General features: G+C 37.5%; 3 non-coding genes across 3 annotated transcripts; 2 read left to right on the top strand and 1 right to left on the bottom strand.

Annotated features, from left to right (window-relative positions):
• Positions 1-17,674: 17,674 nt before the first annotated feature.
• Positions 17,675-17,778, top strand: LOC112715231 (small nucleolar RNA R71). Its single transcript, XR_003159567.1, has one exon. It is a non-coding gene; the product is annotated as a small nucleolar RNA R71 (small nucleolar RNA).
• Positions 17,779-25,370: 7,592 nt separating this feature from the next.
• On the top strand, positions 25,371-25,478 carry LOC112715910 (small nucleolar RNA R71). The gene has a single exon (XR_003160055.1). It is a non-coding gene; the product is annotated as a small nucleolar RNA R71 (small nucleolar RNA).
• Positions 25,479-53,892: 28,414 nt separating this feature from the next.
• LOC112711546 (small nucleolar RNA R71) lies at positions 53,893-54,000 on the bottom strand. The gene has a single exon (XR_003157521.1). It is a non-coding gene; the product is annotated as a small nucleolar RNA R71 (small nucleolar RNA).
• Positions 54,001-72,089: the final 18,089 nt, after the last annotated feature.

Consider the following 72,089-nt stretch of genomic DNA (forward strand, 5'->3'; position numbering starts at 1 on the left):
TTCTTCATCAATCTTGTTAGTCTCCCGTTACAAAAATGGGTGCCTTGATCGCTCACGATCGCTTGTGGTGATCCAAAACGGCATATAATATGGTTTCTCACAAAGGAAACAACAGTGTTAGCATCATCAGTGCGGGTAGGAATTGCTTCCACCCATTTGGAAACATAATCTACAGCTAACAGTATATAAAAATATCCACTAGAATTTGGAAATGGACCCATGAAGTCAATGCCCCATACATCAAAAATTTCACAGAAAAGCATATATTGTTGAGGCATCTCATCCCTTCTGGATATATTACCAAATTTCTGGCATGGGGGACAAGATTTACAAAACTCAGCAGCGTCTCTAAAAAGAGTAGGCCACTAGAATCCACAGTCTAAGATCTTTCTAGCTGTTCTTTGAGGGCCAAAATGTCCTCCATTCTCAGATGAGTGACAGGCCTCTAAAATGGACTGGAATTCTGATTGAGGCACACAACGTCTAATAATCTGGTCAGCGCCACATCTCCATAAATATGGGTCATCCCATATATAATATTTAGACTTGCTTTTCAGCTTGTCTCTTTGATGTTTAGAGAAATGTGGAGGGAATGTGCGGCTAACTAAATAATTAGCAACAGGTGCATACCAAGGGACTACCTCAGATACTGCTTGCAGGTTATCAAAAGGGAAATTATCATCTATAGGAGTAGAATCATCCTTTATATGTTCAAGGCGACTCAAGTGGTCTGCTACTAAATTCTGATTACCACTCATATCCTTTATTTCTAAATTAAATTCTTGTAACAGCAGTATCCAATGGATAAGTCTTGGTTTGGACTCCTTTTTAGCTAATAGATACTTTAGAGCTGCATGGTCCGAATACACTACTACTTTGGTACCAAGTAAATAAGCCCGGAATTTATCCAGAGCAAAAACAATAGCAAGAAGTTCTTTTTCAGTAGTAGTATAATTGGACTGGGCAGTGTCTAAAGTCTTAGACGCATAGGCAATAACAAAAGGATCCTTACCTTCACGCTGAGCCAGCGCTGCTCCTACTGCATGGTTGGAAGCATCGCACATGATTTCAAACGGCTGGCTCTAGTCGGGTCCTCTCACGATTAGGGCTTGAGTTAGAGCGGTCTTCAGCGTATCAAATGCTTGTTTGCAATCTTCACTGAACTCGAACTCAATGTCTTTCTGCAGTAATCTGGATATGGGAAGTGCCACCTTACTAAAGTCTTTAATAAATCTCCCGTAGAAACCTGCATGGCCAAGGAACAAACGGACTTCCTTCACAAAAGAGGGGTAAGGTAGACTAGAAAAACATTCACCTTTGCTGGGTCTACCGAAATGCCAGTATTAGATACCACATGTCCTAATACAATCCCTTGTTTTACCATAAAGTGGCATTTTTCAAAATTCAATACAAGGTTCGTATTAATACATCTATCTAATACTCTCGATAATCCATCTAAGCAAAGGGTAAAAGAATCACCATAAACGCTAAAATCGTCCATAAAAATTTCCATACAGTCCTCAGTAAGATCAGAGAAAAGACTCATCATGCACCTTTGGAAAGTAGCTGGTGCATTGCACAAGCCAAAAGGCATTCTCTTATAAGCATAAGTCCCAAAAGGACATGTAAAAGTAGTCTTTTCCTGATCCTCAGGAGCTATATGAATCTGGAAATAACCTGTGTAACCATCTAGAAAGCAATAATGTGATTTACCTGACAGGCAATCCAGCATTTGATCAATGAATGGAAGTGGGTAGTGATCCTTACGGGTAGCTTGGTTGAGACGCCTGTAATCAATGCAGACTCTCCAAGCATTCTGAACTCTAGTTGCTATGAGCTCTCCATGCTCATTCTTCACTGTAGTGACTCCAGACTTCTTGGGTACCACTTGTACTGGGCTTACCCATTCACTGTCTAAAATGGGATATATGATACCGGCCTCCAATAGTCTGGTCACTTCCTTTTTGACAACTTCCAAGATGGTGGGATTCAATCTTCTTTGGGGTTGACGGACAGGTCTTGCTCCCTCTTCTAAAAATATTCTGTGCTCGCATACTTGAGGATTGATTCCCACTATGTCTGCCAAGCTCCACCCGATTGCCTTCTTATGCTTCCTCAGTACATCAAGTAGCTGCTCTTCTTGTTGAGAAGTCAGTTCTCTTGCAATAATAACCGGAAGCTTTTGCTCATCCTCAAGATAGGCATATTTGAGGTGTGGAGGGAAAGGTTTCAATTTTAACTTTTGATTATGGGCAGGCTCTGGATTATCTGGAGCTTGTGAAAATGGCGAAGTGTCCTCACTGTCAGTTAAGAGGGTCCCCACACTTGGACCTTGTCCAGTGTGCCTCTCTTCAAACTCTTCTTTTTGAACTTCAGCCACACTTTCGTCTATAACATCACATTGGAAGATAGAATGATCTTCTGGGGGATTGTCAATGACTCCATTCAGATTGAAGATCACTATGCGGCCATCTATTTCAAAGGAGTATATTCCTGAAAAAGCATCCAACTTGAATTTTGATGTCTTCAGGAATGGTCTTCCAAGTAAGATCGACGATGGCTTATCCGAATCATTATGGGGCATCTCCAAGATATAAAAATCAGTGGTAAATGTAAGCCCTTTAATGTTTACCAAAACATCTTCAGCAACTCCAGCCACTGTAATAATGCTTTTATCTGCTAACATAAAACGAGCTGCCGACCTTTTTAAGGGAGGGAGCCTCAAAACATCATATATGGACAAAGGCATTATACTGACACATGCTCCTAAATCACACATGCAATCATAAATTACTACACCACCAATAGTACAACTAACTATGCAAGGACCTGGATCACTACATTTTTCAGGTAATCCTCCCATTAAAGCAGATATAGAACTACCTAAAGGAATGGTTTCTAATTCATTAATTTTGTCTTTATGGATACATAAGTCTTTTAGAAACTTTGCAGATTTAGGTACTTGCTGAATAACATCAAAAAGGGGAACAGTTACCTCGACCTTTTTGAAGATCTCAACCATTTTAGGATCAGGTTCCAGCTGCTTCCTGGGCTTCCTTGCAAGCTGTGGAAATGGAATGGGAATGGTGGTTCCTGTGGTGCCTACGCTTTTTGGTACTTCCTCTTGTGGTTGAGCTATCTCTTCTTCAGCTATGTCCTGAATATCCTCTTCCTCTTCAACATCTTCAATTTCCACCACCTCTTCAGCTGAGGCGTATTCTGGTGAGCTTGGTTCCTCCTGATTTCTCTCCTGCAGTGTGGTTCCAGACCTCAGGGTGATGGCATTAATGCCTCCCTTTGGATTGGGTAATAGTTGAGAGGGAATTCCAGTGGTGCTTGAAGGTTGGTTACTGGAATTTGGTGCTGAGCCAAGCTGTGTCATAAAAGCTTGCAGAGTAGAGGTGAGACCATTCAGACTGGCATTAATACTGTTCACAATGGTACTTTCCATGGCCAGTTGTCTCTTCTCAAAAGCTTGTAATAAATCTTCATTAGAAGATACAGAAGAATGAGTAAATTGAGAGGTCTGCTGCTGATTGTTCGGTGGTCCTTGGTTTTGCCTCAGGTGAGGTGCTCTGTAAGGTTGATTTTGCTGCCTGTTATTGTTATTATTCCACCTCTGATTTCCCTGATTATCTCTACCTCCTCTGTCATTGTTGTCCCTCCAATTCTGGTTTAAATTGTCCTGCCATCCATGGTTATTATTTCCACTTTGATTGTACCCTTGGTTGGGGTGGTCATAGAAGTTGTGAGTGGATGCCACCATGTTGTCTTCTTGTTGGAGCTGCGGGTATTCATCAGTATAATGGCTGTAATCAGCACAGATTCTGCAAAATCTTTGTGGGACTAGCTGTTGGTTTTGCTGCGGTTGAGGAGGTTGAGCTTGCTGAGCATGTTGATTCAACTGCATTTGCTTTAGCGAGTTGGTCATTTCACAGATGCTTTGAGTTAGAGCAACAGTCTCTCTGCTAGAGGATACTTCTGCAACGGCTTTTGAACGGCCTTGCTTCTGTCTGTGGTTCCTAGTAGATTCAGCTAAATCACTGATCAATTACCAAGCTTCATCAGTGGTCTTGTACTTCTTCATAGACCCATTGCTGGCACTTTCCAATGTGGTCTTATCTTGGGGCCTCATACCCTGTGTGATATAGCTGAGTAGCACGATCTTGTCAATCATATGGTGGGGGCATGCTTCCAGAAGGTTATTGAAGCGCTCCCAGTATTCAAAAAGAGTCTCATTGTCATCCTGAACAATGGTAGAGATATCCTTCCTCAGTTTATCAGTAACTTCAGATGGAAAGAATTTCTCCAGAAACTCTTTTCTGAGTGTATCCCAGTTGGATATATTTGCTAGAGGTTGAGTGTAGTACCACTCTCTTGCTTTTCCTTCAAGAGAAAACGGAAAAGCTTTCAGTAGAATTGCAGTTTCATCAGTGCCATCACGCCTGACAGTAGAACAGGCTGCCTAGAAATCTCTCAAGTGCTTGATAGGCTCTTGAGCAGGTAGGCCATGAAACTTTGGCATCAAATTTAGCATTGCGGTCTTTATTTCAAAATCTGTAGCTACCGCTGGATGATGCGCTTGAAACGGTTGCATTGTAAAATCAGGGGCTCCTTCCTCCTGGATGGTAACTCTCTTAGCTGCCATGTTTTCTGCACGCAAAACAACCGAATCAGTAGAACGGGGGTTGGTTTCTTCCTCAAACTCACTTTCAAATCCGCCCTCAGAGCGGATTAACCTGCGCTGTTCTCGCCTTATTCGTGAAATTGTTCTTTCAATTTCAGGATCGAATATTAGCAAGCGCGGATCAGGAAGTGAACGTGTCATTTGACGGAAGAAACATGCAGCTCATAGTAGCAAAATTAAATAAAAATGCAAATAAATAAATTCTAATTAATAAAATTAGCTCTCTATTGCAACTCCCCGGTAACGGCGCCAAAAATTGATGGGAAGCAGAAGCTGGTGAATTAAAAATTATTAAAATGATTATGTTGCAAGTATAGTTCTTGATTCACCAAAAATCTGCCTATCAATTTAGAAATATGTCACAGAGAGTTTAAATTAAAATTACTGGGAGTTTTAACTCCTAGGTCGTCTCCCAACGAGTTGCAGAGAAGTGTGCTATCTTATTAATCAGATGTTCAAGAAGTTGAGTTGAGTAAATTGGGATTTAAATTGAGGGAAATTAAATAATATGAATAAAAGCCTTGACTGGGAACTGATTGGTTGGGATCTCTATCATTGATGGAGTGATTTTTAAGATTAATTTATAATTAATGGTTGCTCTGTTTGGTTATCCTTTACTAGGTAAGGGAAAGTCAAACAAGTTGAATTACTGGATCTGTTCACAAGTTACAACCTACTGAGTTCAAAGGGATTGGCATCGGTGACAGGATGGTAATTCAACAGTTAACCCAATTACAAATTTTCTTTCAATCCTTCCAACTCAAGAGTTCCTTTTTAATCAATTCCCCATCAAGTAATGAAACTACTCACGCATTGTAAATAATAAATCTATAAAACATGAAAGGGAATAAAAAAAAGACATAGTTATTGAAATTGAAATTGAATGAAAAAGAAATAATCCTTGCATTAAATAATCATAAAAGTATCTGAATGACAAAATTGAACAAAAACAAGGAACATGGAAGAATAGAACCAAGTTAAGAAGACAAACTAGAGTGATGAAGTCTTGATGAGGAAATAACTCTTCTCAATGTTCCAATGCTAAGATCAATTAAAGATTAAAATTAAAAACTAGAGAGAAAAACCTAAGAGAGAAAACTAGATCTCTAAACTACTGAATGAATGTCTATTGTTTCTGCATATTCTCTGACTCTAGTCTGCTGTTCCGGGCCAAAAACTGGGCCGAAATAAGGTCCAAAATCACCCAAAGCGAATTCTGCAGATTATGCAGATCACACATGTCACGCGATCGCGTCATCCATGCGGACGCGTCGCTTGCGCTTTTTCCTCGCCACGCGTTCGCGTCGTCCACGCTATCGCATCGCTTGCGCTTTCCAATCTGCGCGGCCGCGTAAGCCATGCGGCCGCGTCACTGCGATTTGCGCTCCTTCGCGCGATCGTGTGAGCCATGCGACCGCGTTACTTCTCGCTGGTTATCTCCTCAAACTCTTGTGTTCCTTCCATTTTTGCTAGCTTCCTTTCCAATCTCCAACTCATTCATGCCCTATAAAGCCTGAAACACTTGACACAAAGATCACGGCATCGAATGGAATAATGGAGAATTAACGTTAAATAATTAAGGTCTCTAGGGAGCAATTTTCAAACATGTACTAAATTTAGGAAGGAAATCTAAATGCATGCTAAATTAATGAATAAGTGGGTAAGGATCATGACAAAACCACACAATTAAACACAATATAAACCATAAAATAGTGGTTTATCACTGGCGCATGTAGCGGCTAAGCCATGACCCCCATGGGCGCGTCCGCGTACGTCACGCTTCCGCGCAAATTGCAAGACGCCCCAGTGGCGCGCACGCGTACTGTGCGTGTGCGCGCCGATGCTCGAATATGATTTTTTAAAGGTCACGTGACCTAGGCGTGGAGACAGTTGGAGATCCCATTTTGGGGAAGTGCCTTGGCGGGAGAAGCTTAAAAAAGACCAAGGGTTGAAAGGTTAGGGGGCTTTTGCTCATTTTTACATTCTAGATATTTTCCTAGTGGTAGTTACACTCTTGGAGAGAGAGAGAGAGAGAGAGAGATTTCAACCTCTCATTAGGGTTTATCTTCTTCAATTTCTCAATTCTCAACCATTCCTTGGTGAGATCTATTGCAACTCTCAATTTACTTTGTTCATGTTATAGATCATCTTCTTTAATTTCAATTAGTGCTTGTAATTGTTCAATCCTCATAGATCTTAGATTCAACTTTGTAGTTTTGAATTCTATCAATTCCTTGAAAAATTCATTTCTATTGTTGCTCTTTGTTGATTGTTGTTAATCTCTTGTGTTGAAGTACTTTTAATTCTAATTTCTTCTCATTCTTACTATGTCTTTCATCCTTGCTCATCAATTGTTCGATAAAATGCCAACACTAGTTATGGAGTAAAAGTTTCTTACTTGGCTTAGGGTTTGGACCATTAGAAAAAGTTGAATAGTTCATGTCAATTGTTGAGTGAAAATTAGGAATTGCTAATTGACTTGGAGTGCACTAAAGCTAGATTTCCCAAGGGTAAAACTAGGACTTGTGACTCAAGTTAGTTACTCTCACTTGACTTTCCTCTATACCTAGGGGTTAACTAAGTGAAGCAAGGCTTAATTGTTATCATCATTGAAGGAAATTATAATGATAGAATTTCTAATGCCAATCCTAGGCCAAGTCTTCTAATATTGATTGTTTGTCATCTACTTTCGTTAAACTCCAAAAGAATCATAACAAGGCTTCCTAATCAATAATATGTATTCTCTAGCAATTCCAAGGGAGGACGACTCGGGAGACTAGTACCTCTCGGTTATAGATTGTAGGATTGTTTGATGTGAAGTTTGAATGTTGATTAGACTATACTCATGATTATATCCATTATTGAATTCTATATCGGCATGCTAAATTTCGTTTATCAATGGGGGAGAGAGAGAGAGAGAAAGAGAAAGAGAAGGGAAAAGAGAGGAGAAAGGAGAGAGTTATGGGAGAGAGAGAGAAGGATAGGATAACAGAGGAGAGAGAGGAGGATGAGAGATAGAAAAAGGGGAGAGATGATTAGAGAGAGAAATGGGAGGAGAGAGAGGAAGAGAGAGAAGGGAGGGGGAGAAAGAGGGCAAGGGGAGAGAGAGAGAAAGTGAGAGAGTGGAGAGAAAGAGAGAGACAAAGAGAGAAAAGGAGAGAGAAAGAAAGACGAGGTGGAGAAAGAGGAGAGAGAGAGAGAGAGGAAAAAAGGGAAGGAGAGAGAGGAGGAGAAAAAGAGGGAAAAAGAAGAGAGAAAGAGATGAGGAAGAGATGATGGAAGGGAGAGAGAGAGAGAGGGGGAGAAAGAGGGAGAGAGAGAAGCAAAGAGAGAGTGAAGGGGAGAGGAGATAAAGAGAAAAATGAGTGAGAGAGAGGAGGGAAGGAAGGGGGAGAGAGAGAGAGAGAGGAGAGAAATAGGGGGAAAAAAGAGAGAGAAGGGGAGAGAGAATAGAGAGAGGAGAGAGAGAGAAAGAGAGAGAGGAGGGGGAGAGAGAAAAGGAGAGGACAAAGAGGAGGAGAAAGAGAAAAATGAGAGAGAGAGAGAGATAGAAAGAGAGGAGGGAGAGAAGGGGAAAAGAGAGATAGGAGGAGAGAGAGAAAGGAGAGAAAGAGGAGAAAGAGAGAGAGATGAGAAAGAAGGAAGGGAGAGAGAAAGATAGAGGAAGGGAGAGAGAGAGAGAGAGAGAGAGTATGTAATTTGGTTTTGAAATTAGGTTTTGATTTTAATTTGGTTTTAGTTTTGGTTAACTGGTTAAAAACTGGTTTTTTTTAATTTGGTTTTGGTTAACCAATTCTAAAAAATATGGATATGATTTTTAAAATTGTTTTATTAAACTGGTTAACCACAATGTGGTTATGGTTTTTTAACCGGTTAACCACATTTTGGTTTTTTTATGAACACCCCTACTTTGATTTACTTTTCTTTTAGAATTCCTTGTTCTTCTACCTTTGCTTTCTCTAGTTTAGCATTTAATTCTTGTAATTCTTTACTTTTAGGTTGATGCACTCTTGTTTCTCTTGTTTTCTTTTAATGCAATTTATGTTTTGAGTTCTTTCATTGTTGATTTGATTTGTTGTTGTTAATTTCCTTAAAATTGAGTAGTTGTAGATTTATTTCTCTTGCAATTTAACTTTGCTTTCCTTTTATGCCTTCCAAATGTTTGATTAAATGCTTGGAAGGATTCTAAAGTAGATTTTTCTCCTCTTGGCCTTGGTTGAGTAATTGGAGACTCTTGAGTTATCAAACTCTTTTGTTGATTAATAATTGAAAGTTGCTAGTTGATTTGAATTCCACTAAAGCTAGTCTTTCTCTAGGTGTTGACTAGGACTTGAGGAATCAAATTGATTTATCCACTTGACATTCCTTCATAGTTAGAGGTTGACTAAGTGGGAGCAATGGACAATTCTTGTCACGATTGATGATGATAATGAGGATAGGACTTCTATTTCTCATACCTTGCCAAGAGCTTTCTTAGTTGTTATTTTATTTCTTTTGCAATTTACTTTTCTTGTCCCTTATCCAAAACCCCAAAATATACATCTCATAACCAATAACAAGAACACTTCCCTGCAATTCCTTTGAGAGACGGCCCGAGATTTGAATACTTCGATTTTTATTTTTATTGGGGTTTGTTACTTGTGAGAACCAAATTTTTGCATGAGAGAATTGTTTAATTTGCTGGTTTAGAAACTATACTTGCAACGAGGTTTCATTTGTGAAATTCTATACCATCAAATTTTACTTCACCAAGAATAAAATAGGATACTTGAGGTATTGATACGGACTTTACAAACCAATATCCGTAAAACCGGTAAGTACACCGGATCACATCAAGTAATACCACGGTGAGTGGGTTATCGTTCTCACGAGGATTAAGGGATTAAGCAAATAATGATTAATTAATTATTCTAGTTAGACGATCACATTTGGATTATAAGCAATAGGTGATTTAAATGACTTAATAAAGAAGTAAATGAAAGCAGTAAAATAACAAGAAAGTAAACGACGGGAATTAAATAACTAGAAATTAAATTGCAAGAATGTAAATGACTGGAAAGTAAATGACAAGAATTAAGAATGGAAAGAACATTGGGATAAAGAGATATTGTATTCTCAGGATTAATATCCCTGATCACCACTTCAATTATGCAATCATTGATCTTTCGGCAAACTATAAATACTCAAATTCCAATTTCCTGGTAATTCAATTGCTCTTAACTTGATGAATTGGCAATTTCTTGAGCAAATTGATCGTGAATAGAGATAAAGCATATCCTCTAATTTATTACCACACAATTCTTCAAGATTCAAATTAGGATTGATTTAATGTCACATATCAAATCCTGATCCAAAATCATGAGAATTGGGAGAAAGAGTTTTCAAGCTTTGATTTCATGAATCAACCTTTCCAAGTAACCATAAAACCCAAATTGGATCTAAACTATCTTCTAATAGATTTAGATCCTTTCATGAAGAACGAAGACTCTTTCTAAAGAAGCAAATGAAATATGAATTGAAGATTAAGAAGAAATCATATTAATCCATTGAAATGCAATAGAGTTCTCTTCCCCCAAAGAAGAGAGAATTATATATTCATAACTCTAGAATTATAAAATGGATATGAAAAGAAATGGAAGAGGAGAAAAGAATGAGAAGAGAGTCCAAAGACTCCCCTCTAAGGTGTATCCAATGGTAGTGATCCCTCTTCCTATTTATAACCTATCCTAAGTTACAAATTCACATGCAAATTCATATTAAATTCAAATTCAAATTAAACCTGCTGTCATGGGATTTCTGGCCTTGAAGAAATAAGAATTTGATGAAGAATTTGGCCCAAGAATGCTTCTGAAAGACTTTGCCGTTAGACACCAAGCTATCAAAGTTGGATGGTGTTCCGAGGGTTACCTGAAACTGTAGGTTGATCTCGGACGAGATCTTCGGTACTGATCGGAGCTGTTGAATCCAATTGGATGATGGTGGCCAGAGCCACTGTGTCCGACTTGTTGGACTTGGTGGTGGTGCTGATCCTTCGTCACCGGAGGGTGGTGGTACCTGCAAGGGACTCCGATGCTTAAGTTAGCAAGGGTATTAAGCAGGTTTTTAGTAGAATCAGAGTATGAGTTATACCTGTGTGCTTCAGTGTATTTATAATGGTGTGGAGTGACCTTTCTGGAGATAAGATAGTTATCTTATCTTATCTTTGAGTAGAGTTATCTTCATCTTTAAGGGAACCACCCTTATCTTCCTAGGCTTGGCTGCCTTTGGACTTGGGTTGTGTTCCTCTATTTGGGCCCTTTTTGGGCTCCTCTGGCGTTTTGGCCGAGCTCTTTGAGAAGAGGTTGGATAATCCTGACCTGAAGAGGTCGGTCGACTTGTCGTCAATCAGCCCGAGTCATACAGCTTGACCCAGGGCATGAACAATGCCCCCTGCTTGAGCGTGGTCTTTTTAAGGTCGAGTCCTTTAGACTTTGATCCTTTTTGGGGAAGCCAAGCTCAAGCATTTTGGTTGTCTGGGTCTCTTTGAATGCGAAGCGTTTTCCTTCACTCCTTTTAGTTTAAAATGTGCGTTTCTTGCTTTGGGAACGTGCGAGGGTTTTTAAAGCCTATTAACTCCTCCTTTTGCCGCTCTTTTCATTTTGAATTGCCAAAAGACATTGCTTTTATTTTTTTTCTCTTGCTTCCATCCTTTACCCTTCTGTTCTTGCGTTTTCTGGCTTGTCTGCGACTCTTCACTTTTGCTTGCTCCCAAGTTTTCACGTTTTCGTATTTCTCCTTGCTTTTGGAGGTGACTATTGGTGCTTCATTCTTTTGTTCGAAAGGTGATCGTCTGGCGCGGCCTCGTTATTGCTTCAATCTCTTCAGTGTTTATCGTCTCCTCCCTGCTATAGGTTGGTCTTCATTTTCCTTTGTTGCTCTTTTTTCGTCTGATTTTGAGAAAGTTTTGATCTTTGCTTGGAAAAGTTTGAATCTTTCTGCTTTTGCTGTGTCTGATTATTGCTGTAATGTGTGCTCTTGGAGTTTCTTCGACTTTGCATGAACCTTTTTGCGTTTCCTGATAGTTGATGCTTCTAGGGTTTGGAATGTTTGTTTTTGTTTCTTGATTGTGTCCTCTGATTTGAAGCTTTTGGAATAGTGAACTGTTTGATTTCTGAAAAATGTTGCGTCTTTTATGATTTCCATTTGGCGTGTTTGATGTATGGTAGTTTCCTTTGCTGGTAGACTTTTTGATTTTGCGATTTTGATGACTTTTTGATTCGTGACTTTCTTTTCAGAGTGTCGCTTGTTGGCAAAGAGTTATTTTCTTGTTGAGAGATGTCGAGACATAGGTTTGTAGATTTTTCCGAATTCTTACTCTGTTACTGTCTCCAAAGGATGCTCCTGGACCTTGGTGTGAGTCCTGGGGTCTCCTTTTGCTGTTTTTAGTCTGAGTTGTATCCATATTTGTCCGAGCTGATTTTTGCTTTGCCCGAGCTGTTTTGGTTAGTAACCCATTTTTCTTTTTCTTAATGTAGGACTAGTTAACCCATGTCTTCTCGCAAAAATATTGTCGAGACATCCTCCAAAGTCCCCGAGGGCATGTCTGACTGGCTTGAGTTCCTCGTTCTGATGTGTGTTTCGATGGTTAACTCTGAATACTGTGCGGAGCTTAGAAAACATCACCGGATCTATAGTAATAGGGATCAGGAGAAGAACTACGAGTTGGTAGCACCTGACTCCGACGAAAGGGTTTGCTTTCTTTCTCTGACCCAGGGGGAACGCCCCTTCTTTTATGCTTATGATTACTTTTTTAGCCAAATGAACATTACCCTTCCTTTTACCTCTTTCGAGACCGACTTGCTGTGGTCATGTAATGTAGCTCTGTCCCAGCTCCATCCGAACTCCTGGGGCTTTATTAAGATCTTTCAGCTGCTGTGCCAAGAATTGGATGTCAAGCCTTCTCAAACTTTCTTTCTTTACCTCTTTATTTTGACCAAACCTGGGACTTCCAAAAAGAAAGCTTCTTAGATATCTTTCCGGTCTGCCCAAGGAAAGAAAGTGTTTTCTATGTATGACGAGTCCTTTAGGGATTTTAAGAACTACCTTTTTAAGGTCCAAGCAGTTGAGGGAGCTCGACCATTTTTCTTAGAGTCGAATAAAAAACCCGCCTTCCCCTTATGCTGGCAAAAGAATGTTGTGGTGTCTAGATATTCATGGGAGATGCTTGATGAGTTCGAGCAGGCTTTTGTAAGTGTGTTGGAGGAGATTTGGGGGCAACCCCCCATCTCGAAACAAAGAAATTCTTAGGGGACCCCTCCCTTCTCCGAGCTGAGCTAGGTAGTGGTCGACTTCTGTTTTCTTCGCTTTGTTTACTTGCTTTTGTTTCTTTTCTTCCATTTTTGTAACTTGGTTTTTGATATGTTTTTTCAAAGATGGTAAAGAACAATGATTCCATGAAGGCCTTTAAGAAGGCAAGAAAAGCTACAGCTGCCCAAAACATCTCGAACCACTTAATTACTGTCTTTGTTAGGGTTGTTGGGAAGGTTTTGCATCGAATAGCGTCCAAGACATCAGTGAGATACATTCTACTTCTGAAATTGCTGAGATGATGGCTTGGATCTGATATACCGTCGTATAGAGTCATGCCGAGAGCTTGGAAGTCCTTTGGGACTTTAGTTTTCATAATCTCTTTAGTCTTCGGGATTAGGCTGGATGATTTTTGTTTTAAAGTTGACCTCGAGCTTTAGGAGCTTGTCCTCCAACTCTCGGCGTTGCCTAGTTTCCCTTCGAAGATCCCTCTCGGCTTCCCATTGATGCTTGGCCTCTTTTTCGAGCTGTTTGAGACAATCTTATTGAGCTTGAAGTGCCTGCATAATTTCTGTACTTGGTGAGTTCTTGTCTTTGTTTGGTTGAGATGCCTCCTTTGGTGTGGCGTCCGCGTTCTTGTGTGGCGTCCTGTTCTCTAGATCAGAGTCATGGTCGTTATCAAGGTTGTCCACCATGATAATGGGATGACCTACAGGTTCCCCGGCAATGATGCCAATGTTCCGAGGGTTACCTAAAACTGTAGGTCGATCTCGGACGAGATCTTTGGTACTGATCGGAGCTGTTGAATCCGACATGATGATGGTGGACGGAGCCACTATGTCCGACTTGTTAGACTTGGTGGTGGTGATGATCCTTCGTCATCGGAGGGTGGTGGTACCTGCAAGGGACTTCGATGCTTAAGTTAGCAAGGGTATTAAGCAGGTTTTTAGTAGAATCAGAGTATGAGTTATACCTGGGTGCTCCAGTATATTTATAATGGTGTGGAGTGACCTTTCTGGAGATAGTTATTTTCATCTTTAAAGGAACCGCCTTTATCTTCCTAGGCTTGGGCTGCCTTTGGACTTGGGTCGTGTTCCTCTATTTGGGTCCTTTTTGGGCTCCTCTAGCATTTTGGCCGAACTCTTTGAGAAGAGGTCGGATAATCCTGACCTGAAGTGGTCGGTTGACTTGTCGTCAATCAGCCTGGGTCATACAGCTTGACCCAGGGTATGAACAGATGGCATGCTCAATTGCTCTCAAAATTGGCTCAAATTGCCTCTGTATGTACCATCCATTGCATGCCTAAGAGTTTCTTTCAAATAGCATCCATTTTGGTTCCCACATTTGCCTCCGTTAGATTTTGACATGCCAGGCCAAAGAAGTGACGTTCAACAGTAAGCATTTTTGGTTTCAATTTGGGTTTCAAAGTGCTTGTTTGTGGTGTGCTTTAGTTTCATAAGAAATTTATATGAAACTCATGTTAACTATAAAGTATTATATATTGTTGGAAAACTCTTCAAGTTATCTTTCTAACGCCACTAGAATCGTGTCCTTTAGATCTTTCTAACGCAAGTTATACTCATTAGAGTGTGAAGAGGTCGGGTTGCCAGGCACCTCACGTTGGATGCCACTTTCCCCATGTTGCACGTGAATTGGGAGTCATGCGTACGCATGAGAGATGTGTACGCATGATTCCCCTTATGGCACCAGTCATGCATACACATGTGCAATGCGTACGCATGATATCCCTTTTGCTCCTTTTATTTTCCAACGTGGCTCAGAATGATGATTTGCACCCTTAGATTCAATGTTCACTATGGACTATTATATATTATTGGAAAGCTCTGAAAGTTAGCTTTCTAATGTTAGTAGAATCACCTTATTTGGAGGTTTTTAGCTCAAGTTATTCTTGTTAAAGTATGAAGAGGTAAGGATTGCAAATTCTTTTTTAACTTCTCTTGGACTTGTTTCCAACTTTTGCCACCTTCCTTGCTTCTCCAAATGCCTCTTTGATTGTCCATCTCCTCATTTGTTCTTGCCTAACATCTTTCAATAATTTTCTATAATAATCAAAGTACAAAAAAACTCCAAGAAGTATTGGCTAAACACCAAAGCATCTCAATTAGAACAAGAAAATTACTAACTTTATTCAAAGAAAGAAACTTCAAGAAACATTGATTAAAAGCATGCAAATCTTAATAAAAATAATAAATTACTATCTTTATTTAAAGAAATAACAAGTAAAACTAACTAGAGATGCTCATGCATCAGGGATGAAGAGCAACATTGTAACACCCTAATTAGCCTAAGCTTTACCTCGCGTGGTAAAGCAAAGGTTAATCAAAGGTTACGATAGTTCTAAGCTCATACATATAATATATAGAACGAAATAATATAATCCAGAAGCCCAATGAAGGATATAGCTCAAAAATAGGATTTAAAAGCGCAAAACGTACTTGCGAAGCTTCTAACTTAAAGCACAAGGTATAGAGATAATAAAACAATAAATAATAGTATAATATCATGAGAATCTAGCCATGGCTCACATAGTTTAAGCCAGCTAGCCATATATATAGATAAAAATAGAATCTGAAGTTTAAAATAGCTTATGCAAGTTTTTCTCTCTCAAATACAAGCCTCTAGGCAAAAGCAAAGTACAAAAGTGAGAGATATATATATACACAAAATAAACCAAAAAGACTCCAAGAGATATATATATACGCCAGGATGTTGCTTGTTTCTGGCGTTCAACGCCAGATCATGCTCTGTTCTGGCGTTGAACGCCAGCCAGATGCTCCTTACTGGCGTTTAAATGCCAGTAAGCCCTTCCTCCAGGGTGTGCTTTTTCTTCTGCTGTTTTTGATCAATATTTATTTTGTGACTCCACATGATCATGAACCTAATAAAACATAAAAGAACAATAAAAGAAAAAAATAAGATAAATAAAAATTGGGTTGCCTCCAAATAAGCGCTCTTTTAATGTCACTAGCTTGACAGTAGGCTCTCATGGAGCCTCAAAGGTGATCAGGTCAATGTGTAGACTCCCAAGACCAAACTTAGAGTTTGAATGTGGGGATTCAACACTAAACTTAGAGTTTGGCTGTGGCCTCCCAACACCAAACTTAGAGTTTGATTGTGGGGGCTCTATTTGAATATGTACTGAGAGAAGCTTTTCATGCTTCCTCTCCATTGTTAAAGAAGAACACCCTTGGGTCTTAAACAAAGGTAGTCCTCATTCAATTGAAGGACTAATTCTCCTCTGTTAACATCTATCACAGCTCCTGCTATGGCTAGGAAAGGTCTTCCAAGGATGATGCATTCATCCTCCTCCTTCCTAGTGTCTAAGATTATGAAATCAACAGGGATGTAAAGGCCTTCAACCTTTACCAACACGTCCTCTACTAATCCATAAGCTTGTCTTACTGACTTGTCTGCTATTTGCAATGAGAATATGGTAGGCTATACCTCAATGATCCCTAGCTTCTCCATTACAGAGAGTGGCATAAGATTTATGCCTGATCCTAGATCACACAGAGCCTTTTCAAAGGTTATGGTGCCTATGGTACAGGGTATTAAGAATTTACCAGGATCTTGTTTCTTTTGAGGTAAAGTTTGCTGAACCCATGTATCTAATTCACCAATGAGCAAGGGAGGTTCACCTTCCCAAGTCTCATTACCAAACAACTTGGCATTCAGCTTCATAATAGCTCCTAGATATTGAGCAACTTGCTCTCCAGTTACATCTTCATCCTCTTTAGAGGAAGAATAGTTTTCAGAGCCCATGAATGGCAGAAGGAGGTTTAATGGGATCTCTATGGTCTCTATATGACCTTCAGATTCCTTTAAAATAAGGACTCCTTCTTGCTTAAGAGACATCCCCTGAGGTCTTCCTCATTGGGATTCACGTCCCCTCCTTCTTCTCTAGGTTCGGCCATGTTGATTATGTCAATGGCCTTGCACTCTCTTTTTGGATTCTCTTCAGTATTGCTTGGGAGAGTACTAGGAGGAGTTTCAGTGACTTTCTTACTCAACTGGCCCACTTGTGCCTCCAAATTTCTGATGGAGGACCTTGTTTTACTCATGAAGCTTAAAGTGGCCTTAGACAGATCAGAGACTATATTTGCTAAGTTAGAGGTGCTCTGCTCAGAATTCTCTGTCTGTTGCTGAGAAGATGATGGAAAAGGCTTGCTATTGCTAAACCTGTTTCTTCCACCATTATTAAAGCCTTGTTGAGGCTTTTGTTGATCCTTCCATGAGAAATTTGGATGATTTCTCCATGAGGGGTTATAGGTGTTGCCAAAGGCTTCCCCCATGTAATTTACCTCTGCCATTGCAGGGTTTTCAGGATCATAAGCGTCTTCTTCAGAAGATGCCTCTTTAGTGCTGTTGGATGCATTTTGCCATCCATTCAGACTTTGAGAAATCATGTTGACTTGCTGAGTCAACATTTTGTTCTGAGCCAATATGGCATTTAGAGCATCAATTTTAAGAACTCCCTTCCTCTGAGGCGTCCCATTATTCACGAAATTCCTCTCAGAAGTGTACATGAATTGGTTATTTGCAACTATTTCAATAAGTTCCAGAGCTTCTGCATGCGTTTTCTTTAGGTGAATGAATCCACTTGCAGAATGATCCAATGACATCTTAGAGAACTCAGACAGACCATAGTTGAATATATCGATCATGGTCCACTCTAGAAACATGTCAGAAGGACACTTTTTGGTCATCTGCTTGTATCTTTCCCAAGCTTCATAGAAGGATTCACCATCTTTTTGCTTGAAGGTCTAAACATCCACTCTAAGCTTGCTCAGCTTTTGAGGAGGAAAGAATTTAACCAAGAAGGTCGTGACCAGCTTATCCCAAGAGTCCAGGCTATCCTTAGGTTGTGAGTCCAACCATGTTCTAGCTCGGTCTCTTACAGCAAAAGGGAAAAGCATGAGCCTGTAGACTTCAGGATCTACTCCATTAGTCTTAACAGTCTCACAGATCTGCAAGAACTCAGTTAAAAATTGGTAGGGATCTTCTGATGGAAGTCCATGAAACTTGCAGTTTTGTTGCATTAGAGCAACTAGTTGAGGTTTCAGCTCAAAATTGTTTGCTCCAATGGCAGGAATTGAGATGCTTCTTCCATCAAACTTGGAAGTAGGTGTAGTATAATCACCAAGTATCCTTCTTGCATTATTGTTGTTGGGTTCGGCTGCCATATCCTTTTCTTGTTCAAAAATTTCAGTAAGGTTGTCTCTAGATTGTTGTAATTTAGCTTCTCTTAGTTTCCTCTTCAGAGTCCTTTCAGGTTCAGGATCAGCTTCAACAAGAATGCCTTTTTCCTTGTTCCTGCTCATATGAGAAAGAAGAGAACAGAAAAGAAAGAGGAATCCTCTAAGTCACAGTATAGAGATTCCTTTATGTTAGTAGAAGAAGAAAGGAATAGAAGAAGGAGAAGAGTTAAGAATTCAAACACAAGGGTGAAAATAGGTTCAGATTCGTGAGATGAAGAGAAGTGTTAGTAAATAAATAAATAGAAGAAGATGAGAGGGGGAGAATTTCAAAAATAAATTTTGAAAAAGAGTTAGTGATTTTCGAAAATTAAGAGAAGAAATAAAAATAAAATTAAAATTTAAAACAATTAATTAATTAAAAGAAATTTTGAAAAAAAGGGAAGTGATTTTCGAAAATTTGAGAGGGAAAAGTAGTTAGGTGGTTTTTGAAAAAGATAAGAAACAAACAAAAGGTTAATTAGTTAGTTGAAAAAGATTTGAAAATCAATTTTGAAAAGATAAGAAAGTGGAAAACATATTTTTAAATTAAATTTTTGAAAAAGATAAAATTTTGAAAAAGATATGAGAGAAAAGATATTTTGAAAAAGATTTGATTTTTAAAATTAAAATTGATTACTTGACTAACAAGAAACTAAAAGGTATGATTCTAGAATTTAAAGATTGAACCTTTCTTAACAAGAAAGTAAAAAACCTCAAATTTTTGAATCAATCACATTAATTGTTTGTTAAGTTTCGAAAATTTGAAATAAAATTTAAGAAAAATATTTTGAAAAATATTTTCAAATTTTCAAAAATCATAAAAAATGAAAAAGATTTGATTTTTGCAAAAGTTTTGAAAAGATAAGATTTTTAAAATTGAAAATTTGACTTGACTTATAAGAACTAACTAATTTTAAAAATTTTTGACTAAGTCAACTCAAATTTTCGAAATTTTGAGAGAAAAAAGGAAAAGATATATTTTTTTTAATTTTTAATGATGAGAGAGGAAAACACAATTATGACCCAAAACATGAAAATTTTGGATCAAAACACATGATGCATGCAAGAACACTATGAATGTCAAGATGAACACCAAGAACACTTTGAAGATCATGATGAACATCAAGAACATATTTATGAAAAATTTTTGATGCAAGGAAAACATGCAAGACACAAATCTTAGAAATCTTTAATGCTTAGACACTATGAAGGCAAAAATGCACATGAAAAACAACAAAAGACACAAAACAAGAAAACATCAAGATCAAACAAGAAGACTTACCAAGAACAACTTGAAGATCATGAAGAACACCATTGGTGCACAAAATTGTGATCATCAATGGCGCCATCAACATGGTACGCTCAATTGCAATGTCAACTCTTTATCACAACTGTGCACAACTAACCAGCAAGTGCACTGGGTAGTCCAAGTAATAAACCTTACGTGAGTAAGGGTCGATCCCACAGAGATTGTTGGTATGAAGCAAGCTATGGTCATCTTGTAAATCTCAGTCAGGCAGATTCAAATGATTATGGAGGATTGATAATTAAAAGATGAATAAAACATAAAATAAAGATAGAGATACATATGTAATTCATTCGTGAGAATTTCAGATAAGCGTATGGAGATGCTCTGTCCCTTCTGTCTCTCTGCTTTCCTACTGTCTTCATCCAATCCTTCTTACTCCTTTCCATGGAAAGCTGTATGTTGGGCATCACCGTTGTCAATGGCTACAGTCCCGTCCTCTCAGTGAAAATGTTCAATGCGCTCTGTCACAGCACGGCTATTCATCTGTCGGTTCTCAATCATGTCGGAATAGAATCCAGTGATTCTTTTGCGTCTATCACTAACGCCCCACAATCGCGAGTTTGAAGCTCGTCACAGTCATTCAATCCTTGAATCCTACTCAGAATACCACAGACAAGGTTTAGACCTTCCGGATTCTCAAGAATGCCGCTATCAATTCTAGCTTATACCACGAAGATTCTGATTAAGGAATCCAAGAGATATCCACTCAATCCAAGGTAGAACGGAGGTGGTTGTCAGGCACACGTTCATAGGTGAGAATGATGATGAGTGTCACGGATCATCACATTCATCAAGTTGAGGAACAAATGATATCTTAGAACAAGAATAAGTTGAATTGAATAGAAGAACAATAGTAATTGCATTAATACTCGAGGTACAGCAAAGCTCCACAACTTAATCTATGGTGTGTAGAAACTCTCCCGTTGAAAATACATAAGAACAAGGTCTAGGCATGGCCGTGAGGCCAGCCCCCATGATCTAAGAACTAGACGTCCAAAGATATAAATACAATAGCAAAAGGTCCTATTTATAGAGAACTAGTAGCTTAGGGTTTACAAAAATGAGTAAATGACGTAAAAATCCACTTCCGGGCCCACTTGGTGTGTGCTTGGGCTGAGCATTGAAGCTTTCATGTGTAGAGACTTTTCTTGGAGTTAAATGCTAGCTTTTGTGCCAGTTTGGGCGTTTAACTCCCACTTCTGTGCCAGTTCCGGCGTTAAACGCCAGGCAGTCTTAAACGGATTTGGAACGCCAGTTTGGGCCATCAAATCTCGGGCAACGTATGGACTATTATATATTGCTGGAAAGACCAGGATGTCTAATTTCCAACGCAATTGAGAGCGCACCAATTGGGCTTCTGTAGCTCCAGAAAATCCACTTCGAGTACAGGGAGGTCAGAATCCAACAGCATCTGCAGTCCTTTTTCAGCCTCTGAATAAGATTTTTGCTCAGGTCCCTCAATTTTAGCCAGAAAATACCTGAAATCACAGAAAAACACACAAACTCATAGTAAAGTCCAGAAAAGTGAATTTTAAATAAAAACTAATAAAAATATAATAAAAGCTAACTAAAACATACTAAAAATATACTAAAAACAATGCCAAAAAGCGTATAAATTATCTGCTCATCACAAAACCAAACTTAAATTGTTGCTTGTCCCCAAGCAACTGAAAATCAAATAGGATAAAAAGAAGAGAATATACCATAGACTCCAAATTATCAATGAAACTTAGCTCCAATTAGATGAGCGGGACTAGTAGCCTTTTGCCTCTGAACAGTTTTGGCATCTCACTTTATCCTTTGAAGTTCAGAATGATTGGCATCTATAGGAACTCAGAATTCAGATAGTGTTATTGATTCTCCTAGTTAAGTATGTTGATTCTTGAACATAGCTACTTTATGAGTCTTGGTCGTGGCCCAAAGTACTCTGTTTTCCAGAATTACCACCGGATACATCCATGCCACAGACACATAACTGGGTGAACCTTTTCAGATTGTGACTCAGCTTTGCTAGAGTCCCCAATTAGAGGTGTCCAGGGTTCCTAAGCACACTCTTTTTGCTTTGGATCACGACTTTAACCGCTCAGTCTCAAGTTTTCACTTGACACCTTCACGCCACAAGCACATGGTTAGGGACAGCTTGGTTTAGCCGCTTAGACCAGGATTTTATTCTTGTGGGCCCTCCTATCCACTGATGCTCAAAGCCTTGGATCCTTATTTTTACCCTTGCCTTTTGGTTTAAAGGGCTATTGGTTTTTTCTGCTTGCTTTTTTTTCTTTTTTTTCTCTTTTTTTCCCTTTTTTTTGAATATTCACTGCTTTTTCTTGCTTCAAGAATCAATTTGATGATTTTTCAGATCCTCAATAACATTTCTCCTTTTCCATCATTCTTTCAAGAGCCAACAATTTTAACATTCATGAACAACAAATTCAAAAGACATATGCACTATTCAAGCATACATTCAGAAAACAAAAGTATTGTCACCACATCAAAATAATTAAGCTAGTTTTAAGGATGAATTCGAAATCATGTACTTCTTGTTCTTTTGTAATAAAAACATTTTTCATTTAAGAAAGGTGATGGATTCATAGGACATTCATAACTTTAAGGCATAGACACTAAGACACTAATGATCATGTAATAAGACACAAACATAGATAAACATAAGCATAAAAATTTGAAAAACAGAAAAATAAAGAACAAGGAGATTAAAGAACAGGTCCACCTTAGTGATGGCGGCTTGTTCTTCCTCTTGAAGATCTTATGGAGTGCTTGAGCTCCTTAATGTCTCTTCCTTGTCTTTGTTGCTCCTCTCTCATGATTCTTTGATCTTCTTTAATTTTATGGAGGAGGATGGAATGTTCTTGGTGCTCCACCCTTAGTTGTCCCATGTTGGAACTTAACTCTCCTAGGGAGGTGTTGATTTGCTCCCAATATTTTTGTGGAGGAAAGTGCATCCCTTGAGGTATCTTAGGGATTTAATGATGAGGAGTTTCCTCATGCTCATGTCCATGAGTGGGATCTCTTGTTTGCTCCATCCTTTTCTTAGTGGTATCCATGAGGACTTGGTCCAACTTTGATCAAAGTTGACCCTTTTTGAGTTTGAAAGGGACCTCGGGGATCACCTTCTTCTTGTCCACAACTTCATAGAAGTGGTCTTGATGCACCCTTGAGATGAATCTCTCCATCTCCCCTGACTCGGAGGTGGAAGCTTTTGCCTTCCCTTTCCTCTTTCTAGAGGTTTCTCCAGCCTTAGATGCCATAAATGGTTATGGAAAAATGAGAAGCAACGCTTTTACCACACCAAACTTAGAAGGTTTGCTCATCCTCGAGAAAAAGAAGAAAGAAGAGAGTAGAAGAAGAGGAAATAGAGGAGATGGAGGGGGGCTTTGTGTTTCGGCCAAGGGGGAGAAGTAGTGTTTAGGTTGTGTGAAAATGAAGGGGTGAAGATGGGTTTATATAAGGGTGGAGAGGGGGGGTATGGTTCGGCCATTATGAGTGGGTTTGGGAGGGAAAGTGGTTTGAATTTGGATGGTGAGGTAGGTGGGGTTTTATGAAGGATGGATGTGAGTGGTGAAGAGAATGGTGGGATTTGATAGGTGAAGGGTTTTTGGGGAAGAGGTATTGAGGTGATTGGTGAATAGGTGAAGAAGAAAGAGGGTGGTGGGGTAGGTGGGGATCCTGTGGGGTCCACAGATCCTGAGGTGTCAAGGATAGCTCATCCCTGCACCAAGTGGCGTGCAAAAATGCCCTTTCAGCCAATCCTGGCGTTAAACGCTGGGCTGCTGCCCCTTTCTGGCGTTTAACGCTAGCTTCTTGCCCATTCCTGGCGTTAAACGCCAGTCTGGTGCCCCTTTCTGGCGTTAAACGCCCAGAATGGTGCCAGACTAGGCGTTAAATGCCCATTTTGCTATCTTCACTGGCGTTTAAACGCCAGCAAGTTTTCCTCCAGGGTGTGCTATTTTTCTTTCTGTTTTTCATTCTATTTTTGCTTTTTCAATTGATTTTGTGACTTCACATGATCATCAACCTACAGAAAACATAAAATAACAAAAGGAAAATAGATAAATATAACATTGGGTTGCCTCCCAACAAGCGCTTCTTTAATGTCAGTAGCTTGACAGTGGGCTCTCATGGAGCCTCACAGATGTTCAGAGCAATGTTGGAACCTCCCAACACCAAACTTAGAGTTTGAATGTGGGGGTTCAACACCAAACTTAGAATTTGGTTGTGGCCTCCCAACACCAAACTTAGAGTTTGACTGTGGGGGCTCTGTTTGACTCTGTTTTGAGAGAAGCTCTTCATGCTTCCTCTCCATGGTTATAGAGGGATATCCTTGAGCCTTAAACATAAAGGATTCTTCATTCACTTAAATGATCAATTCTCCTCTGTCAATATCAATCATAGCCTTTTCTGTGGCTAGGAAGAGTCAGCCAAGGATGATGGATTTATCCATGCACTTCCCAGTCTCTAGGACTATGAAATCATCAGGGATGTAATGGTCTTCAATCTTTACCAGAACATCCTCTACAAGTCCATAAGCTTATTTTCTTGAATTGTCTGCCATCTCTAGTGAGATTCTTGCAGCTTGTACCTCCAAGATCCCTAGCTTCTCCATTACAGAGAGAGGCATTAGGTTTATACTTGACCCTAGGTCACACAGAGCCTTCTCGAAGGTCATGGTGCCTAATGTACAAGGTATTGAGAACTTCCCAGGGTCCTGTTTCTTTTGAGGTAATTTCTGCCTAGTCAAGTCATCCAGTTCTTTGGTGAGTAAAGGGGGTTCGTCCTCCCATGTCTCATTACCAAATAACTTGTCATTTAGCTTCATGATTGCTCCAAGGTACTTAGCAACTTGCTCTTCAGTGACATCTTCGTCCTCTTCAGAGGAAGAATACTCATCAGAGCTCATGAATGACAGAAGTAAATCCAATGGAATCTCTATGGTTTCAGTGTGAGCCTCAGATTCCCATGGTTCCTCATTAGGGAACTCCTTGGAGGCCAGTGGACATCCATTGAGGTCTTCCTCAGTGGCGATCACTACCTCTTCCTCCTCTCCAAATTCGGCCATGTTGATGGCCTTACACTCTCCTTTTGGATTCTCTTCTGTATTGCTTGGAAGAGTACTAGGAGGGAGTTCAGTAACTTTCTTACTCAGCTGACCCACTTGTGCCTCCAAGTTTCTAATGGAGGACCTTCTTTTAGTCATGAAACTTTGAGTGGTTTTGATTAGATCAGAGATCATGGTTGCTAAGTCAGAGTGGCTCTGCTTAGAATTCTCTATCTGTTGCTGAGAAGATGATGGAAAAGGCTTGCCATTGCTAAACCTATTTCTTCCACCATTATTGTTGTTGAAACCTTGTTGAGGTCTCTGTTGATCCTTCCATGAGAGATTTGGATGATTTCTCCATGAAGGATTATAGGTGTTTCCATAGGGTTTTCCCATGTAATTCACCTCCTCCATTGATGGGTTCTCAGGATCATAAGCTTCTTCTTCAGATGAAGCATCCTTAGTACTGCCTGGTGCAGCTTGCATTCCAGACACACTTTGAGAAATCATATTGACTTGCTGAGTCAATATTTTGTTCTGAGCCAATATGGCATTCAGAGTATCAATCTCAAGAACTCCTTTCTTCTGATTCGTCCCATTGTTCACAGGATTCCTTTCAGAAGTGTACATGAATTGGTTATTTGCAACCATTTCAATGAGTTCTTGAGCTTCTGCAGGCATCTTCTTCAGATGAAGAGATCCTCCAGCAGAGCTGTCCAATGACATCTTGGACAGTTCAGACAGACCATCATAGAAGATATCTATGATGCTCCATTCAGAAAGCATGTCAGAAGGACATTTTCTGATCAATTGTTTGTATCTTTCCCAAGCTTCATAGAGGGATTCACCTTCCTTCTGTCTGAAGGTTTGGACTTCCACTCTAAGCTTACTCAATTTTTGAGGTGGAAAGAACTTTGCCAAGAAGGCATTGACTAGCTTTTCCTAAGAGTTCAGGCTTTCTGTAGGTTGTGAGTCCAACCATATCCTAGCTCTGTCTCTTACAGCAAAAGGGAATAGCATAAGTCTGTAGACCTCAGGCTCAACCCCATTGGTCTTGACAGTGTCACAGATTTGCAAGAATTCAGCTAAAAATTGATGAGGATCTTCCAATGGAAGTCCATGGAACTTGCAATTCTGTTGCATTAGAGAAACTAATTGAGGCTTAAGCTCAAAGTTGTTTACTCCAATGGCAGTGATAGAGATGCTTCTCCCATAGAAGTCGGGAGTAGGTGCAGTAAAGTCACCCAGCACCTTCCTTGCATTGTTGGCATTGTTGTTGTTTTCGGCTGCCATGTCTTCTTCTTGTTTGAAGATTTCTGTTAGGTCCTCTACAGAGAGTAGTGCTTTAGCTTCTCTTAGCTTTCGCTTCAAGGTCCTTTCAGGTTCAGGGTTAGCCTCAACAAGAATGCTTTTATCTTTGCTCCTGCTCATATGAAAGAGAAGAGAACAAGAAAATATAGAATCCTCTATGTCACAGTATAGAGATTCCTTGAGGTGTCAGAGGAAGAGAAGAATAGAAGGAGAAGGTAGAAGAATTCAAACTTATCAAGAGAGATTGAGTTTTGAATTGTTGATAGTGGAGGAGTGTTAGTCCTTAAATAGAAGGATGTAAGAAGAGGGGAAGAATTTTCGAAAATAAAATAAAAGATTTTAAAATGATAAAAAGAAATTTTGAAAATTTGATGAATGATTTTCGAAAATTAAAGTTGGAAAAGAAATATAGTGATTTTGAAAAAGATTTTGAAATTAGAAATCAAAAAGATATGATTGAAAACTATTTTAAAAAAGATGTGATTAAAAAGATATGATTGAAAAACAATTTAAAAAGATTTGATTTTTAAAATTAATGACTTGGCTAACAAGAAATTTAAAAGATATGATTCAGACTTCAAACCTTTCTCAACAGAAAAGGCAACACACTTGAAATGTTGAATCAAATCATTAATTGTTAGCAAGTATTTTTGAAAATGGAAAGAAATTGATTTTGAAAATATATGATTGAAAAGATATGATTTGAAAAAGATTTGATTTTGAAAAAATTATGAAAACTTGAAAAAAATTTGAATTAAAAACAAAATCTTCCCTCTTGTGCCATCCTGGTGTTAAACGCCCAGAATGGTATCCATTCTGGCGTTTAACGCCCAAAATGCTACCCTTTTGGGTGTTAAACGCCCAGCCAGGTACCCTGGCTGGCATTTAAACGCCAGTTTTCCTTTTTCACTGGGCGTTTTGAACGCCCGGCTTTTTATGTGTAATTCCTCTGCTGCATGTTCTGAATCTTCAATTCTCTGTATTATTTACTTGAAAAGACACAAATTAAGATTTTTTTTGAATTTTTAATGATGAGGAATAATCAAAATGCAACTAAAATCAAATAAACAATGCATTCAGGACACCAAACTTAGAAGTTTGTATACTATTGACACTAACAAATTGAGAATGCATATGAGAAACAACAAAACACTCAAGACAAGAGAATTTAAAGATCAGAGCAAGGAAATCATCAAGAACAACGTGAAGATCAACGAAGAACATAATGCATGTGATTTTCGAAAATTAGAAGAATAAAGACATGCAATTAACAGCAAACTTAAAATTAGACACTAGACTCAAACAAGAAACATAAAAATATTTTTGATTTTAATATTTTATAATTTTTTTGTGCTTTTTTCGAAAATTATATGGAAAAGAAAATAAAGAGATTCAAAATTTTTAATAAGAATTCCAGGAATCATGCAATGTTAGTCTAAAGCTTTAGTCTAAAGAAATTTGACATGGCTAGCCAAGCTTCAGTAGGACATTACATTCAAGAGCTAAATTGATGAGAATCAATCAGTTTTTGTGATGATAAGAACATCACCTTGAAACTCTTGAATTCATTCTTAAGAACTCTGAAGAACAATACCTAATCTAAGCAACAGGATGAACCGTCAGTTGTCCAAACTCGAACAATCCCCGGCAACGGCGCCAAAAACTTGGTGCACGAAATTGGGATCATCAATGGCGCCATCAACATGGTACGCTCAATTGCAATCTCAACTCTTTATCACAACTTCGCACAACTAACCAGCAAGTGCTCTGGGTCGTCCAAGTAATAAACCTTACGCAAGTAAGGGTCGATCCCACGGAGATTGTTGGTATGAAGCAAGCTATGGTCATCTTGTAAATCTCAGTCAGGCAAATTCAAATGATTATGGAGGATTGATAATTAAAAGAAGAATAAAACATAAAATAAAGATAGAGATACTTATGTAATTCATTGGTGAGAATTTCAGATAAGCATATGGAGATGCTCTGTCCCTTCCGTCTCTCTGCTTTCCTACTGTCTTCATCCAATCCTTCTTACTCCTTTCCATGGCAAGCTGTATGTTGGGCATCACCGTTGTCAATGGCTACAGTCCCGTCCTCTCAGTGAAAATGTTCAATGCGCTCTGTCACAGCACGACTATTCATCTGTCGGTTCTCGATCATGTCGGAATAGAATCCAGTGATTCTTTTGCGTCTGTCACTAATGCCCCACAATCGCGAGTTTGAAGCTCGTCACAGTCATTCAATCCTTGAATCCTACTCAGAATACCACAGACAAGGTTTAGACCTTCCGGATTCTCAAGAATGCCGCCATCAATTCTAGCTTATACCATGAAGATTCTGATTAAGGAATCCAAGAGATATCCACTCAATCTAAGGTAGAACGGAGGTGGTTGTCAGGCACACGTTCATAGGTGAGAATGATGATGAGTGTCACGGATCATCACATTCATCAAGTTGAGGAACAAGTGATATCTTAGAACAAGAATAAGCTGAATTGAATAGAAGAACAATAGTAATTGCATTAATACTCGAGGTACAGCAGAGCTCCACACCTTAATCTATGGTGTGTAGAAACTCTACCATTGAAAATACATAAGAACAAGGTCTAGGCATGGCCGTGAGGCCAGCCCCCATGATCTAAGAACTAGACGTCCAAAGATATAAATACAATAGCAAAAGGTCCTATTTATAGAGAACTAGTAGCTTAGGGTTTACAAAAATGAGTAAATGACGTAAAAATCCACTTCCGGGCCCACTTGGTGTGTGCTTGGTCTGAGCATTGAAGCTTTCATGTGTAGAGACTTTTCTTGGAGTTAAACGCCAGCTTTTGTGCCAGTTTGGGCGTTTAACTCCCACTTCTGTGCCAGTTCCGGCGTTAAACACCGGGCAGTCTTGAGATGATTTTATTATATATTGCTAGAAAGCCCAGGATGTCTACTTTCCAACACAATTGAGAGTGCGCCAATTAGGCTTCTATAGCTCCAGAAAATCCACTTCGAGTGCAGGGAGGTCAGAATCCAACAGCATCTACAGTCCTTTTTCAGCCTTTGAATCAGATTTTTGCTCAGGTCCCTCAATTTCAGCCAGAAAATACCTGAAATCACAGAAAAACACACAAACTCATAGTAAAGTATAGAAAAGTGAATTTTAAATAAAAACTAATAAAAATATAATAAAAACTAACTAAAATATACTAAAAATATACTAAAAACAATGCCAAAAAGCGTATAAATTATCCGCTCATCAACCATGCATAAATTTTTGAAAAATACATAAAATTTTTTTAGAAATATGCAATTGACACCAAAGTTAAAAATTGACTCAAGACTCAAACAAGAAATACAAAATATTTTTGTTTTTTTTCGATTTTATAATTTCTTTGGATTTTATTTTTTATATTTTGAAAAACATATAGGAAAAAGAAAATAAGAAATTCAAAATTTTTAAGAAGAATTCCTGGAATCTTTCAATGTTAGCCTAAAGCTCCAATCCAGGGGTTGGACATGGCTTAATAGCCAGCCAGCTTTAGGATGGCATTACATGCATTGAGGTGATTAGTTGAAGTCTCATTCCAAAAGGATTTGGATATGGCTTTACAGCCAGTCAGGCTTCAACATGTTACATGAAACGCTAGAGTCCGTTCTTAAGAATTTTGAAAAATTTTCAAAAACAGAAGTAAAAAATTTTTTTTGAAAGATTTTTGAAAAATTTTAGAAAACAAAACAAAAAGAAAATTACCTAATTTGAGCAACAAGATGAACCGTTAGTTGTCCAAACTCAAACAATCCCCGGCAACGGCGCCAAAAATTTGGTGCACGAAATTGTGATCTCTAATAATGGCATTCAACTTAGTATGCGCGTTTATAACTCAGCACTTTCTTCACAACCTCGCACAACTAACCAGCAAGTGCACTGGGTCGTCAAAGTAATAAACCTTACGTGAGTAAGGGTCGATCCCACGGAGATTGTTGGTATGAAGCAAGTTATGGTCATCTTGTAAATCTCAGTTAGGCGGATAATAATTGGTTATGGAGTTTTCAAATAATAATAAGAAATAACTAGAAAATAATGATAGAAATACTTATGTAAATCATTGGTGGGAATTTTCAGATAGGTGTATGAAGATGCTGTGCTCCTTTTGAATCTCTGCTTTCTTACTGCCTTCATCCAATCCTTTTTACTCCTTTCCATGGCAAGCTGTATGTAGGGCATCACCGTTGTCAATGGCTACATCCTATCCTCTCAGTGAAAATGATCCAAATACTTTGTCATAGCACGGCGAATCATCTGTCGGTTCTCGATCATGCCGGAATAGAATCCATTGATTCTTTTGCGTTTGTCATCACGCCCAGCAATTGCGAGTTTGAAGCTCGTCACAGTCATTCAATCCCTGAATCCTACTCGGAATACCACAGACAATGTTTAGACTTTTCAGATTCTCATGAATGCCGCCATCAATTCTAGCTTATATCACGAAGATTCTGATTAAGGAATCTAAGAGATATGCGTTCGATCTGAGGTAGAACAGAAGTGGTTGTCAGTCACGCGTTCATAGGTGAGAATGATGATGAGTGTCACGGATCATCACATTCGTCATGGTGAAGTGCAACAAATATCTTAGAACAGGAATAAACTGAGTTGAATAGAAAATAGTAGAAATTGCATTAAAACTCGAGGTACAGTAGAGCTCCACACCCTTAATCTATGGTGTGTAGAAACTCCACCGTTGAAAATACATAAGTGATAGTGGTCCAGGCCTGGCCGAATGGCCAGCCCCTATAAACGTGATCAATAGTCTCCTAAGATAAATAATTAATTAAAACTGAGACCAAAGATGTGGTCAAAGATCGAATGGTCAAAAAGACACCTAGTACAATAGTAAAATGTTCTATTTATACTAGACTAGCTACTAGGGTTTACAAAAGTAAGTAATTGATGCAAAAATTCACTTCCGGGGCCCACTTGGTGTGTGCTTGGGCTGTGCTTGAGCTTTACACGTGCAGAGGCTTCTTTTGGAGTTGAATGCCAAGTTGTAACGTGTTTTTGGCATTCAACTCTGGTTTGTGACGTGTTTCTGGCGTTTGACTCGAGAATACAGCATGGAACTGGCGTTAAGCGCCAGTTTGTGTCATCTAATCTCGAATAAAGTATGGATTATTATATATTGCTGGAAATCTCTGGATGTCTACTTTCCAACGCCGTTGAGAGTGCGTCATTTGGAGTTCTGTAGCTCTAGAAAATCCATTTCGAGTGCAAGGAGGTCAGAATCCAACAACATCAGCAGTCCTTTGTCAGCCTTCTATCAGAGTTTTGCTTAGGTCCCTCAATTTCAGCCAGAAATTACTTGAAATCACAGAAAAACACACAAACTCATAGTAAAGTCCAGAAATGTGAATTTAGCATAAAAACTAATGAAAACATCCCTAAAAGTAGCTAGATCCAACTAAAAACTACCTACAAATAGTGCCAAAAAGCGTATAAATTATCTGCTCATCAATTACCAATTAAAAGCTTTGTGAAATATAGATGAAAACTTAAATTGTGAAAATATAAACTTGCAAATAAAACCAACGTATTTCTATTTTTCGTGGGCTTATAAACGAACTTCAAGCGTTTAAACCACATACTTAATATTTTTTATACCACTTGTATAAATTAAATGAAAGCTTAAATACAAGTGGTTTCGTACAAAAATATTTCCAAGGTCTTGAACAAGTTTTCAAGCACTTACAAGAAGTAAACTTTCCACACCACTTTAGAAATGTAAATTTCAAGAAATATAAGGAGTTTAAGGATTAAGAAGATGTGCAAGCATGACATATTATGGTTTGGTGTAACCTTTTTTTTTCTACATCTAGTCCTCCCTGCCACAGTGAGGAGATTTTCACCATATCACCAAGCTAGCTTATATGGTGCTTGATAAATTGCTATGAGATAGGGCACTTGATGAACACCTCAAGATATGTAATCACCATATCGATTAAGTCACTCTACTTAGAGACTCCTTCAAGTAATTCCAACTTAAAGTATTTTTCCTTGAATACTTAATAATCTTAAGTATCCTTGCTGGCTATAGCATTTAGCAATTCTCACTACTTAGAGAAAATAACCTTTAAGTCTCTCAACAATCAATAAGATCTATGAAACTTTTATTTTGCAATATGTGATAGTGAAACTTAGAAATAACAAGCTCTCTCAAAAGAGTATATGGTTACAAACAAGGTTTTAAAAACTGGACCGGACCGGCCAGTTCAACCGGGTTAACTGGGAATCGGTCACCTGGCCGGTCCGGTTGACTCTCAAAACCTTTCTACAAAAAACCGGTGAAAAAATCGGTCAAACCAGTGGTTAACTGGTGAACTGGCCGAACCGGCCAAGTTTTTAAAGTTGTCAATTTTTTATTGCTGGCCCGAAACTACGTCGTTTTGACGCGAAAAAAATAAACACAACACAAATCCATTAGTCCATTACTGAACATGCTGAGACCCAACCCAAAGAAGAGCCCTCAGCCCTTCACTCCCTCAGTCTCTCACTCCCTCACCAGTCACCACACCTCAACCACAATTTCTGCTTCCAATCATCCTCCAACTCTAACGAAGGCCAACGTCCCTACCACTCTACCACAATCGACGCGGAATAGGAGCTGATGTCACCGCACAGAAAGAACTCACCGTTGCGGATCGAAGTGGGTGTCAGAAGCGTCGTTGTTTGGTCGTTTGAACTTTGAAGTTTAGCGTCGGTGTTGTCTGGTCGTCGTCGTCGTCCTGGTCGTTCTGGAACTTTAGGCTTTCTTTGCTCTTTGCTGCGGTGACCGGTGAGTTCTTGGGGTTTTTTATTTTGTTAATTATATGAATTAATGAGTCTGTATTTTTGGATTTCGCTGAATGTAATTTTGATATAAGTTCAATTTCGGAATCTGGATTTTGAATGCTACATTGAATTTCACTCTCTGCTGCAGTGAATTCTTTGGTTATTGTTGTCAATTAATTTCTTTTATTTTGTTAACTATATAAATTGCTTGCTGTAGTGAGTTATTAGTTTTTTTTCAGTTAATTTTTTTGGATTTTGTTAATTATATGAATTAATCATTCTGTATTATAGATTTTGGATTCTGAGTTGGGATTGTGTTTTGAGTTCGATTGTTGCTTATGTGATTTTGAATCTAGTTTGGATGTTATGTTTGGATTGTTTTTATTATTTTTTCTGTTTTTAAATGTCTGTGGATTTGGATTTTGAATTTTCTGAGTTTTTGTTGTTGAATACTTAGATTGGAAGTTTTTTGGTGAAATTTGTTGTGGCTCTAAATTCTTTTGTTGCTGATGGATTGAATTTTTAAGTGTAAGTTTGTGTTTCTAAATTTTTTGTTGTAAGGTTGCTTGGGATTTATGGGGGTTGGTGTTGAACCACTGGAGTTTAGCTTGGATGTGGCCAGGCTTGGTGACGAATGTTTCAATTCATGGATGGATTGGAGAGTAAAAAAGGAGGGAAAGGTTCCGTGGATGATGGATTTTTAATTAAAAATTTATTTTATAGATTTTTAATGATAAAATATGAATAAATTATTCTCAAATTATAAAATTTTTGAATTTTATTAGTTAAAAAATTATTGAATTTTTATATTTAAAATTGTGTATTGAATTTTTAATAATTTTATTATATATTTAATGAAACTAGTTCAACCACAGTTGGATCCTGGTTGAACCATTGAATCATTGAACTAGTCACTTGACCAGTTTAATGACCGATCCGGTTCTCGTAACCTTGGTTACAAATGAAGCACTAGAGTAATCTCAAGCTATCTCTCAAATATTGCTGAAAATAACTTTGAAATTTTATGAAATTTGATCACAATAAAATCTTATAGGAGAGGAGAATGTTGTCCTTTGAAATAAAGGATCAAGACCTCAATTTATCGGCCTCCATGCTTCCATATACGTTAGGAGTAAGTGGAGAGAGCAAATGATTCTAAAACACACACTTTTGATAGGATCTTGTGTCCCCAATGACATATAGGATCGACCCTCAAAGTTTAGGATCTATCCTGTAGTTCAATTTAGACAAAATTTTCCTCAGCATCTCATGAGGATCGATCCTCCTGTTTAACATAGGGATCGATCTTATAGGCTTAGTTTTTAACAAATTTGAATTTCAAATTTTGGCACCTTGTGCATTATTAGGTTGGGTCCTACTCCCCATAATTCATTATAAACAAACTAGGATTATTATGACATGACCCATACTTTCCCTCAATCATCAATTTTTAAAATCATAGGTTAAAAATTATTTTTTTGTGATTAAAACATAATTTTAACTTGAGATATAAACTTGATATATTGTTGACATGTAAAAACTAAAATCCTACAACTAAACCTTGTTTCTATGATTTCCTTTTGTCATATCATCCTCATGGTATGCATGATTGATTCCTTGATCAGCTTGTGCTTGAGTTTGATGTAAGAATTCTCTTGTAAAAATCGATTTATATCCTTATAAAATGGTAATTTTTTTTACATTGAATTTTTGTTAAAACTTCTTTTCCTTCAAAATCGTCCATCAAACTTGATGTTATATCATATAACATAAGTCATGCAATATTTTTTCCATTTACCATATAGTCAATCAAGAGATTATGATAAAGTTGAGTAAAAGATTAGGTTTGCTACTTTTCAAAACACTAGTTACCTCATGAATGAAAATTACATGTTGTCATTCATCACAACACATAAGCATGCATATAATTATAAGAACAAGAACATGAATTCAACAAGAGTAGCAATTCTAACAATTTTTTCCTTTTTGATATTCACAAACATGTAATGTTTTGAAAAGCCTACAATATAGCAAATAACAAAGTAAACTTGATATGCTTAAATTTTTAGAAAACTAAGGATATGGGTTTGCAAAAAACTTTTGCATGCGGATGCTTTGAATATTTGGTCTCTATGAGGCTGTATAACATAGGAATTCTCGCATATAACACATGAATTCTCACGTATAACGCGGGAATTCCCAAGTATAACGTAAGAATTCATGCAAGCCACTAGAGATGTTCCAAGCCCATGAATTATACACATGGAGTCTCAAGTATAACGCATGGCTTGGGGGTTGCTACTTGAAGGGGTGATTTGGTGTATTATACGCACCATTTCATGCATATAACGCATGGCTTCTTTTTCTCCCTGAAAATGCTTTTTTGTGGCTTGACTATGGCTTCCTTCAACACGGCAGGAGGCTGTACTAGATGCATGTCCACTATAAACTATTATATATTATGGAAAACCTCTAAATGTTAGCTTTCAAACGTCACTAGAACTGCTTTATTTGAATCTCTCTAGCTCAATTTATACTCGTTGGAGTGTGAAGACGTCAGGTTTTAGTGTATATACGCCAAATGCCATGCATATAATGCATGGGTTTTGTGTGGCCATTGAGAGGTGTAAAAGTTGGTGTGTTATATACACCATTCCATGCGTATAATGCATGGCTTTGCTCCAATACTCCAAGAGATTCTTTTGTTGCATTCTTGGTCCAGAGAGCTCTCTGTTTGGTCTAGAGAGCTTTCTGTTTGATCCCTTCTTCCTCTGCCTCTTCATGTCTTGGTTCCTAGACTTTCTTCCTCCTTGCTTCTAGTGCTTTTAATCTTGCTTTCTTTCTTTTCATCCTTATTCTTGCTTATTTTCAACACTTTTTTACACGTACCAAAGTTCAAAGCAACTTCAAGAAATATTGATTAAAGCACTAAAATCTTAATTAAGAATAGGGATTCACTAACTTTATTGAAAGAAATACTAAAGAAAATAACTAAATATGATCATGCATTACAACACCAAACTTAAGATCTTGCTTGTTGCAAAGTAAGAAAAGAACTATGTAAAAAGGAGTCTGATGAGCGGATAATTTATATGCTTTTTGGCATTGTTTTTAGGTAGTTTTTAGTATGTTTTAGATACTTTTTAGTATATTTTTATTAGTTTTTATGCAAAAATCACATTTCTGGACTTTACTATGAGTTTGTGTGTTTTTCTATGATTTCAGGTATTTTCTGGCTGAAATTGAGGGACCTGAGCCAAAATCTGATTTAGAGGCTAAAAAAGGACTACAGATGCTGTTGGATTCTGACTTCCCTGCACTCGAAGTGGATTTTCTAGAGTTACAGAAGCCCAATTGGCGCGCTCTCAATTGCATTGGAAATTTGACATCTTGAGCTTTCCAGCAATGTGTAATAGTCTATACTTTGCCCAAGATTTGATGGCTCAAACTGGCGTCCAAACGCCCACCAGAGACCCTTCTCTGGCATAAAACGCCGGAACTGGCACCATAGCTGGAGTTAAACTTCAAGGATGGCCTATGCACATGAAAGCTTCAAGGCTCAGCCCAAACACACACCAAGTGGGCCCCGGAAGTGGATTTATGCACTATCTACTCATTTTCTGTAAACTTAGTTTACTAGTTTTGTATAAATAGCACTTTTTACTATTGTATTCAGAGTCTTTGACCTTTTGGGAGTTCTTCGAACCCTTTTTAGAGGCTGGCCATTCGGCCATGCCTAGACCTTTTGTTCTTATATATTTTCAACGGTGGAGTTTTTACATCTCATAGATTAAGGTGAGGAGCTCTGCTGTTCCTCATGAATTAATGCAAGTACTATGGTTTTCATTCAATTCACGCCTACTTCTTCTCCAAGATATACTCTTGTACTTAATTCAGTTAACTCAGACTGAAAGGGTGACCCGTGACAATCACCCTCTATCTTCAGTACTCGCTTAGCCAAGATCCGCGTGCCTGACAACCACAAAGCGGTCTACATGATGTTCAACATAGTCATTGGACGACAGCCAGAGTATATTCTCTTGGGTCTCTAATCAACGATTCACATCGTCTCTCCTGACAATAGAGCATCTAAATCTGAGATTAGGATCTTCATGGTATAGGCTAGAACACTAGACAACATTCTTGAGATCTGGAAATTCTAAACCTTGTCTGTGGTATTCCGGGTAGGATTTGGGAAGGGATGACTGTGAGGAGCTTCAAACTCATGAATGTTGGGCGCAGTGACAGTGTGCAAAAGGATCAATGGATCTTATTCCGACGCTAGTAAGAACCGACAGATGATTAGCCATGCGGTAGCTGTACCTGGTATTTTTCATCCGAGACGAGAAATTTGACAGTTGATTAGCCGTACAGAGACCGTAATCAGACCATTTTCACTGAGAGGATCATACAGCTTGCCATGGAAGGGAGGACGCATGATTGGATGAAGGCAATAAAAAAGCAGAGGTTCAGAGGCAACAAAGCATCTCCAAACGCTTATCTGAAATTCCCACCAATGAATTACATAAGTATCTCTATGTTATTTTTTGCTTTATTTATCTTTTAATTATCAAATCCTCATAACCATTTGAATCTGCCTGACTGAGATTTACAAGATGACCATAGCTTGCTTCAAGCCGTCAATCTCCGTGGGATCGACCCTTACTCACGTAAGGTATTACTTGGATGACCCAATGCATTTGCTGGTTAGTTGTGTGGAGTTGTGAAAAGTGTGATCACAATTTCGCATACCAGAGTCCTCTAAATTGGAGTGGGTTGAAGAATTGCTTGACATTTTTGTGAGTGAAGTGATCAAGTGACAATGAGGTGAACTCTGAATTGTGTGATCATGTATGGATTCATGTGCTTGCTAGGCTTACAATTGAAAGTATTAGAACTTAGAAATTCCATTCGTATGATATTATGGAGGTCTCTTTATATATTTTTACCTTGAAGACAGCCTTCCCTTTTCTTTTATTGGGTGCTTTGCACCTTGAACCTAGTCGTGACTCTAAATGTTGTCTCAAACTTTGCTCGACACAAAAACACCACAAGCACTTAACTTGGGAACTCTTTGAGTCTGTGCTTCTTTTTATTCTTCCCAGTCAATGGTACTCAAAGCCTTTGGCTTCTCTTTTTTGGGGTTATTTGCACTTGGCTTTGACCCTAAATGTTTTGTCTCAAGATTTCTTCAACACAGTCACACCACAAGCACTTAACTATGAAAACAACTCTTTAACTTTGGTTCTTTTGAACCTTCCTAGCCATTGGTACTCAGAGCCTTGGGCCTTGATCTTTACTTTTGTTTTCCTTTCCTTTTCATGTTACTTCTTGGTTTTATTGATTTTTGAGATCCTCCACAATACGTTTCTAAACTTTATTCCATGTCTTACAGCTCCTTGTGCAAGTTTTCACAAACATATAACCTCATGAGATACTCATATTATCAGAACCTCCATTTTTTTTAATCTCACTTGCCCCAAATTTAAAAAATTTTCTTCAACTTTTTCCATTCAAAAACTCTTTGTTTCATGTTTAAAGATATTGGGTGCAAGCAATTTTAAAAGTAAGCTGACATGAAATATGAATGAATCATGACTATTAACTAAGAACAAAAATAGATGTAAGATATAAGAAATAAAAGCTAAAGGATAGAGTTACTTTCCTCTTCATCATCTTTCTAGGCTATGTAGAGTATAGCCTCCAACACCAACCTTAGAATGGTTGCTTGCCTCAAGCAAAAAAGAAAAATAGTGGTGAAGGAAATATGAATAATCATGATTATCTAGTGAAAGGAATTAAGTGATGCAAAATCTTATTCAAATTAAACAAACAAAATTAAAAACAAAATGAAATTAAAGACAAAATAAAAGGTTATCGACGGTTGCGTTTCCTCCCAACAAGCGCTTCTTTAATGTCACTAGTTTGACGGTTGCTTCTTACTAAGTTGGAGGTGGATCATAGTGTAACACCCTAACTATCAAAGTGTCACACTTCCGGCTGCGGTATTCTGATAGTTCGGGAATTATGACGACTCTTAAATTATTTAATACTAAAATAGGAGCCTGTTTAAAAGTTAAGCCATATTTTTCAAAAAACCAGATTATTGAACACACACATCCATACTTAAAATACAACTTACAATACTTACAAAGAACACACACACACACACACACACACACACACACACACATATATAGCATTAATTTACAAGCATTTCATAACCAAAATCCTATCCCTCTTATAAAAACTTGTAATGATAAATGCGAGGAAAAAGTAACTAATACAAAACAAAATATTGTTTAAACAGAAACGAAATAAATAAACTCTTCTGAACTTTGTTGTCCATAACCTGAGAAGAAAAGACCTGTAAGGGAGTGAGAACATCGTCCTCGTTAGTTCTCACTATAGGATTAGAGAATTACTATAATAGAATACGTGAAAATAAAACTGTTATTAAAGTATAGTGATTAATAGCCACCTTATGTATTTTTTCAAAACCGGAGATTTATAACCAAGAATCCGAAATCCTTTCTAAATGATAAAACTATTAACTCTTCAAAAATCCAAAACCTTTTTAAAATTTTTTTCTAGACAGCATGAATGACCAAGCTGTTCCAAGCATAGGTTCATTAAGTCTATGTTGAACCAGTTCAGTTTTTCATGCTTAAATAAACCAAAATCATAAACCATACACGACCTTCGGCTCATCATATGATCAATCACGGCCATAGGCCCAAATAATTCAATCAACACAAAATCCACCACAATTCAACCAAATTTTGGTCACAAACACAAGTAAGAAGGTTCAAACACAATCAAGCAGTTACATCAAGTAGAGCAATTAGCAATTAACCATAAATATTCATATAGGCAAACTAGTTACAATGTGCACACCCAAACAATGTCACATAGATGCATATGATGAATGCCTGCCCTATGGCTGATGAGTTTCATCTGTTAGTTATCAAGCCAACTCGACAAGTCCAGCTGCTAAACCCTAAACAGCCCCCTCGTCGCGCATCCCCATGAGTCTATGTATAGCTTTTTCTCTTCTCATTCATAATTCATATATATATAAAATTTTACTCAATGGGGGTCAACCTTCCCAGAAATTTATAAGTGCCCGGTCACCCTTACGACATAGGGTCAACAGAGTATCGAGTCTCAATCTGGAACACGTGGTGGCAAGCCACAGTACTTTACCCAGGAAAACTCGTATCTCAGATAAAAGAAGTGCATAAGACACATATTCATTCATAATCATTCATTCATCATTATTACCCACACTTCATTAACAATCCATACCAAGTCAAATCACCATTCATGCCATATATGACTTTATCCTCAAATCACTTTACATTGAAACTAGAAATCAAAGTCATCTTTGTCTCAAAATTCAAAATCCTCATATCTCAAAGTATTTCAAGCTCATAATCCACTTTTTCCTAAAACTCAATTCTCTTTGAAAAGACTAAAATCCTTCACTTTTAAATCTTCTGTTTAACTATTTTAAATCAGAGTTATCAAATAACAACCTTAGGAAAGACTAAAGACTCTAGGAAAGAATAACCTACCACATTTTCTTAAGTACTTTAGAAATCCTTGAAATCATAGTTACTTAAATTGAAATGAATTAAAATGAAGATTTAAAACCCAAAACTAAGGCATGTGAGCCAAATGTTCAAAACCATTTTCAAAATCCAAAATTATTTAAATCCAAAAACAAATTTCCATTTCATTCCTAAGACAGAAACATTCCCAAAGGCATGGAATTATTTAGTCTTGTTACATCAAAATTTAAAGAATACTTCAAAAGCAAAACAAATTTAATTAATCAAAGTTCAATTTCTTTTAAAATCCACTAAAACGCCACCAAAGGTACTTCTTTAATCGAACCTCCATAACATAGGTCCGTTCATATTTAAATCAATCTTAAAACATAAACTTTCCTTAAACAGATCAAACTCAAAACACCTATTTCTTGATAAATCAAGAACTAAATAATAGGACCTCTCAAAACCAATCCTTTTCAAAATCACATTTTAAAACAAAATCTTAAATCTCATAAAAATTCGACAGTATCTCCCCTAAAACTTGGACTTTGCCACCCTTTTTGGGTCCCAACCAAACCATTCCTCAGCCCCTTCCATGGAATCATAACCAAATAATAGTTAAAAATTAGACTAAGTCTAAAAATTCATATCATTCTCATACTCAAGAAAACAGATTCAAACTCGAGAACCGTCCATTTAGCAAAACCAACAATAATCCAGTCAAACAAACATTCATATCCAACGAAGACAACCAACAATACATAAGACTTGTACAATCACTAAAGACACATTTCTGACATCAGTATCCATATATAACAATTCCAATTTATAAAGTATAGTTTTCTGAAAAAGGCCCCTACCTCGATAAGCAAAACCATAACCCAAACGTGTCAACTAAACTCTTTTTGCTCAGCCCGAAATTAACCACAACCGAAACCTCAGCTCTGCTTGCTTTCTTAATAGCAGAACAACCTCAATCGAAACATGCAAACTCGATTTCTAATTCCTAAAAACATTAATAACGCAATGATTTTAATACACGTAACAGAACACTAACGCGGGGTCTCCGAAACAGAAATACTTACTGTAATACGAAAACAAAGCAGCGGCAGTCTCTGAACCGGTTTGGCGGTGGACCCCGGCAGCCACCTCACGTGGCAGCGGCAACCGGATTCTGCCGACGGCAACTGAAACCAACATGTAGTGATTGTAACGTCTCCAGAAATCAAAAGAAACGAAACACAATACTCAAAATCTTATCGGTGGTGGTTGTTGGTGACGGCAGCGCCATTTCTTGGCGGCGAAGGCTCAGCCACTCATCCAGTAGTGGGACGAAGTGTACGACTGTGGCTGGGCAAATCGGCAGTGAGAGGAACACCTCAGTCTCGGATCTCTCTTTGTCTCTTTCATGCGTGGCTCTCCTCGCGTCGGCTACCTTTCCCACCCGGTTGGAATAATGATGATCAACTTAAAGATGGGTGTAAGAACAAAGTTTGGGACCCTAAAATATACATCAATCATCATCAATTTTTGGGTCTTGTAACTTGCTTAAGATCTATTGGGAGCTTGGTGCACCTAATTTGGGATCTCGGTAGACATTGAATATGCAAGCATTGGTGGCGATTCAAGGATGAATTCAAGCACAAGCCACCTTGACAAGCACCCCATCAATGGTCCAACTTAAGGACAATAAATAAAAGTGCTTGGTTGGAGACACACTACCATGGTAACATCTTTTCATTTTTCTCATTTTTAAATATTGATAAATTAGTCTAATTTCATGTTTAGTTTAGTTTTTTAGTTTATTTGGCAGTCTAGTATGTTAAATAAGGTTTGATGGTGTTTTGGTAGCTGTTTGGATGTTTGGAATGCTTGGGTTGGTGCTAGAAATTGAAAAATTAAAAAAAAAACAAAGCACCCACCCACGCGTACATGTCAACCACGTGTACGCGTGACCCCAAGATTCCAACCACCCACGCGTATGCGTGACCGACGCATACATGTCACCCTGAAAAATCCACTATGCTAGAATTGTGTGAGCACTGTGCTGCTGCATACGGGAAAACAGAGAGTTGTGCGCATAGGGTGCAGGAATTGTGCGTCTAACACAAATTCCTTCCACGCGTACGCATGACCCACGCGTATGTGTCACCCTCTATTTTCTGCTTCCCATGCCTATACGTCGCACCCCTGTTTCACCTACTTTCTTTTCTTCTCTTCTTTCTATTTCTTTCCTTCTTCTCTCTTCTCTTATTTTCTTTTCCTCATTCAACCATCATCTACCACCTCTATTGACCATAATCTTCTTTAGTTAATTAGTTAGTTGGTTAGATATTTAGTTAGTTAGTTAGTTAGTTTAATTTTTTCTTTAATTTTTTGTTTTAGGGGATAAGTGTTGGATTATTGATTTAATTTGCTGTTTCTTAATGCTGAAATTGTTTATTGTTGGATTTCTGTATTGAGGATATACATTGTTGCTTGGTATTGAGTTTTGCTTGCTTGATACTAGTGCATACCAAGTAATCATAACATTGCCTTTGAGAATGTTTTTGGGATTTCTAAATTGCTTGTTGTAACTAGCCACCATGTAATTTGAATTCACTATTTGTTGTTAGGAAATTGTGTATCATTAATACATTTTTTGTTAGCTGATGCTTGTTTATGATTTAATTTTATTTACATCACCTATTTCATGCATTTAGATTTTGGAGTTGTGAATTTGGATGGTAAGCTTACCTAATGACATATTTTTGAGCTTTTCAAAGCTTTGTGGACAATGCTTGCTATGTGATGGATTTTAACTTCTATCTCACTTTTCCTATGTTGCATAGCAACCATGTATCCCACTTTATGTCACTTAGGTGATGCGGACTAAACTTCGATGTGTGTCATTGTTTGATGTGTAAGCTTTATATTTCATTTGATTCATTGAATTCTCTTGCACATCAACCAATGACCATTCTTCATCCATTTCACAATTGCTTGATTATTTGCTTGAGTGCTTTCATGCTTTTTTATTGCTTGTTTGTTTATCTTAACCTACAAGTTTTCTTTGAAGTATTTCAAGCACACTAGAATGGGTGAAGTTCTTACTTCTTTTGTGTAATTGAGACATAGCTTTCTATGCTAGTGTGTGTTCTAAATCGCATGCAACTTAGAACTCAAACACTATTTTTCCTTAATGTCACACTAATTCACTCACTCCATTCTAGTGATTCATCCCTTATTCTAACAATATAATGCTTCCCTGCTTTTGCATTCACTTGTCTTGTTATCCTGTTTTCTATTTTCAGGATAAGTTACCATAAGCAAAAAGGGAAGTAGAAGAAAGAACACACAGTACCAGTGGATCCACTAGCTGAAGGTGGCAATCTGGAAAGTCGCCATATCCCCTTGCTCATCTTTGAATGCACCAAGGACGGTGCAACTTTTAAGTGTGCGGAGCTCGTCCGACCAATTAGCTATTTTTGGGTGACAAATTTCTAATCCCAACACTTTCACACTTTATTTTTTTCTTTTATTACTAGGTGATTTAGAATTTTTAATTACATTTTATTAGTTTGCATATATATAATAAACTTAGTCAAAATAATGAAATTTTCCAAGAAAAATATTCTTAATAGGGCATTGCCACCCCAATTGATTTGAGTTAAAAAAAAAATTTTCATTGAACTTGCTTGAATTATATATTGTGGAACATGTTTTTGAGCTAAGAACACATAAGCACGTGAGTTTTGAACCTAAATTGTGTGGTTACATCATATAACCACTCTTTTCATTCTTCTGTGTATTATTCTCTTTCTATGATTGTAATCTTTGATTTGTTTGATTCTTTATGTCCATTATTTTCTGTATGAATACATTTATATGATTGAGGCATTCATTTCAATTAGCTCACTTACCCAAATAGTCCTACCCTTTTATCTACCATTGTTAACCAATTTTGAGCCTATTTTAATCCCTTTTATTCTTAATTTTAGCACATCACTACCCCTAAGTGAAAAATAATAAATGTTCTTAATTTTGATCTTTGATTAGTTTAGGTTAGTGAGAGTGTGTATCATTTAAGTATGGGAAGCTTGGGAACATTGGTAGAGATAAAAGTATATTTTTGTATTTTTGTTGAAAATAATGGGAATTGGGTACATACTCATGCATTAAATGTTTAAACCATATGCATTGGTACTTTTGTATATAATTCATCAAACGAAAAATAGAAAGACGAAAGAAAAATAAAAAAATGTAGAAAAATAAAAAGAAAAAAATAAAAAAAAGAAAAAGAAAAAGGAACCAACAAAAATGGGACGAATGCCCCAAAGTAGAATAATAATAACAATGCATATGGAATGTGAATTGAAGAGAATGCATGAGTGTGTAAAAACATGAAGAATGGGTAGTTAGGTTTGTATTTGAATTTTATAGGTTGTTATATGTGTTAGGTGAGAGCTTAAGTCAATTAAAGATTCAAATTTCAAAGCTCACCTGACCAAATACAATCCTACCTTGACCTTAGCCCCATTACAACCCTATGAAAAGTCCTCATGATATTTGTATGCATGCATTGAATAATTCTTGATTGTTAGATAAAAAACAAATCTTAGAAAGCATGATTAGAGGAGAATTGAGTGAATCAGCCCTATACACTTGAGCGACTAGAGCAGATACACATCCGGTGAGGGTTCAATTGCTCAATTACATGTTTTCACCTATGATCATCTCTTTTCTTGCAAGTTTGTAAACTCTTTTCAATAACTCAATTCAATTGTGGGTTTGATTTGATTGCTATTGCTCTATCTCTTGTGTTCATATATGTATTCTTGGGAATTGATTTATTTTGACCAAGTAGTTGCATTCATTTAGATAGATTGCATTTAGATAGGGTCCATATAGATAGTTTGTATTGAATAAATGTTGATACTCCTTGTCTCTTTCTTGAGTTTAGCATGAGGACATGTCTAGTTTAAGTGTGGGAAGGTTTGATAAACCCCAATTTTGTGGTTTATCTTGTGTTGAATTTAGGGGATTTTATTAACTTATCTCACATTTATTCAATGAAATAGCATGGTTTTGTAATTCTCCCTAATTTGTGCTTAAGAGTGAAAACATGCTTTTTAGGCCTTTGAATTACTAATTTTAATTCACTTTAATTCCATTCGATACCTTGATATATTTGTTGAGTGATTTCAGGTTTATATCGCAAGGATTGGATGGAAGAAGTGAAGAGAAAAGCATGCAAAGTGGAGAATTCATGAAGAAATGTGGATTTGGTTCATTCATGGCCACACGCACGCGTCATCCACAGGTACGTGTGAGAGGGAATTTTTCCAAGCGACGCGTACGCGTCACCCACGCGTATGCATGATAAGCGGCACGTGACCAACTTAAAGGCAATACGCTGGAGGCGATTTCTGAGCCATTTAGGCCCAAATCCAACTTATTTCTGAAGCTATTTGATGCAGAATTCAAGAGGGAACAAAGGGGGAGCAATTAGATTAGCTTAGCATCATGTTTTAGGGTAGTTTTCTAGTGAGAGAAGCTCCATCTTCTCTCTAGAATTAGGGTTTTTAGGTTAATTGAATTTTAGATTTAGGTTTTATTTTTTGTTTTCATTTAGTTTTTCTTGAAATTTCTTGTTATTACATCTTTGTCCTCTTATTTCTTCTTGTTAATTTCTTATTTGAGCCACTTTTTAGTTTATGAACACTCTTGTTAATTTTGATTTTCTTTAATGCAATTTTATGCGTTATGTTCTTTTAATGCTTGTTTGAGTTATTGTTGTTATTTCCTTTCATTGGGTAGTTGTAGAATTTATTATTCTTGTAATTTAATATTCTTTCCTTTTTATGCACACCAAGTGTTTGATAAAATGCTTTGTTTAGGTTTAGAGTAGATTTTGAGCATTCTTTGCTTAGAAAGAGAAATTAGGCAATCTTGAGTCATTAATACCCAATTTAGATTGCTGATCTAGAGTTGTTAGTTGATCTTATTTCCATTAACATTACTTATAGATTAGGATTAACTAGGCTTATTTGACTTTCTCCCGATGTTGGAGATAACGAAATAGGATTAGCTCTTGATAATTATTGTGTCATGATTAATGACTGGGATAGAAAACCTCAATTTTCAATCCTTGCCATGAATGCCTCTCTTTAGTATTTGTTATCTTTAGTTGTTTTCTTTACTTTATTGTCAATTAAATTTCTTGTCATTTAGATTATTACCTTCTTATATGCAAACCGCCCCTTGAACCTCATAAGCAATAACATGCATACCTCACTGCAATTTCTTTGAGAGACGACCCGAGATCTAATACTCTCGGTTATTTTTATTGTTTTGCACTTGTGACAAAGAAAAATTAAACTTTGATTAAAGGTTATTTGTCAGTTTGGAACTATACTTGCAACGAAGTGATTTATTTTATTGAGAATAAATTCTAGACCGACGGTAACCTTCTATCAGACGTACTCTACGACGATAGAAGCATGAATGAATGGCGGTGACGTCTTCCTCTCTCACTGGCTCGTGGTTGGCAGCGACGGACGGAGGTCAGTGGCATCTCCTCCTTGCGTGCGTCTCTACTTTTTGACGATGGTAATGGCAAGACGACGGCGTGACTGTGGCGATAGCAAGGATGAAAAGCGGCAATGGGGTTGACAGCGACGGCACGAGCAGCAGGATACCATGGCAGCGCCAAGCTTCTCCCTCCCAGGCGCTCTCTTCCTCCCTCTCGGATCCCCGTCTCCTTCCTCCTCTTGCCTACTTCCACCTCCCATTTCTTTTTCTTTAATTTCTCCCTTTTATTTCTGTTTCAGGTAGTGTGGGTGCGTGTGTTTAGTTTGTGTGTGCTAAGAGCGTGGGTGGGTGAGAGAGAGAGAGAGAAATGAGTGTAGTGTTAGGGTTTGGGGTGGTGTGGGTTAGTTTAGGTATTTTTATTAAAATAGGGGTAGTATTGTAATTTCAATAAATTAAATAAAAAGATAGAATAATAAATAAAAATCAAATTAAATTTAAAGTATTCATCCTTAAAATACTTTTTAATTACCAATTTGTAAATTATTGTTAGTTAAATACTAATTTAATAAATATCGAAGATAAGTAAATTAATTCTTCTTTATTTATAAAATAAGGTTAAAAATCTAAATATTTAAAATTAAGGCATATAAAATATTCACTATTTTTCAATTATAAGAACTCTAAATAATAAATAAGAATTTACTCAACTTATATATAAAAAACTCTAAAAATATAATCTTAAATAAATATAATAGATCATAAATAATATATCAATAACTTTTCAAAATTCAGGATCTTACGTCCTACCCCACTTATAAAAATTTCCGTCCTCAAATATTAACTTAAAAAGCAAAATTCTAGAATAGTTCTGAATACTTTACTTTTGTATACTATAGAAAAGCAGGGGTCTTGGCATATATATAATCTTTCAAATACAGGCCTTATAACTTGAATATACATATAAGGAAGAAAATGTTGGTACAAGAAAGGATATACAAGATAGGCTCGTTGTAAAAAGGTTATATGGTTTCGAGGCTTTGCAAAAACTCGGAGAAACACAGTAGGGTGCAAGATTTTCAAGATAGGAATTCGCAAAAGTAAGGTGATAAGTAGAATTTGCACCGCTTTTGGATTTTTCCACTTAAAATAACTTTCGTTGCAAGTATAGACCAAACTAGCAACCAACTCCCACCATCAAAGTTTAAATTTTCAAATTAAGATAACTGAGAGTATTTAGACTCCCGGGTCGTCTTTCCTAGGAACTAGTGACTAAGAGCGCACAATTTTGGTTGTGAAAAGCAAGGGGGGATTTTCAATAATTAAGCAAGCAATAAAGAGATAAAAGAACGATCCAAGTTGCAATTAATAAACTAATAAAAGAAATAAAGAACTATGTATGTAATATAGACAAGTAAGACTCAAAATTGATGGAAATGTGGTTCAAAACATAAATGAAGCCTTGACTTGGGATCAGTTATGGAATACCTTCCTTGCTATAACCACAACTATGATAATTAAGATGGATTAATCTTACTTAGTCTACGCTTAACATCGAAGAGTAAGTCAAGTGATCATAGCTGTTATTAATCCACAAATCCTAGATAACTTACTAGTTACCTTAGTAAGAAACTAGCATTAGTGGAAATAATAACAACTAACAACCGAAGAATTATCACTAAATATTGGACATTATGACTCTAGTAATCCATATATTCATTTTCCCAAGCCAAGGGGTGGAAATCTACCAGATAATCAAAATTGGCATTTCATCAAACACATGGTAGGCATATTCACAAAACATGGCAAAATTGGAAAAATGATAAAAACTATGAACCACAAATGATCAAAATCAACACTAATAACTTAAACAAACATATAATAACCAAAAATCATCAAGTTCATCAACTAGAATTCAAAATTACAAAAGTATATATGTATTAACAAAATGACTTAAAATGTAAGAATGTGAAGAACAAGTAGTCCAATAAAAGAGAAAATTAAGGAATACTTACAATGGAAATAGCTATAATCCAAGAACAAAATTGGGGATTGTAACTTGAAATATAAACCCTAACTAAACCCTAAAGAAATTGAGAGAAACCTAAACTAAAACTACCTAAAACTACCCTAAGTGTACTCTATAATGTATGGTAGTGTATGGTGTTGCTTCCCTCTTCATATATGCCTCAAAGGCTTCAGAAATGGGCCTGGAAACCTGATGAGCGGATAATTTATATGCTTTTTGGCATTATTTTTAGGTAGTATGTTTTAGTTACTTTCTAGTATATTTTTGTTAGTTTTTTATGAAAAATTCACATTTCTGGACTTTACTATGAGTTTGTGTTTTTTTCTGTGATTTCAGGTATTTTCTGGCTGAAATTGAGGGACCTAAGCAAAAATCTGATTTAGAGGCTGAAAAAGGACTGCAGATGCTGTTGGATTCTGACCTCCTTGCACTAGAAGTGAATTTTCTTGAGCTAAAAATGCCCAATTGGCGCTCTATCAATTGCGTTGGAAAGTAGACTTCTTGGATGCCCGAGATTTGATGGCCCAAACTGGCGTTCAAACGCCACCTAGAGACCCTTTTTCTGGCGTAAAACGCCAGAACTGGCATCAGAACTGGAGTTAAACGCCCAAACTGGCACCCAAGCTAGTGTTTAACTCCAAGGATGCTCTATCCACATGAAAGCTTTAAAGCTCAGCCCAAGCACACACCAAGTGGGCCCCAGAAGTGAATTTCTGCACTATCTACTCATTTTCTGTAAACCTAGTTTATTAGTTTAGTATAAATAGCACTTTTTACTATTGTATAAGGGTCTTTTTTGGAACCCTTGATCTTTATGATCATCTTTGGGGAGGCTGGCCATTCGGCCATGCCTAGACCTTTTTCTCTTATGTATTTTCAACGGTGGAGTTTCTACACCTCATAAATTAAGGTAAGGAGCTCTGTTGTTCCTCATGAATTAATGCAAGTACTATTGTTTTTTCCGTCAATTCACGCCTACTTCTTCTCCAAGATATACTCTTGTACTTAATTCAGTTAAGTCAGACTGAAGGGGTGACCCGTGACAATCACCCACTATCTTTAGTACTCGCTTAGCCAAGATCCGCGTGCCTGACAACCACAAAGCGGTCTACATGATGTTCAACGTAGTCATTAGATGCTAGTCGGAGTATACTCTCTTGGGTCTCTGATCCATGGATTTGCATCGTCTCTCCTGACAACAAAGCATCCGACCCCGTGATTAGGATCTTTGTGGTATAGGCTAGAATCAATAGACAGCATTCCTGAGATCTAGAAAATTTTAACCTTGTCTGTGGTATTCTGAGTAGGATCTGGGAAGGGTTGACTGTGAGGAGCTTTAAAATCACGAATGTTGGGCGCAGTTGATGAGCAGATAATTTATACGCTTTTTGGCATTGTTTTTAGGTAGTTTTTAATAAGATCTAGCTACCTTTAGGGATGTTTTTACTAGTTTTTATGCAAAATTCACATTTCTAGACTTTACTATGGGTTTGTGTGTTTTTCTATTATTTCAGATATTTTTTGGCTAAAATTGAGGGACCTGAGCAAAAATCTGATAGTAGGCTGAAAAAGGACTACAGATGCTGTTGGATTCTGACCTCCCTGCACTCAAAATGGATTTTCTAGACCTACAAAACTTCAAATGGCACGCTCTAAATTGCTTTGGAAAGTAGATATCCAGGGCTTTCCAGCAATATATAATAGTCTATACTTTATTCGAGTTTAGATCACGCAAACTGGCGTTCAACGCCAGTTCCATGCTGCATTCTGGAGTAAAACACTAGAAACACAACACAAACCAGAGTTAAACGCCAAAAACACATTACAACTTGGCATTTAACCCCAAGATCAACCCAAGAACACACCAAAGTGGGCCCCGGAAGTGGATTTATGTACTTAGACTTATTTCTGTAAACCCTAGTAGCTAGTCTAGTATAAATAGGACTTTTTACTATTGTAAAGAAATCTTTTGGACGAGCCTTTGGAACATCTTTGATTATTGTTAGTCCTTAGACATTGGGGGCTGGCCTCACGGCCATGCCTACCTTATTTTCACTTATGTATTTTCAACGGTGGAGTTTCTACACACCATAGATTAAGGTGTGGAGCTCTGCTGTTCCTCGAGTATTAATGCAATTACTATTATTTTTCTATTCAATTCAGCTTATTCTTATTCTAAGATATACGCTGCACTTCAACATGATGAATGTGATGATCCGTGACACTCATCATCATTCTCACCTATGAACGCGTGCCTGAAAACCAATTCTGTTCTACCTTAGATTGAGCGCGTATCTCTTAGCCTCTATTCCGAAACATCGGAGTCTTCATGGTATAAGCTAGAATTATTGGCGGCCATTCCTGAGATCCGAAAAGTCTAAACCTTGTCTGTGGTATTCCGAGTAGGATCTGAGATGGGATGAATGTGACGAACTTCAAACTCGCAAGTGTTGGGCGTAGTGACAGACGCAAAAGAATCACTGGATTCTATTCCAACATGATCGAGAACCGACAGATGATTAGCCGTGCGGTGACAGCGCATCTAGACCATTTTCACTGAGAGGACGGGAGGTAGCCATTGACAACGGTGAAACCCAACATATAGCTTGCCATGGAAAGGGATAAGAATGATTGGATGAAAGCAGTAGAAAAGCAGAGATGCAGAAGGAACACAGTATCTTCATGCGCTTATCTGAAATTCCCACCAATGAATTACATAAGTATCTCTATATCTATTTTATGCTTTATTTATCTTTATATTTGAAAACCATTATAACCATTAGAATCCGCCTGACTGATATTTACAAAATGACCATAGCTTGCTTCATACCAACAATCTCCGTGGGATCGACCCTTACTCACATAAGGTTTATTACTTGGACGACCCAGTGCACTTGCTAGTTAGTTGTGCGAAGTTGTGAAAAAGAGTGATATTACAATTGTGCGTACCAAGTTGTTGGCGCCATTGAGATCACAATTTTGTGCACCAAGTTTTTGGCGCCGTTGCCGTGGATTGTTTGAGTTTGGACAACTGACAGTTCATTTTGTTGCTCAGATTAGGTAATTTTCTTCGTATTTTATTTTCAAAAAGTTTTCAAAATCTTTCAAAATTTTTCTTTGTTTTCGTTTTTCCAAAAAGAAATTTTCGAAAAACCTAAAAAAATTAATAAAATCATAAAAACCAAAAATATTTTTGTGTTTCTTGTTTGAGTCTAGTGTCAATTTTTAAGTTTGGTGTCAATTGCATGTTTTTAAAAAATTTATGCATTTTTCGAAAAACTCATGCATGGTATTCTTCATGATCTTCACGTTGTTCTTGGTAAGTCTTATTGTTTGATCTTCATATTTTCTTGTTTTATGTCCTTTCTTGTTTTTCCTATGCATTTTTGCATTCATAGTGTCTAAACATGAAAAACCTTTAAGTTTGGTGTCTTGCATGTTTTTCTTTTCTTGAAAATTTTTCAAAAAATAAATCTTGATGTTCATCTTGATCTTCAAAGTGTTCTTGGTGTTCATCTTGACATTCATGGTGTTCTTGCATGCATCATTGGTTTTGATCCAAAATTTTCATGTTTTGGGTCATATTTGTGTTTTTCTCTCTCCTCATTAAAAATTCAAAAATAAAAAATATCTTTTCCTTCTTTTACTCAAAAATTAGAAATATTTGGGTTGACTTAGTCAAAAATTTTTAAAATTAGTTGTTTCTTGTTAGTCAAAATCTTATCTTTTCTTTTTCAAAAATCTTTTTCAAAATCTTTTTCAAAATCAAATCTTTTCTTTTTCCTTTTGTTATTTTTGAAAATTTGTTAAAATTTATTTTCAAAATCTTTTTCTTATCTTTATTTCATGATTTTCAAAAACTTTACTAACAATTAATGTGATTGATTCAAAAATTTGAAGTTTATTACTTTCTTGTTAAGAAAGGTTCAATCTTTAAATTTTAGGATCATATCTTTTAGTTTCTTGTTCGTCAAGTAATCAATTTTAATTTTAAAAATTAAATCTTTTTATTTCATTTTTAAATCTTTTTCAAAATATCTTTCCAATCATATCTTTTTAATCATATCTTTTTCAAATCATATATTTTTCAAAATCAATTTCAAAAATCTTTTCTAACTCCTTATCTTTTCAAAATTGATTTTCAAGTCTTTTTTAACTAAATAATTAACTTTTTGTTTATTTCTTATCTTTTTCAAAACCACCTAACCACTTTTCTCTTTCTAATTTTCGAAAATCACCATCCATTTTTTCAAAATTCTTTTAATTAACTAATTGTTTCAAATTTTAATTTTGATTTTATTTCTTCTCTTAATTTTCAAAAATCACTAACCATTTTTCAAAAATAATTTTCGAAAACCCCTCTCTCTCACCTCCTTCTATTTATTTATTCATTTTCTAACACTTCTCCTCATCTCAAAATTCGAACCCTCTCTTCTTTTCTGTGTTCGAATTTTTCTCTTCTCATTCTTATTCTTCTTTTCTTCTACTCACATAAAGGAATCTCTATACTGTGACATAAAGGATTCCTCTTCTTTTCTATTCTCTTCTTTTTCATATGAGCAGGAGCAAGGACAAGGATATTCTTGTTGAAGCAGATCCTGAACCTGAAAGGACTCTGAAGAAGAAGCTAAGAGAAGTTAAAGCACAACAATTCAGAGAAAACCTTACAGAGAATCTCGAAAAAGAAGGAGACCTGGCCGAACCCAATAATAATGCAAGGAGGATGCTTGGTGATTATACTACACCTACTTCCAATTTTTATGGAAGAAGCATCTCAATCCCTGCCATTGGAGCAAACAATTTTGAGCTGAAGCCTCAACTAGTTGCTCTAATGCAATAGAACTGCAAGTTTCATGGACTTCCATCAGAAGATCCCTATCAGTTTTTAACTGAGTTCTTGCAGATCTGTGAGACTGTTAAGACTAATGGAGTAGATCCTGAAGTCTACAGGCTCATGCTTTTCCCTTTTGCTGTAAGAGACAGAGCTAGAACTTGGTTGGACTCACTACCTAAAGATAGCCTGGACTCTTGGGATAAGCTGGTCACGGCCTTCTTGGCCAAGTTCTTTCCTCCTCAAAAGCTGAGCAAACTTAGAGTGGATGTTCAGACCTTCAAGCAAAAAGATGGTGAATCCCTCTATGAAGCTTGGGAAAGATACAAGTAGTTGACCGAAAAGTGTCCTTCTGACATGCTTTCAGAGTGGACTATTTTGGATATATTCTATGATGGTCTATCTGAGTTCTCTAAAATGTCACTAGACCATTCTGCAGGTGGATCCATTCACCTAAAGAAAATGTCTGCAGAAGCTCAAAAACTCATTGACATGGTTGCAAATAACTAATTCATGTACACCTCTGAGAGGAATCCTGTGAGTAATGGGACACCTCAGAGGAAGAGAGTTCTTGAAATTGATGCTCTGAATGCCATATTGGCTCAAAATAAAATGTTGACTCAGCAAGTCAACATGATTTCTCAGAGTCTGAATGGATTGCAAAATGCATCCAACAGTACTAAAGAAGCATCTTCTGAAGAAGAAGCTTATGATCCTGAGAACCCTATAATGGCAGAGGTGAATTACATGGGTGAAGCCTATGGAAACACCTATAATCCCTCAAGGAGAAATCATCCAAATTTCTCATGGAAGGATTAACAAAAGCCTTAACAAGGCTTTAATAATGGTGGAAGAAACAGGTTTAGCAATAGCAAGCCTTTTCCATCATCTTCTTAGCAACAAACAGAGAAATCTGAGCAGAGCCCCTCTAGCTTAGCAAACATAGTTTCTGATCTATCCAAGGCCACTTTAAGTTTCATGAATGAAACAAGGTCCTCTATTAGAAATTTGGAGGCACAAGTCGGTCAACTGAGTAAGAAAATCACTGAAACTCCTCCTAGTACTCTCCCAAGCAATATAGAAGAGAATCCAAAAAGAGAGTGCAAGGCCATTGATATAATCAAAATGGCCGAATCCAAAGAGGAAGGGGGAGGACGTGAAGCCCAATAAGGAAGACCTCATGGGACATCCTCCAGACAGAAAGGAGTTCCCTATTGAGGACCTAAAAGAATATGAGGCTCATATAGAGACCATAGAGATTCCATTAAACTTCCTTCTACCATTCGTGAGCTCTAAGAACTATTCTTCCTCTGAAGAAGATGAAGAGCAAGTTGCTCAATATCTAGGAGCCATTATGAAGCTGAATGCCAAGTTGTTTGGTAATGAGACTTTGGAAGATGAACCTCCCTTGCTCATTAGTGAACTAAATACATGGGTTCAGCAAACTTTACCTCAAAAGAAACAAGATCCTGGTAAATTCTTAATACCCTATACCCTAGGCACCATGACCTTTGAGAAGGCTCTGTGTGACCTAAGGCCAGGTATAAATCTTATGCCACTCTCTGTAATGGAGAAACTGGGGATCTTTGAGGTACAAGCTACAAGAATCTTATTAGAGATGGCAGACAAGTCAATAAAACAAGCTTATGGATTGGTAGAGAACATGTTAGTGAAGGTTAAAGGCCTTTACATCTCTACTGATTTCATAATCCTAGACACTGAGAAGGATGAGGATGAATGCATCATCCTTGAAAGACCTTTCCTAGCCACAGCAGGAGCTGTGATTGATGTTGACAGAGGAGAGCTAGTCCTTCAATTGAATGGGGACTACCTTGTGTTTAAAGCTCAAGGATCTTCCTCTGCAACCATGGAGAGGAAGCATGAAAAGCTTTTCTCAATACAGAGTCAAACAAAGCCCCACAATCAAACTCTAAGTTTGGTGTTGGGAGGCCACAACCAAACTCTAAGTTTGGTGTTGAACCCCCACATTCAAACTCTAAGTTTGGTGTTGGGAGGTCCCAACAATGCTCTGAACATCTGTGAAGCTCCATGAGAGCTCACTGTCAAGCTATTGACATTAAAGAAGCACTTATTGGGAGGTAACCCAAATTTTTAATTATCTGTATTTCTATTGTTCTTTTATGTTTTATTAGGTTTATGATCATGTGGAGTCACAAAACAATTGCAAAAATTAAAAACAGAATAAAAAATAGTAGAAGAAAAAGCACACCCTGGAGGAAGAGCTGTTTGGCATTTAAACGCTAGAAACAAGCATCTGTCTGGCGTTTAATGCCAAAAACAAGCACCAAGCTGGCGTTTAACGCCAGAAACAAGCATCAGGCTGGCCTTAAACGCCAGAAACAAGCTATATATGGGCGTTTAACGCCAGAAACAAGCATCAATCTGGCGTTAAATGCCAGGATTGCATACAAAGGGAATTTTACACGCCTAAAAGGTGCAGGGATGAGAAATCCTTGACACCTCAAGATCTGTGGACCCCACAGGATCACCTCAGGATCTGTGGACCCCACAGGATTGATGATTGGATTTTTGACGATTTAGAATTTCACTAATGAAATCTCATTGTAAAGTATAGTCTCTAAACCAACAATAATCCTTTCATACAAAAATTTGTTTGTCACAAGTACAAACCCCTAAAATCTATAAACCGAAGTATTTAAACCTCGGGTCATCTCTCAAAGGACTTGCAGGGTAGTGTTCTTGTTATTGGTTATGGACTTGTTTATTTTGGGGTTTTAGATGAGAAATATGAATAGAAATGGTAAGAAAACTTTATTAACAAAATGGTCTTGGCAAGGTTTGGTTGTCAAGGGTCTTCATCATTATCACCAGCCACAAGTATGGTAGTTGCAAGGATTAATCCCACTTAGTCATCCTTAAATCAATTAACAAAGGAGAGTCAAGTGAGTTATATCAATCATAGTCTATAAATTCTAGCTTTCCACTAATTAGATTAATGAAGGCTAGTGTTAATGGCTATCAACTATCAATCAATTGGACACTAGTGACTCAAGAAATCCTAAGTTACCTTCTCAAGCCAAGAACATAAAATTCTAGTCTAACATTCTTCCAAGCATTTAATCAAACACTTGGAAGGCACAAAAGAAAAGTATAGTAAATCACAACAAGAATGAATTCTAACTACAATTGAATACAAAGAATTAACAACAACAATCAAGGAAATCACAATTATCATGAACTACCTCAAATTGCATTATTAAAAGAAAACAAAGAGAACAAGAGTATCTCAATTACAAAACCTAGAAACAAAATAAGAGAAATTACAACAAGAGGATAGGGATATAAAGAAGAACCAAAGTGTAGCAATCATCAATTGAAGGTAGAAGTAGAAGGAGACTTGAATTAAACCTAGAACTATGAGATCCTAATCTAACCCTAATTCCTAATCCTAATTCTAGAGAGAAGAGAGAGCTTCTCTCTCTAACTCTAACTACTTCTAAAACTAAACTATGACTAATGATCAAAATTATGTTGATTCCCCTTCAATCCTTGGCTTAAATAGCATCAGAAATGAGTTGGAATGGGCCCACAAAGCTTCTAAAATCGCTGGCCACGTGTTGCATTAAGTGGGTCATGTGCTACAATCAGTGCGTTCGTGTACCGTGCGCATGCGCGCCCCTATGCGTGATGCAACTATGGCAAATCTTATATTGTTTCGAAGCCCCGGATGTTAGCTTTCCAACGCAACTAAAACCGCATCATTTGGACCTCTGTAGCTCAAGTTATGGTCAATTAAGTGCGAAGAGGTCAGGCTTGACAGCTTTTTGGTTCCATCATTTCTTCATGAGTTCTCCAACTTTACATGCTTTTTCTTCATTCCCTTGATCCAATCTTTGCCTCTTAAATCTGAAATTACTTAACAAATATATCAAGACATCTAATGGAATCAAGGTAAATTACATTTAGCTATTTTAAGACCTAAAAAGCATGTTTTCACTCTTAAGCACAATTAAAGGAGAATATACAAAACCACGCTATTTCATTGAATAAATGTGGGTAAAAGGTGATAAAATCCCCAAAAATCAATACAAGATAAACCCTACAAATGGGGCTTATCAACCTCCCCACACTTAAACCAAGCATGTCCTCATGCTTAAGCCAAGAGAGAAACAAAGGGTATCAACATTTATTCCATGTAAATAAACTATATGCAACCTAAACTATATGCAACTGTCTAAATGGATGCAACTAAATGCAAAATGGTTTTACCTACTTGGTTAAAAATAAATCATTCCTCCATGTCATACATGCACAAGTAGGGCCAAGATCATATAACGATTCATGGATCCTACCAATTCGAATATCAAAATGAAGTTCAAGTAGTCTTGCGAGAAGAACGCTCATGAAAGCCGGGAATCAAGGAATTGAGCACTGAACCCTCACTGGAAGTGTTTGCACTCTAGTCGCTCGAGTGTATAGGGTCGATTCTCTCAATTCTCCCCTAATCATGCTTTCCAAGATTTGTTTTATTTTCATCTAACAATCAACAATTATTCAATGCATGCATACAATTATCATGAGGTCTTTTCTTTAGGTTGTAATGGGGCTAGGGTCAAGGTAGAGTCATATATGGTTAGTGGACTAGGATTTGAATCTTTGATTAGCATAGACTTTCCCACCTAACCTATATAATGACCTATACAATTAAGTACTAACCTAACTCCCCATTCCTCACTTTTTCGCATACTCATGCATTTTCTTTTAATTATCACAACCCTTATGCATTGATCTTTATTGAGCTTTACTTTGGGGCATTTTGTCCCCTTTTTTATTGTTTTTCTTTTTTTTTTCCTTTCTTTTCTATTTTTTTCCTTTTCTTTTTTTTTTCAAATTTATATATATATTTTTCTTTTTCTTTTGTTTTTCTCATTTTTTTTCTTTCAAGAATATCAATGCATAAGGTCTTACATTTAATTAACGCATGAGTATGTACCCAATTCCCAATATTTACAATAATAATACAAAACTACCCTTTTATTCACCCAATGTCCCAAGGTTCCCACACTTGAATGATACTCACACACACTAGCCTAAGCTAATCAAAGATCCAAATAAGGACTTTTATTGTTTTCCGCTTTAAGGCTTGTAATGTGCTAAATTAAGAACAAAGTGGGTTAATCATAGGCTCAAATTTGGCTAACAAAGGAAGATAAAAGGTAAGGCCATTTGGGTAAGTGAGCTAATGAAATGATGGCCTCGATCATGTAAATGCATGAATACACATAATAATGGATATAAAGAATCAAACAAATCAAAGATTACATTCATAGAAAGAGAATAATGCACACAAGAAGGAAAATAAGTGGTTATAAGATGTAACCACACAATTAGGCTCAAATCTCACTAGCTTGTGTTCCTGGCTCAAAAACCATGTTCCAAAATAAATTCATTCAAGCAAGTTCAACAAAATATTTTTCAAATTGGTAGGTTGCCCTAAAACAGTTTCTTGGGAAAGAAATTATCACCCTAACCAAGTAGTCCTAATAAGAAAGAAGTGGTAAAAATATGTACAAATTCTAACTAACACGCAACCTATCATGCAATGCAACAACTAACTAACAAAGACAAATTGAAAAATTAGTGTTGAAAAATGAAGTTGTTACCCATGGAGGTCGGTCGGACGACCTCCCCACACTTAAAAGTTTGCACCGTCCTCGGTGCATACAAAGAAAAGCAAGGTGGACGGGTTGCTACAATTGATGAATTCCTTCAAAGGGTTGTGCGGGTGACTTGTTTGTTGTCCCATTTAAAAGCTTTTTCTTTTCCTCCTTTCTTGGTGGCCAACCTAAAAGGGAAGAAAAAGAAAGAGAATTAAGCCTATAACAAAGATATGAAAGCAATTAGAACATAGGCGGGGGCTAATGCTAAATAAGAGTAAGGTTCTCACTACATGTTAGCTACGCATGTAAGTGAGAGAGCAATGTAGGCAAGAGGCATATCAACTAATACTTGATGCAAGAGTAACGTCAAAGCATGAAGAGCACTCAAAAGCATCAAGTTCAACTAGAAAGAGTGGGTCATGAAAGACATGTAAGTTCATATCAATGCACAAAGGATACAAGAATCATCAAGGGTTAAGCATTGATTCAAAAGTTTCATCACCCAACAATATCAAACAAGTCAAAAAGCACCAAGATTAACCAAGAAATTCTCAACAATTGAGTAAGAAAATTCAACACCATTATTCAAATAAGAGGCTTAGAAAAGAAAAAAAATGAAAACAAGCTATAAAAACAAAATTAAAATGCAATAAATGAAACTAAGCAAATGCAATAAAAGAAATTGGAAGAGAAGAAATTTTTTTTTATTTTATTTATATATATATATATATTTTATTTATTTTTTATTTACTTTGTTTTGTTTTTTTAAGAAAAATTTTTTTTTAAGAGATGAAGAAAAAGAAAAAGAAGAAAAAAATAGAAAGAAAGAAGAAGAGAAGAAGAAAGAAGGAGAAAAGAGAAAGGAGGAAAACAGGGTGCAAATCCGTGCATATACGCCATGCGTGCTTAGGCACGGATGCAGCAGGTACAGTTCGCGCGCGCGCGCCATGTGCGCTTGGGCGCGGATGCGACATGGACAATCGGCGCGCGCGCGCCATGCGTGCTTATGCGCAGATCGCCTGGCACAAAGTAGGCATAAAGTGGGCACAACTCTCGGGTTTTAGTACTAGGAGTTGTGAAACCACATCGACGCGCACGCGCACTGTGCGCTTGGGCGCCGATGCCCGTTTTTTTTAATTTTTTATTTTTTTTAAGAAGCATAAAAACAGAATTTAACACTCTCCTAACCTATAAACATTCTAAAGCAACCAAAATTCAGATTTAACAAAAATCTTTAAGTTTTTGAAAAATTTTCAAACATACTAAAAACAAAACTTATACTACAAACAAAATGCAATCTATCAACAACTATTCTAATCAAAGCATGAATGCAACAAACAACCTATCAATAAAATCAAAATGCATAAGAGTACAGAAAATGACAAAAACTACCTACAATGGCAACTCCAATCACTTATTAACCAAATCTAAAAGAGAGTGGAAAGAGTTTACCATGGTGGGGTGTCTCCCACCTAGCACTTTTAGTTTAAGTCTTTAAGTTGGACATTTGGAGGCTCCTTGTCATGGTGGCTTATGCTTGTGTTCATCCTTGAACCTCCAAGAATGCTTGCTCTTCAATTGGTTGTCAGAATTTCCAACCATCTTCACCAAGCTTGGGTGAGGTTCTTCCCAAGATATAAGCTCCCAAAATTGATCCTCATATATTCCCAGATCCCAAATCTTATTTTTGCACCCATCTTCAAGTTGATCATCATAGCTCCAATTGGGTGGTTTAGCCTTGGAATTCTCAAAGAAGCCTCCAAACAACTTCCTAGACCCATACAATTTAGCTCCACACCAAACCTTGCAATCAAACTTTGAACATGCAACCATGAAGAACCTAGAATGATGTTTCCAACCACTACACAACTCTCTCCTACTCTTAACTCCACAAAGAGCTCTAAGTTGACCATCATTTTCAATCAAACCATATTCAAGTGGGAAAGTAAAGATTAGAGATAAGAATTTTACCCACTTGAATGTTGTGTAGGATGGTGACTTAGGAAGGGGGACCTCCCCACACTTAGACAGTGCGAGGTCTACTCCCTTGTGCTCTTTCTTGACTACCTCCACCTCTTTGCAAGCTTTTTCAACTTCAATTCCTTGCTCACCAACTTCTTCTATACACCCTTCATTGCTCAAACCATGTGTTGGAGGTTGTGCACGGTCCTCCTTGTCATTAATTTCATAACACAATGAGGGAGATTCATCAATTCCAAAAGACTCATTAGTTGGTGTGGAATCATCTTCAATGGTGGAGCTTGCTTCTTGCTCAACCTCCTCCTCTTGGTGGCTTCCTTCCAATTCAATCCCTTCTTCATTGCTTACCAAGGGTATGGGAGGTGAGGTATCTTCTTCATTACCCTCTATGTCAAACCCAATTGGAGAGGATTCAATTGTACATAAGAATTCTTCAATGATTGAATCCATCTCTTGGTCAACCTCTTCAAATGCTTCAACCACTTCTTCCGGCTCAATTATTTTAACTTCCTCCCCTTGTGGCAATTCTTTCTTCAACTTCTCTTCTTCACCTTGAAGCTCTAAACTCACTCCCTCACTATGCTCTTTGGTTGCTTCTCCACATTCGTCAATGGGAGTTCCTTGATTGCTTAGTTGGGAAGAGGCCATATTGCTAACGGCTTCCACTAGGATAGCCATCTTGGCTCCTAGCTCTTTAAACTTCTTTTCATCCTCCTCTTGTCGCCTTAAGATATGAGATTCAATATCTCTTAGTTCTTGCGTGGGGCCTTCATCGGGAGGTGATGGTGGAAGAGAAGGTTCATTATTTGGGAGGAAAGGTTCATAATCGGAAGTTGGTTCATCTTGGTACGGGTATGGAGGTGGTGTATATTGAGGTGGTTCTTGAGAGTAATGCTATTGGAATGGTGGTGGTTCCATGTGTGGTTCATATGGTTCATAAGGTGGTTGGTATGATGGATAGGGATTAGGGTCATAATGAGGTCTTTGGTGGTAGGGGACTTGTGAGTAAGGTGGTTCAAAATCATGTTGAGGGGGTGGTTCATAGGCATGTGGTGGTGGTTGTTGACAATCACAATAAGGGTCACCACATCCATTAGATTGATATGCATTAGGATGAGAATTATACCCATAAGAAACCGGAGGCGGTTGTTGCTAATAAGGTTGATCAATCCCTTGAGGCTCCTCCCATCTTTGATTGTTCTATCCTTGATGCACATCATCATTGTAGCTTCCATTCCCTACAACATAAATTGAGCCAAACTCATAGCCAAAGGGATGAGAATTCATAATAGCAAATAAAAACAAAAGCTAACAAAAATAAGCAACAAAGTCCTAAAGCTAACAAAAACTACCAAATAAGCAAAAGACAAACATATTCACATATTCACAATAGCCAATAACATAACAGCATTTCAACTCCCCGGCAACGGCGCCATTTTGATGATACGACTTTTGTGTGGTATAGAATTTTTCTCAAATGAATGAATTCTCATTGTAAGTATAGTTCTACACCAACAAAGAGTCCTCTCATGCAAAAATTTTGGTTGTCACAAGGAACAAACCCCAAATAAGTTTATAACCGGAGTATTTAGACTCCGGGTCGTCTCACGAAGAGTTGCAATGAAGTGGTCAATTATTGACTATGGGGATCAAGGGGGGGTTTTGATTGATATGAGGCAAGAAATTAAATGGACAAGAATTTAAATGACAAGAAAAGTAAATCAAGCAAGTAATAAAGAGAGACATTCATGGCAATGGATTGATATCATAGGCTTTCTATCCTAGTCATGCATGATCAATTCATCTTATTTAGTCAACTCCAACAAATAGGGAGAAAGTCAAATAAGATTAATCAATCATGTTACAAATATAAACAAGAATTTATCTCATTACGTCAATGGTAGACGAAATTGTGATTCACTTGTTATTCCATTTTGCAAAATTCATTGCTTTTCATTCCCTGGTAATGGCGCCAAAAACTTGGTGCCAATACCATAGTTCACAACTTCGTTCAACTAACCAGCAAGTGTACTGGGTCGTCCAAGTAATAAACCTTACGCGAGTAAGGGTCGATCCCACAGAGATTGTTGGTATGAAGCAAGCTATGGTCATCTTGTAAATCTCAGTTAGGTAGATTTAATTGGTTTATGGTCTCGAAAATTAATAATAAAATAGAAAATAAAAAGGGATAGAAATACTTATGTAAATCAATAGTGAGAATTTCAGATAGGTGTATGGAGATGCTGTGCTCCTCTTGAAACTCTGCTTCACTACTCATTCTTCCTTCAATCCTTCTTATTCCTTTCCATGGCAAGCTGTATGTAGGGCATCACCATCAACGGTGGCTACTTTCAATCCTCTCGGGAAAATGATCCTATGCGCTGTCACTGCATGGCTAATCGTCTGGAGGCATCACCCATGGCTGATGGCTACATCCCGTCCTCTCAGTGAAAACGTTCCTATGCTCTGTCACAGCACGGCTAATCATCTGTCGGTTCTCAATCAGGTTGGAATAGAATCCGTTGATTCTTTTGCGTCTGTCACTAACGCCCAGCCTTCAGGAGTTTGAAGCTCGTCACAGTCATTCAATACCGGAATCCTACTCGGAATACCACAGACAAGGTTAGACTTTCCGGATTCCCAGGATCCTACTCGGAATACCACAGACAAGGTTAGACTTTCTGGATCCTCATGAATGCCGCCATCTATCTAGCTTATACCACGAAGATTCTGTTGGGGAATCCTAAGGTAGAACGGAAGTGGTTGTCAATCACGTACGTTCATAGGTGAGAATGATGATGAGTGTCACGGATCATCACATTCATCAACGTTAAGTGTAACGTATATCTTGGAATAAGAATAGAAGAGAATTGAATAAAAAGTAATAGTGATTGCATTGAAACTTGAGGTACAGCAGAGCTCCACACCCTTAATCTATGGTGTGCAGAAACTCCACTATTGAAAATACATAAGTAAAAGGTTCATGCATGGCCGAATGGCCAGCCCCCTGAATGTGATCAATAGTCTCTTCAGATGAAGAATAAAACAAAACTGAGACCAAAGATGTCATGTGGTCAAAAGACATCTAATACAATAGTTAAATCTTCTATTTATAATAAACTAGCTCCTAGGGTTTACATGAGTAGGTAATTGATGTATAAATCCACTTCCGGGGCCCACTTGGTGTATGTTTGGGCTGAGCTTGATCAATTCACGAGCTGAGGCTTCTCTTGGAGTTGAACTCCGAGTTATGACGTGTTTTGGGCGTTCAACTCCGGATCATGACGTTTTTCTGGCGTTTAACTCCAGACAACAGCATGTACTTTGCGTTCAACGCCCAGTTGCATCGTCTTTCGTCGAATAAAGTATGGACTATTAAATATTGCTGGAAAGCTCTGGATGTCTACTTTCCAACGCCGTTGAGAGCGCGCCAATTGGAGTTCTGTAGCTCCAAAAAATCCATTTCGAGTGCAGGGAGGTCAGATTCCAACAGCATCAGCAGTCCTTTTGTCAGCCTTTTTCAGAGTTTTGCTCAAGTCCCTCAATTTCAGCCAGAATTTACCTGAAATCACAGAAAAACACATAAATGTGAATTTAACATAAAAACTAATGAAAACATCCCTAAAATTAGCTTGAACTTACTAAAAACTACCTAAAAACAATGCCAAAAAGCGTATAAATTATCCGCTCATCACAACACCAAACTTAAATTGTTGCTTGTCCCCAAGCAACTGAAAATCAAATAGGATAAAAGGAAGAGAATATACTATAAATTCCAGAATATCAATGAATATTAATTATAATTAGATGAGCGGGACTTGTAGCTTTTTGCTTCTGAACAGTTTTGGCATCTCACTTTTTCCTTTGAAGTTCAGAGTGATTGGCGTCTCTGGGAACTTAGAATTTTGGATAGTGTTATTGACTTTCCTAGTTAAGCATGTTGATTCTTGAACACAGCTACTTATGAGTCTTGGTCGTGGCCCTAAGCACTTTGTTTTCCAGTATTACCACCGGATACATAAATGCCACAGACACATAACTGGGTGAACCTTTTCAGATTGTGACTTAGCTTTGCTAAAGTCCCCAGTTAGAGGTGTCCAGAGCTCTTAAGCTCACTCTTTTGCTTTGGATCACGACTTTAACCACTCAGTCTCAAGCTTTTCACTTGGACATTCATGACACAAGCACATGGTTAGGGACAGCTTGATTTAGCCGCTTAGGCCTGGATTTAATTTCCTTGGGCCCTCCTATCCATTGATGCTCAAAGCCTTGGATCCTTTTTACCCTTGCCTTTTGGTTTTAAGGGCTATTGGCTTTTTCTGCTTGCTTTTTCTTTTTCTTTCTATTTTTTCTTTCGCCACTTTTTTTTTTCACAAGCTTTTGCTTTTTCACTGCTTTTTCTTGCTTCAAGAATCAATTTCATGATTTTTCAGATCATCAATAACATTTCTCTTTGTTCATCATTCTTTCAAGAGCCAACAATTTTAACACTCATAAACAACAATATCAAAAGACATATACACTGTTCAATCATTCATTCAGAAAATAAAAAGTATTGTCACCACATTAATATAATTAAATTAAATTCAAGGATAAATTCGAAATTCATGTACTTCTTGTTCTTTTGAATTAAAACATTTTTCATTTAAGAGAGGTGAAGGACTAATGGATTTTATTCATAGCTTTAAGACATGGTTACTACATACTAATGATCATGAAGTAGAGACACAAAACATAGATAAACACAATATTAAAAACCGAAAATAGAAAGAAATAAAGAACAAGGAATGAATCCACCTTTAGTGGCATCTTCTTCTTGAAGGACCAACAATGTCCTTAAGCTCTTCTATGTCCCTTCCTTGCCTTTGTTGCTCCTCCCTCATTACTCTTTGATCTTCTCTTATTTCTTGGAGAATGATGGAGTGCTCATGATGTTCCACCCTTAATTGTTCCACATTGTGGCTCAAATCTTCTAAGGAGGTGTTGAGTTGCTCCCAATAGTTGTTGGGAGGAAAGTGCATCCCTTGAGGCATCTCAGGAATTTGTTGATGATGAGCTTCCTCATGCACTTCTTGAGAACCATGCATGGTCTCTCTTGCTTGCTCCATCCTCTTCTTGGTGATGGGCTTATCCTCTTCAATGGGGATGTCTCCTTCTATGATAACTCCAGCTGAGTAACATAGATGGCAAATAAGGTGAGGGAAGGCTAGCCGTGCCATGGGTGAAGGCTTGTCGGCTATTTTGTAGAGTTCATTAGAGATGACTTCATGAACTTCTACTTCCTCTCCAATCATGATGCTGTGAATCATGATGGCCCGATCCACAGTAACTTCAGATCGGTTGCTAGTAGGAATGATGGAGTGTTGTATGAACTCCAACCATCCTCTAGCCACAGGCTTGAGATCCAGTCTTCTTAGTTGAACTGGCTTGCCTTTGGAGTCTATTCTCCATTGGGCTCCTTCCACACATATGTCCATAAGGACTTGGTCCAACCTTTGATTAAAGTTGACCCTTCTAGTGTAGGGGCGTTCATCTCCTTGCATCATGGGCAAGTGAAACGCCAACCTCACATTTTCCGGACTAAAATCTAAGTATTTCCCCCGAACCATTGTGAGATAGTTCTTCGGACTCGGGTTCATACTTTGATCATGGTTCCTAGTGATCCATGCATTGGCATAGAATTCTTGAACCATTAGGATTCCGACTTGTTGCATGGGGTTGGTTAGGACTTTCCAACCTCTTCTTTGGATCTCATGTCGGATCTCCGGATACTCATTCTTTTTGAGCTTGAAAGGGACCTCGGGGATCACCTTCTTCTTTGCCACAACATCATAGAAGTGGTCTTGATGGCTTTTGGAGATGAATTTTTCCATCTCCCATGACTCGGAGGTGGAAGCTTTTGTCTTCCCTTTCCCTTTTCTAGAGGATACTCCGGTCTTAGGTGCCATTGATGGTAATGGAAAAACAAAAAGCTTATGCTTTTACCACACTAAACTTAAAATATTGCTCGCCCTCGAGCAAGAAAGAAAAGAAGAGAAGAAGAAGAATAAAAGAATATGGTAGAGAGGGAGAGAGGTAGGTTCGGCTAAGTGGGAGAAGATGGGTTTGTGTTGTGTGAAAATGAAGTAGAATGGAAGGGTATTTATAGGGAGAGGGGAGGGTGTATGTTCGGCCATTTTGGGTGGGAATGGGTGGGAAATTGAATTTGAATTTTATGAAGGTAGGTGGGGTTTATGGGGAAGAGTGGGTTGATGTGAATGGTGAATGGGGTAATTGGGAAGAGGAATTGAGGTGATTGGTGATGGGTGTTGGGAAGTGTGACATGGGGAGTAGGAGAGTGTGATTAGGATTAGGAGAGTGTGATTAGGGAATATGGTAGGTGGGGATCCTATGGGGTCCACAGATCCTGAGGTGATCCTGTGGGGTCCACAGGATCCTGAGGTATCAAGGAATTCCATCCCTGCACCAAATAGGCATGTAAAATGCCTTTGCACACCATTCTGGCGTTTAAACGCCCATTGGTGCACGTTCTGGGCGTTCAACACCCATGTAAAGCATGTTTCTGGCGTTGAACGCCAGTTTCATGCTTGTTACTGGCGTTCAGCGCCAGCTTTTCTCCTCTAGGCACATTCCTGGCGTTCAGCGCCAGGATGTTGCTTGTTTCTGGCGTTCAGCGCCAGAATAGTGCTCTGTTCTGGCGTTGAACGCCGGCCAGATGCATCTTACTGGCGTTGAACGCCAGCCTGTGCGTCCTCCAGGGTGAAATTTTTTTTTCTGTTTTTGACTCTGTTTTTATTTTTTTTATTTTTTCGTGACTCCTCATGATCATGTACCTAATAAAACACAAAATAACAATAAAATAAAAATTAGATAATTAAAATTGGGTTGCCTCCCAACAAGCGCTTCTTTAATGTCAATAGCTTGACAGTGGCTCTCATGGAGCCAAAAGGTGATCAGGTCAATGTTAGTGTAGTCCCAACACGAAACTTAGAGTTTGGATATGGGATCTTGACTGTGTGGGCTCTTCTTGACTCTGAACTGAGAGAAGCTCTTCATGCTTACTCTCTTTTGTCACAGAGGGATGGCCATGTGCCTTAAACACAAGGTAGTCCCCATTCAATTGAAGGACTAACTCACCTCTGTTGACATCTATCACAGCTTCTGCTGTGGCTAGGAAAGGTCTTCCAAGGATGATGCAATCATCCTCTTCCTTCCTAGTGTCTAGGATTATGAAATCAGCAGGGATGTAAAGGCCTTCAACCTTTACTAACACGTCCTCTACTATTCCATAAGCTTGTCTCAATGACTTGTCTGCCAATTGTAATGAGAACAAGGCAGGTTATACCTCAATGATCCCCAGCTTCTCCATTACAGAGAGTGGCATAAGATTTATCCCTGACCCCAGATCACATAGAGCTTTTTCAAAGCTCATGGTGCCAATGGTACAAGGTATTAAGAACTTGCCAGGATCTTGTTTCTTTTGAGGTAGAGTTTTCTGAATCCAAGTATCTAGTTCACTAATGAGCAAGGGAGGTTCACTTTCCCAAGTCTCATTACCAAACAACTTGGCATTCAGCTTCATGATAGCTCCTAAGTATTGAGCAATTTGCTCTCCATTCACATCTTCATCCTCTTCAGAGGATGAATAATCTTCAGAGCTCATGAATGGCAGAAGGAGATTTAATGGAATCTCTATGGTCTCTATATGAGCCTCAGATTCCTCTGGATCCTTGATAGGAAACTCCTTTTTACTTGAGGGACGTCCCAGGAGGTCTTCCTCACTAGGATTTTCATCCTCCTCCTCCCTTGTGCATTTGGCCACATTGATCACATCAATGGCCTTGCACTCTCCTTTTGGATTTTCTTCTGTATTGCTTGGGAGAATACTGGGAGGAGTTTCAATAACTTTCTTACTCAGCTGTCCCACTTGTGCCTCCAGATTTCTGATGGAGGATCTTGTTTCATTCATGAAACTAAAAGTGGCCTTTGACAGATCAAAGACTAGATTGGCTAAATTAGAAGTGTTTTGTTCAGAATTCTCTGTCTGTTGCTGAGAAGATGATGGATATGGCTTACTATTGCTCAGCCTATTGCGTCCACCATTGTTAAAGCCTTGTTGAGGCTTTTGTTGATCCTTCCAGGAGAAATTTGGATGATTTCTCCATGATGGGTTATAGGTGTTTCCATAAGGTTCACCCATGTAATTAACCTCTGCCATGGCAGGGTTTTCAGGATCATAAGCTTCTTCAGAAGCTGCCTCTCTAGTACTGTTGGATGCATGTTGCAGTCCATTCAGATTTTGAGAGATCATGTCCTGTTGAGTTAACACTTTGTTCTGAGCCAGTATGGCATTCAGAGCATCAATTTCACGAACTCCTTTCTTCTGAGGTATCCCATTATTCACGGAATTCCTCTCAGAGGTATACATGAACTGGTTGTTTGCAACCATGTCAATGAGTTCTTGAGCCTCTTCAGGCGTTTTCTTCAGGTGAATAGATCCACCTGCAGAATGGTCCAATGACATTTTCGAAAATTCAGAGAGACCATAATAGAATATATCTAATAGGGTCCATTCTGAAAACATGTCAGATGGACATCTTTTGGTCAGCTGCTTGTATCTTTCCCAAGCTTCATAGAGGGATTCACCATCTTTTTGTTTGAAGGTTTGAACATCCACTCTCAGCTTGCTCAGCTTTTGAGGAGGAAAGAATTTATCCAAGAAGGCAGTGACCAGCTTATCCCAGGAGTCCAGGCTATCCTTAGGTTGTGAATCTAACCATATTCTAGCTCTGTCTCTTACAGCAAAAGGGAAAAGCATGAGTCTGTAGACTTCAGGATTGACTCCATTCGTCTTTACAGTCTCACAGATCTGCAAGAACTCAGTTAAAAACTGATAAGGATCTTCAGATGGAAGTCCATAAAACTTGCAGTTTTGTTGCATCAAGGCAACTAGTTGAGGCTTTAGCTCAAAGTTATTGGCTCCAATGGCAGGAATGGAGATGCTTCTTCCATCAAACTTGGACGTTGGCTTTGTGAAGTCACCAAGAATTCTCCTTGCATTTTTATTATTATTATTTTCGGCTGCCATCTCCTTCTCTTGTTCGAAAATTTCTGAAAGGTTACCTTTAGAATAATTTAATTTAGCTTCTCTTAATTTCCTCTTCAGAGTCCTTTCAGGTTCTGGATCAATTTCAACAAGAGTGCCTTTTTCCCTGTTCCTACTCATATGAAAGAGAAGAAAACAAGAAAAGGAAGAGGAATCCTCTATGTCACAGTATAGAGATTCCTTTATGTTAGTAGAAGAAGAAGGGGGTAGAAGAATGAAGAAGGATGGATTCGGATTTTTGGATGAAGATAGGTGAAGAGAAGTGTTAGTAATTAAATAATTAAATAGAATAAGAGAAGAGAGGGAGAATTTTCGAAAACAATTTTGAAAAAGGGGTTAGTAATTTTCGAAAATTAGAGATAAAATGTAATTAAAACATGAAACAATTAGTTTATTAAAAAGAATTTTTGAAAAAAGGGTGAGATATTTTCGAAAATTAGAGAGGGAAAAGTAGTTAGGTGGTTTTGAAAAAGATAAGAAACAAACAAAAAGTTAGTTAGTTGATTGAAAAAGATTTGAAATCAAATTTTAAAAATATAAGAAGATAAGAAGTTAGATAAGATATTTTGAAATCAAATTTTGAAAAAGATAAAATTTTGAGAAGGATAAGATAAAAAGATATTTTGAAAAAGATTTAATTTTTAAAATGACTTAACTAACAAGAAACTACAAGATAAGATTCTAAAACTTAAAGATTGAACCTTTCTTAACAAGAAAGTAACAAACTTCAAATTTTTGAACCAATCACATTAATTGTTAGCATATTTTCGAAAATATGGTATAAAAGATAAGAAAAAGATTTTGAAAAATAATTTTTAAAATTTTCGAAAAAAAATGGAAAAGATATGATTTTTGAAAAAGATTTTGAAAAGATAAGATTTTTAAAATTTGAAATTTTGACTTGACTTGTGAGAAACAACTAATTTTAAAAATTTTTGACCAAGTCAACCCAAAATTTCGAAAATTTGGAGGGAAATAAGGAAAAGATATTTTTATTTTTATTTTATTTTTTATTTTTTTTTATTTTTGAATTTTTAAAGAAAAACACAAAAATGACCCAAAACATGAAAATTTTGGATCAAGACACAAGATGCATGCAAGAATGCTATGAATGTCAAGATGAACACCAAGAACACTTTGAAGATCATGATGAACATCAAGAACATAATTTTGAAAAAATTTTTTTGATGCAAAGAAAGCATGCAAGACACCAAACGTAGAAATTTTTAATGCTTGGAAAATATGAATGCAAAGATGCACATGAAAAACAACAACCAACACAAAACAAGAAAACATCAAGATCAAACAAGAGGACTTATCAAGAACAACTTGAAGATCATGAAGAACACTATGAATGCATGAGATTTTCGAAAAATGCAAGAAAAAATTTTAAAGCATGCAATTGACACCAAACTTAAAAATTGACTCAAGACTCAAACAAGAACACAAAATATTTTTGGTTTTTATGATTTTATGAATTTTTTTGTATTTTTATTAATTTTTTCGAAAAACATTGTTAGAAAAACGAAAAAGAAAAATAATTTTGAAAAAGATTTTTGAAAAAGATTTTTGAAAAGAAAATTACCTAATCTGAGCAACAAGATGAACCGTCAGTTGTCCATACTCGAACAATCCCCGGCAACGGCGCCAAAAACTTGATGGACGAAATTGTGATTCACTTGTTATTCCATTTTGCAGAATTCATTGCTTTTCATTCCCTGGTA

This window comes from Arachis hypogaea, chromosome 1 (assembly GCF_003086295.3).
Source record: "Arachis hypogaea cultivar Tifrunner chromosome 1, arahy.Tifrunner.gnm2.J5K5, whole genome shotgun sequence".
In the NCBI taxonomy this organism is placed as follows: domain Eukaryota; kingdom Viridiplantae; phylum Streptophyta; class Magnoliopsida; order Fabales; family Fabaceae; genus Arachis; species Arachis hypogaea.